General features: G+C 36.2%; 1 protein-coding gene and 1 long non-coding RNA gene across 4 annotated transcripts; one reads left to right on the top strand and one right to left on the bottom strand.

Annotated features, from left to right (window-relative positions):
• Positions 1-47,950: 47,950 nt before the first annotated feature.
• Positions 47,951-51,168, top strand: LOC141692303 (uncharacterized). Of its 2 annotated transcripts, none has more exons than XM_074497077.1 (9): positions 47,951-48,200; positions 48,826-49,183; positions 49,352-49,385; positions 49,489-49,716; positions 49,841-49,930; positions 50,130-50,195; positions 50,288-50,379; positions 50,473-50,520; positions 50,746-51,168. In XM_074497077.1, the coding sequence occupies exons 1-9, from the start codon at positions 48,089-48,091 to the stop codon at positions 50,861-50,863; spliced, it is 1,146 nt and encodes a 381-aa protein (XP_074353178.1). In that variant the 5' UTR covers positions 47,951-48,088; the 3' UTR covers positions 50,864-51,168. The 2 variants fall into 2 exon arrangements, with proteins under 2 accessions (XP_074353178.1, XP_074353179.1); XM_074497078.1 differs by having other exon boundaries at positions 48,058-48,243.
• Positions 51,169-51,206: 38 nt separating this feature from the next.
• LOC141692304 (uncharacterized) lies at positions 51,207-54,833 on the bottom strand. Of its 2 annotated transcripts, XR_012562797.1 has the most exons (3): positions 54,561-54,833; positions 53,347-53,474; positions 51,207-51,513 (listed from the first exon to the last, which is right to left on the bottom strand). It is a non-coding gene; the product is annotated as an uncharacterized LOC141692304 (long non-coding RNA). The 2 variants fall into 2 exon arrangements; XR_012562796.1 differs by lacking the exon at positions 51,207-51,513 and having other exon boundaries at positions 53,214-53,474.
• Positions 54,834-72,089: the final 17,256 nt, after the last annotated feature.

The following is a 72,089-nucleotide window of genomic DNA, read 5'->3' as shown; positions in this document are numbered from 1 at the left end:
CTGTCTCCAGAACTTGAAGAAGACTCATTATCCTCTGATAACAAAAGAGTGTGTGAGGCTATAGGAGATTCTGGAACAACTTCATCTAAATTCTGATCTCCAGGTTCCTGATCCAGAATAGGTATAGATGGTATCTCAGCCTGTAAGATTGGAGAATTAACTGTAGATGGCTGAGTTGCTGATGGAGCTTCCAGATAAAGAATAGTTGGAATGTGCAGCCTATGGATGTCAATTTCAGGACTTAATCCTGAATCATCAACTGTAATATTGTCATGAAGAGGAGAGACATGAGGTGTCATCACTGTATCCTGAACAGTGTCTTCAGCCTGAGTTGGGGGTGGCAAAGATTTAATTACTATTGGCTTTGAGATCAGAGATTCCTGATCCATTTCCTCAGCTTCTTCAGTATCCTCAGATGGAGGCTTAGCCATATGCCTTCCTGCCATCATTTTCTTTAATCTCCTTAATAGTGAAGGAGTTGCTTGAGCAGCATCAGAACTTATAGTTCTTTTTTTCTTCAAATTATCAGAACCCTCAGCTTCAGTATTTTTCTGATGGGTTGACCCTGCAGCTTCTACTATCTTCTGAAAAATCACATTTTGAGCTTCAACTATCACAGGTTCTGATGCATAAACCTGGAGTTGCTCCTCTTCTTCATCAGATTCATCCCTCAGAATCATCCTTCAGAATCATCCTTTTTCTCCTTGGTGGAGACTTAGGATCAGACTTTGCTCTTTTAGGCATAGAGGATGAAGTTCTGATGATAGGTACTGATGGTTGTTGTGAGGATTGAGCTGATTGGAAGTATGTTCTGATGGTTGGTTGTAGTTGAGGTTGAGTTTGAGCTATTTATGTAGTAGTGGTAGGTGCTGATGGAGGTCGAGTTGGTTGTACATCAGGATATATAGCTCTGTATTTGTGAGGATCAGAGTTTACTAAGACTTGTTTGACAGATATGGGAATTTAGAGGGGTCTTAGTACAGTCTTCTTATTATCAGTAGATAATAAGTCAGTGAAAGCCCTTTTAGCTAGTTTAAAGGGTTCAATCAACTCACTAGCTAGTTGGGGTGCATCAGAGCAATATAAACTGTATATAAGCTGACAAAATCTAGCAAAATAAATCGTGTTTCTATCTTCAGTCATCCTATCACCTATGAATCCTAAAACAGCACTTGCATAATCAAAATGTGTTTGATTTAAGAGAGCATACCCGATTTGCTGACTTAGAATTGGGATTGCATCAAAATTTGAGCACTTATTTGTAAAGGCCTTGGTGATGCAGTCAAAGAAGAAACTCCACTCCCTCCTTATGTGGGGTCTCTTCAATTGTCCAAGCTTTGCCAAATTCTTTTCATAGCCCAGATTGGCCATCATTTGCTGAAGGGATGGGTCCTCAACTGCTGAACTGTAAACACAGTTTTCTGCAAGATGTAGAGCTTTGCGAACAGTAGACACAGTCACCACATGTTCATCCTCCCCTGTTGTAAAGATAATACTTGGGGACCCATTTGCACCACCATCATCATACACACCACTCCTCCATAACTCCAGCACTTGAGTTCCTGAGATTGTTTCTGGTTGGGTTAAAGCATACCCAATCTCACTTTGAGATAGAAAATCTTGAATGAAGTGAAGTTCTGATGGAGCTTCATCCTTAGAGAGAATAGCCATGTAATTGTTGGGAACGAACTTGGCTCCATTGAAATTAATGTCCTTTGGTGCCATTTCTGTGTAAAATAAGTGAGAAAATATGTATTTGTAAAGAGTTTGATAAAATGCCTGTGAAAGATAGAGCTTCAGAGAATATTAGAAAGAGAGAGAGAATAATAAAGATAAGAAAAGAATTAGAAAGTAGGTAAAAGATTATAAAATCCTTTAACTCCCATATATATACTCTCTCCACTCAACAGTTCTTTTTGGAAGTAACACAGACACTTTACACCTGTCAACTAGTAAATAGTTAAAGCAATAGTTAGTGGGCACGAGAAATAAGCAGTAATTATTTTGCACATGCAGTTTTTCAAGGCAAACACGTTTCCCACTAACCAAATGATTATGACTATTTTTATCTCACTTAAATATATTCTGATAAATATGACCGTTACAGTAAAACCACAAATAAGTCAAGTAATTAGATAATACCACGTAAACATCACGATTTACATCAGAACTTGACTATTATCAGAACTTAACAGTCATCAGAATATGGCTTCTGTACTCAAAAAGTGAATATCTGTTTATGTGATTCATCATACAAATACTAACTAGTTTCTTCAGAGTTTAATCATCAGAACTTGTCCTCAGAATTTATGCAAATAATACTTCACTGTTTGTCAAAAACAACTTAATCACCACAATAGTTTTCATCATTTACATGGAGTGAGAGTGTGTGCATTTGCAAATGATCAGATAATGATTAAAGTCTGATAAATTTCAGTATATCTTAGAAATAAGGCATAACTAAGAAAAATGCTTAAAATCTGTCTTTAATTTTGAAGTCTACTATAGAGTAAATTTATGCAAGAGTCCACCTCAACTCTTTGTGCTCATTTTTTGCATCTTTTGACATTCTTTTTACAGTGGCTTTTCAGTGTAAGTGAGTCACAACTGCTATCAGAATTTATGCTATTGTCAGATTATTTCTCCAGTAATTAGAGAATGTGAAAAGTCACCAAGAAAAAATTATTTGCTTTTCTAATGCATATAACTTAATACCAGCAATGCACTTGGGTCTTCCCTTTCACATATATTACTCTAGATCTCAAAGGAGTACCTGAATTCAATTTCTTTTCTTTTCTTTTCTTCAGATAAGTGAGGCTTATCAAGCATGTGGTTCATCCTTAAGATTTACTGACATCAGAATTTGACAGATAAGAAGCAATAATCTAGTTTGTGACTTAGTAATAAGATACACAATTTAAATTTGACTAAGCTCAAAATCAGAATTTGCTTGTGTTAATGAATTTCCACATAAACAACTAATTCAAACATGGGATTTCTAGTATATTAAAGATTACTAGGTCAGCATCTAGCACATAATCCTCATTGGATTGAATAGTCACAGATAATTCAAAATACTATCAGAGTATATAGAATCACATCAGATAACAATCAACATTTAATATATTATAGTTTTAGCACAGATTACATAGAGATAAGACAATCTGTAAACACTGATCATAAAGTCTGATGCATGAGAACAAAAACTAAGTAGATTTTGAGAGAGAACCTTGTTAGGTCACACAACACTGTAGAAGGGGGTTGAATACAGTGTTTAATACAATCTAATCAATTTCGAACACAAGTAAGAGTAAACAGATATATTCAATATAATAAACTCCGTTACAATGGAACTGTTCTCTCTGTGATGAACAAATATCACTAAGAGCTGCTAGGTTACAATGTATGATCTTCTCGATAATGATAACACATATAATGTAAACCTATGTTTGTGTTTATATAGTACACAGTTACAAGATAACTTCTAATTGATATGGAATATAATTCTGTCTCCTAAAATATATCAATCAGATATCTTATACAAGTCTTCTTATCTTCTAACTCTTTCTATGCATATCTTCTTTTGTTTTAGTCCCGATCTTCTATCCTGTAAATCAGCTTCCTTCCTTAACTGTAAGTCCTCCCGCACTTAAGTTCTGACATAACCTTAAGTTCTGATATGACCTTAAGTTCTGACTTCCAGTAACAACTGATTCTAGTAAGTAATGATATTTCATGTTTGTTAAGATCTGAAAACTAAACATGAAACATATTAGACATGACATCTCAAATATATCTAACAATCTCCCCCAACTTGTAAATTATGCAAAAATATACAAGTTAATAGATTTGATGATGTCAAAAACAATTAAGTTCAAATGCAATGAGAGTTTAATAAGACTGTTAACTACAACTTACAGAACATGCATCTTTACCATCATTACTGGATCAATCTGAATCCATAATGATTCTTAACAAAATCTTTTACCAGCTTATCTTCAGCTTTTCTCAGAACTTCAACTAACTATGCTTTGACCTGCATCAGTTCTTCATCTTTACTGTCACCAATTTGATAAATGGCTGTTCTGAAAGATTGAATTGATGTTCTTTCAAGTCCATCACCAAGTTTGATAACTCTAGGATGTGAAGAGTCTTCATTATAACATAAGCATCTTCCTTTCAGAATAACTTACACCTTAGCAGAATTCTTCAGCATATGAATTTCTCTTCCATCATCTTCAGTAATCATTGGAATGTAATGAGAAGCCTTTGTACCAGAGATTCTGAGAAGATCACTTATAGCCTTCAAAATGTATTCTGACCATCTTATTGTAATATCAGATTTTACTTCCAGAAGATAGTGAATATATTGAAGCTCTCTGAAAGACTTCTTTAGCACATCAGTATCAGCTAGTCTGTAAGTTCTTTCATCATTGAGAAATAGAATCAATTTCTCCTTTAGATCATCTTAATCATGAGCATCTTTCACAATTTGAGCAGACAGCACTTTGTCAAGGTGCTTTTGTTTGATTTGTTCATATGGTTTGTCTGTCAACATGAAAGGATCTCTTAGAGTAACTTCTACTCCTGTTTGTATCTTTTCTTCATCAGAACCTAATCCAGCTCTATTTCTAGGTTGCTTGGCTCTCAACCCAAATGTTGCGAGTTAATTAATCATAAGATTGGATTTTGGTTCAACTGGAGTAGCTTTCTTCCATAACAGCTTCTTCTTATCAACAATTTTCATCTTTTTCAAATCAAATTGATCATTGTCAGTGGTTGATGTCTTGATAGCTTGATCAGAATTTGCTGTTTCTACTGTAGCTTGCTGTTCTTCATTCTGAACAACTTGAGCAATGCCAGAGGTTGTTTTAGATTCTTCAATTAACTTTCTTCTTTTCAGAATTTGAACAGTTTCATCTTCTATCAAATCATCATCATGCATTGTAGCTTGATAGACAGTAACAGAAGAACTTATATTTTTATGAATCTTTAAAGGTTCACCAACCTTTTCTTTTACTTTTGACTTAGGATCAATCTCAGTTTTTGATCTAGTCTTGGACTTTGAAGCCTCAGAATTTGACTTTTCCTTGATCACAATGCCTTTTTCCTTAGGCCTTGGAGGTTTCTTTGCATCAGAAGCTTTAGACTTTAGATTTGTCTTCTCAGCTGCAAATCTAGCTTCTTCCTCCTTTAGAGTTTTTAAATCCATTCCTGGATTTTGTTTCAGAAATAATCATCTAGCTATCTCCTCATCAAGTGTCTGGATTTTAGGATTTTTGTAATAAACAATAGTCTGCTTCCCCTTTAGCTTCAGAGTTTGTAAAAACTTCTGAGAGTCTTTAGATCCTGACTGAATCAGGATATTAGAACTTGACATCAGACTTTGCTTATCAGAACTTGACTTTAGACTCTTAACATTCCTAACATCAGAACTTGACTTGTTCTGTGTAGAAGATTTTCTAACATCAGAAATTACTTTATGTGAAGATTTTCCTTGAACTTTTCCTTGACCTCTATTCTTATCAGAGTTTCCCTGGTCATCACCTTTGTCATCCTTCTTCTTCAGTATTTGAGTAGGTGAGCATTTGGACTTAACTACCTTCTCCCCCTTTTTGGCATCATCATGAAGTAAGAGAGAGAGAAGAAGTTCAACTGAAGATTGGATCTCATCCAATTGAGCTTTCTGAGAAGCTTGATTTTGTAGGACCTCAGTAATTTGGGCATGTTGCTTCTCTTGAATCTTCTCAATGGCTTCAACTTTCTCAAGAGTAGGTCTAATATATCTATTCTTGTCAATCTTGATCTGTAGATCTAGCTTATCAGCATTTTCCTTTAGTGTATCAACCTTAGCATGAGTAATAGAATGTAGACCATGAAGACTTATTGTACTCATAGCTGTAACCTTGAGTTGAGTCTTGAAATCAGAATTTGACAATAATTCATCAGCTTTTGACACATGCTCTGTCAGAATTTTGGTCCTTGGAATAAAATCTGATTCATTCCACTTCTTGGTCCACTCCACACCTCTATGAGTATCCTCCCAAGGAATATGTGCATCCTGTTTAACAAATTTCTTTACCAATGCTTCCTTGCCCAGAATTGGAGCTGGAGTCTCAACAGAAATACTGTCTTCAAGACTTGAGGAAGACTCATTATGTTCTGAAATCACTACAATGTGTGAAGCAACTGGAGATTCAGGAATAACATCATCTAAATTCTGAGCATCAGAATTTATCTCCAGAACTGGTGTAGATGGTATCTCAGCATCTAAGATTGGAGAGTTAACTGTAGATGGCTGAGCTGCTGTAGGAGCTTCCAAATAAAGAACAGTTGGAATGTGCAGCCTAGTGATATCAATTTCAGTTTTTAATCCTGAACCTTCAACTGTTGTCTCTCTTACCGGAGAAACAGTAGGAGTGATCACTGTATTAGGAACAGTGTCTTGAGCTTTAGCTGGAAGGGCTTCAATGATAATTGGCTCTTTTGAGATCAGAGATTCCTGATCCCCTTCCTCAGCTTCTGCAGAATCTTCAGATGGAGATTTAACATTATACCTATTTGCCCTCATTTTCTTTAGTCTCCTTGCCAATGAAGGAGTGGACTTTTCAGCAGAGTTTATAGTTCTTTTTCTCTTCAAAGTATCAGAACTTTGAGCTTCAGCATTTACTTGAGGGATTGACCCTTCAGCTTCTGTTTTTTCTGAAAATTGACATTCTCAGCTTCAATTATCACATGTTCTGAAGCATGAACCTGTGCTTCAATTGTGTCTCAAATCATCACAATTTATTATTGACCATGATTTTAATCAAAACATTCATCAAGAGATATAGTTCAAATAGATGAAGTAAAGATTAACAGACTACAATAAGAACATTCACATTCACATAATATGAGAGAAACATAGACGAAATCTTGCAATCATAGGAAATTTCATTAAAATATCCAAAGAGTACATCTTATAAAATTTATAGATTTCATGCAAAAGATTATAAGATAAGCCTAGTCTAAGATCGTGAACATCAACAGCCTTAGTCCTAGAAGAAAACCTATCGACTAGTTCCTCTTGCTGCTGACAAAGAGCACTGCAAGGCGGATGATCCGTTCTTGCTGAAGAAGAGCCTCTCTCCGTTCTTCTTCCAAACGATCAAGATGGAGCTGATAGTCCATCAAAAAGAACAAGAGGTTTGTGTGAACCTATTATGGAACCAAGTTCCAGATTTCTTCAGGAATGGCGGTGACATGCCATTCCTGTTGCCAGTCATCACAACTAAACTCTATATTGAAATATTTATAGTTCATAAACATGTTGAAAAGAACCATTTTTGTTTATGAAGGAAAAAATGATGAGAATTAAATGAGAGAGAATGAGTTTGTGTGAGAATGGAAGATGATTTGGCTGAGATGAAATGTCGGTTTAAATAGCCAATGGAATACCAAGGGACTCGAGGACTGTTTAACGATTAAGAGTAGAAATAATGATGCCTCGTCTCCCTAGACCGATGTGTAATAATAACAGTCAGTAAAAAATGAAAGCAGGAGTTAATGGGCACGGGAAATAAGTAACAATTACTGTGCACATGCAGTTTTTCAAGACAAATACGTTTACCACTAACCCTTAATGATTATGACTGTTTTTATCTCACCTAATTATATTCTGATTAAATATGACCGTTCAGTATTTACCACAAATAAGTCAAGTAAATAATGCTACGTAAGCATCAGAGTTTCCATCAGGATTTACATCAGAACTTGACTATTATCAGAACTTAATGGTCATCAGAATATGGCTTCTGTACTCAAAAAGTGAATGTTTGTTTCTGTAATTCTTTATACAAATACTGACTTGTTTTCTTCAGAGATTAATCATCAGATCTTCCATCAGAACTTGTCCTCAGAATTTATGCATATGACACTTAACTATTTTTCAGAAACAACTTAATCACCACAGTAATTTTCATCATTCATATGGAGTGAAAGTGTGTGCATTTAGCAGAATATCAGATAAAGATTAAAGTCTGATAAACTTCAGTACATCTTAGAAATATGACATAACTAAGAAAAGTGCTTAAAAACTGTCATCAATCATGAAGTCTACTATAGAACAAATTTATGCAGGAGTCCACCTCAACTGTTTGTGCTCATTTTATACATCTTTTGAAATTCCTTTTTACAGTGGCTTCTCAGTGTATGTGAGTCACAACTGCTTATCAGAATTTATGCTATTATTAGAGTATTTCTCCAGTAATTAGAGAATGTGAAAAGTCACCAAAAAAAATTTATTTGCTTTTCTAATGTATATTACTTAATACCAACAATGCACTTGGGTCTTCCCTTTCACATATATTACTCTAGATCTCAAAGGAGTACCTGAATTCAATTTCTTTTCTTTTCTTTTCTTCAGATAAGTGAGGCTTATCAAGCATGTGGTTCATCCTTAAGATTTACTGACATCATAATTTGACAGATAAGAAGCAAGAATCTAGTTTGTGACTTAGTAATAAGATACACAAAGTAAACTTGACTAAGCTCAATATCAGAATTTGTTTGTGTTAATGAGTTTCTACATAAACAACTAATTCAAACATGGGATTTCTAGTATGTTAAAGACTACTAGGTCAGCATCTGGCACAGTTATCCTCATTGGATTGAATTGTCACAGAACATTCAAAACACTTATCAAAGTATATAGATCCACATCAGATAACAATCAACATTTAATGAATTTCAATTTAAGCACAGATTACATGAAGATAAGACAATCTGTAAATACTGATCATAAAGTCTGATGCATGAGAACAGAAACTAAGCAGATTTAGAGAAAGAACCTGAAACCATTCTAAGTTCATTTACCAGTCCTGTAAAAGTAGCTTCACATAGTGGTTTTGTGAAGATATCTGCTAGTTGTTGATCTGTTGGAACAAAATACAATTTCACTGTTCCTTCCATCACATGTTCCCATATGAAATGGTACCTAATGCTGATGTGCTTTGTCATTGAGTGTTGAACTGGATTACCTGTCATAGCAATAGCACTTTGATTATCACTAGTAATTAAGTAGTTTATAAAATTCTAACCCATAATCCAGTAACTGATTCTTCATCCAAAGAATCTGTGCACAACAGCTTCCTGCAGCAATATATTCTGCTTCTGTAGTTGATGTGGAAATTGACTTCTGTTTCTTGCTAAACCAACAAACCAATCCGTCTCCAAGAAATTGGAAGCTTCCATTAGTGCTTTTCCTGTCTATTTTGCATCCTGCAAAATCTGCATCTGAGTAACCTATTAGCTTAAAATCTGATTCTCTAGGATACCACAATCCTAGATCAGCTGTACCCTTGAGGTACTTGAGAATTCTTTTCATAGCTATTAAGTGAGGTTCTCTTGGATCAACCTGAAATCTCCGTAGTTAGTAATATCTACTGATGAACCAGTATCTTTATCTAACTTGGTTGCAGTGGCCATGGGAGTGGATGCAGTTGAACAATCTTGCATTCCAAATTTCTTCAGTAAATTTCTGGTGTACTTGGATTGACAGATAAAAGTATCTTCTTCATTTTGCTTGACTTGAAGTCCCATAAAATAGTTGAGTTCTCCCATCATACTCATTTGATATCTTGACTGCATTAGTTTTGCAAACCTTTCACAGAGTTTGGCATTTGTAGAACCAAATATGATATCATCAACATATATCTGTACCAAAAGTAAGTCCTTTCCATGGTTGAGATAGAACAGTATTTTATCAATTGTACCTCTGTGAAATCCACTTTCCAGAAGGAATTGAGCTAAAGTCTCATACCAGGAGCTTGCTTAAGGCCATAAAGTACCATGATTTGGAAATTTTGAATCTACAAAGCCTGGTGGTTGTTCAACATAGACCTCTTCTTCCAATTCTCCATTAAGAAAAGCACTTTTCACATCCATTTGAAAGACTTTAAACTTTTTGTGAGCAACATAAGCCAAAAAGATTCTTATGGCTTCCAATCTAGCAACCGGTGCAAATGTTTCATCATAATCAATACCCTCCTGTTGAGAGTAGCCTTTAGCAACCATCCTTGTTTTATTCCTTGTAATTATGCCATCACTGTCAGTTTTATTTCTGAACACCCATTTTGTGCCAACAATGGATCTGTTCTTTGGTCTTGGCATTAGGGTCCATACTTTATTTCTTTCAAATTCATTTAACTCTTCCTGCATTGCTTGCACCCAATCAGCATCTTGAAGAGCTTCTTCCACTTTCTTTAGTTCAGTCAGAGATAGAAAAGAATGATAGAGACATTCATTTGATGTTGCAGTTCTAGCTCTGACACCTGCTTCAGGATCTCCAATTATTAAGTCAGGTGTATGTGATTTGGCCCACTTCCTAGCAGATTGAATTTGACTTCTAGAACTGGATCCTCCCCCATGATCCATGATGTCTCCATCAGCATTTTCTGATGCTCCCCCAGTAGTTATGCTCTCTGAGACTTCAGAATTTGACTTGGATCCTTCAGGATTTGAAGAATCAGAGTTTCCAGAATTATCAGAATTTGGCTCATTAGAACTAGATGAATCAGAACTTGAAGAGCCAGTTACAGGTTCTGATGCTTCTTGAGAGTCTTGAGATGTGGTAGGATTTCCAGCTTGCCCCCCCTAGACAGGTGCATTTTCCTTTGGAGTTGTTACCACAGTTTCAATGACATCAGAACTTAACCCGTCAGTACTTACATGATCAGATTTTAAGTCATCAGAATTTGCAGAATCAGAATTTAAGTCTTTATTTTCAAATCTCAGCTGATCATGATTATAGAAATTTCAAGTCCAGTAATCTTCTCATCATCAAAAGATACATTGATAGATTCCATGACAACCCTTGTTCGAAAACTGTAGACTCTGAAGGCTTTTATGGAAAGTGGATATCCAACAAAAATTCCTTCATCTGCTTTTAGATCAAATTTTGACAGCTGTTCAGGATGAGTCTTAAGAACAAAACACTTGCAGCCAAATACATGAAAGTATTTCAGATTTGGCTTATTTTTCTTCACCATCTCATATGGTGTTTTTCCATGCTTGTTTATTAGTGTAGCATTCTGTGTAAAACAAGCAGTCTGCACAGCTTCAGCCCAAAAGTAGGTTGGCAGCTTTGCTTCATCAAGCATAGTTCGTGCAGCTTCAATGAGAGTCATGTTCTTTCTTTCTACAACTCCATTTTGCTGTGGAGTTCCAGGTACATAAAATTCCTGTTTGATTCCATGCTCTTTGCAGAACTCTTCCATGATTGAATTCTTGAACTCAATGCCATTATCACTTCTTATAATTTTAACAGAATCTTTGACCAACTTATCCAGCTGTCTGACATGATCAGTTAGAGTAGATGCAGTTTCATTCTTCTTTTGCAAGAAGTACACCCAAGTGTACCTTATGAACTCATCCACTATAACCATATCATATTTCTTCTTTGCAATAGACATGACATTGACTGGACCAAATAGATCAACATGCAGTAGGTGATAAAACTCAAAAATTAATGACTCAGTTTTGCTCTTGAAAGAAAATTTTCTTTGTTTTGCCTTTTGACATGAATCACAAAGGCCATCAGGAGCAAATACTGATTTTGGAAGTCCTCTCACTAGATCTTTCTTTACAAGCTCATTTATGTTGTTGAAATTTAAATGAGAGAGTCTTTTGTGCCAATTCCAACTTTCTTCAATTGATGCTCTACTCAACAGACAGATTGCAGAACCATCAGTACTTGTTAAAAGTCTGGCTTCATAAATGTTACCTTGCCTGTAACCTTTCATAACCACTTTGCCTATAAAATTGCTAACAACTTCACAGTGTTCTTCAAAGAAATCCACATGATAACCTCTGTCACAGATTTGACTCACACTTAGCAGATTGTGTTTAAGTCCTGAGACAAGAGCTACTGTTTCAATGATGACATTCCCACGATTAATATTTCCATATCCCAAAGTTTTGCTCATGTTGCCATCTCCATAAGAAACTCCTGGGCTAGCTTTCTCCATAAAGTCTGAGAGCGGGGCTTTATTTCTAGTCATATGTCCTGAACATCCATTATCCACTACTAGGATGTTTTTCCTGCTGCCCTGCAATCACAAAGACAACTAATGGTTAGTTTTAAGGACCCAGACTTGCTTGGATCCTTTGGCCTTTTTAAGTTTGTTAGCATTTGCAGCGGATTTAATATCAGAGTTTATGCTAACTTGCTGTTTATCAGAACCTATATCAGACTTTGCATCAGACTTTACACTAGAAGGAATTAAAGTAACCTTCTTCAAAGAAGGTTTTATTTGATAATAATCATAGTACAAACTATGATATTCCTTACAAGTATAAATGGAATGCCATAAACTACCACAATGAAAACAAGGATTTTGTGGCTTAAACCTAACAGACTGACTCTTAACTCCTGACTTAGGAGGTAAAGAGTTTATATTCTTATTCTTCCTGCAAAAAGAAGCAAGATGGTTAGAGTTTCCACAGTTATAACATTTCTTTTTAGGAGCATTGAACAGGTATATAATTATTGCTTTTATTCACACCTTCCTTTCCATTCCTATTTTTCTTAGCTGCCTTTACCTTGTTGACATTCCTTATTTCTTTCAGTTTATGCTTAAGCTGCTTCTTAGTCATTAAGCCTATGTTAACTTCAGCTGGTTTATCCTGTTCTAATTTATCAGAAGTTGACTTTTCCTTAACTTCTATCACAGACTCTTTCATCTTTTCAGAATCAGACTTTACAGTTTTAGCTACAAACTTAATAGGATTTACCTTTGGCTTAGCAGTCTGTTTAACAACAATTGACTTAATTTGTTCAGTTCCTTTTTCACTTTTATCATCTCCATAACCTAAGCCCTCTTTCCAGTTTCCTCTACTTAATAAGTTCTGAGTTGTTCTGCCAGAGTTAGTCCAAGTCCTGATAATCTCTCTTTCTTTTTCTAACTCAGTTTTTAGAGATTGATTCAATTTTAGCAATTCATCTCTAACATAAAAAGCATTGTCTATTTCTTTCTGAGTTTGATGGAACATAACTAACTCTTTTTCCAAATAGTCATTCCTTTTCTTATAAGCAAGATTTTCAGAAGTTAATCTTTCACATGTTAAAGTTTGATTACTGTAACTAATAAAAATGATTTTAAGATATAATCTCAACTCAGTAATATCATCATTATGAAAATCATAAGTTGTTTGAGGTACCTTCAATTCAGCAGTTTCAGGGCTGCCATCAGCATTTGCCATTAAAGAATAATTCACCTCATCTTCAGAATCTGAAGAGTCTGTCCAGCTTTTCTTCTTTGTGACAAGTGCCTTGCCTTTGTCACTCTTTTCTTTCTTACAGTCAGGAGATATGTGGCCTTTTTCACCACAATTGTAGCATTTGACATTTGAGTTATCTCCTCTGTCGGACTTTGCACTTTTGCCTTTATACTTTCTGAACCCTTCCTTATCAGAACTTCCACCTTTCTTGGAAAACTTCTTTCCCCTTCTGAATTTCCTATAGGCTATCTTTGTGATACCCTTCACCATAAGAGCACACAATTTCATCATCTCTTCATCAGCATTTATTTCAGTTAAACTTTCAGTTTCTGAATCATCATCCTCCTCAGCTTTAAGAGCAATTGTCCTTGACTTTCTGCCATGTCTCTTGCTCCTTTGATCCATCTCAAGTTCATAAGTCTTGAGCATACCATAAATTTCATCAAGAGTAGTTTCATCAAGAGCATAGTTGTCTCTTATAGTAGTAGACTTCAAATCCCAACTTTCAGGAAGAGCTAAGAGGAATTTTAGATTTGAATCTTCAAGATCATATTCCTTGTCCACCAGTGACAGATCATTCAAGAGTTTGACAAACCTGTCATATAAGTCAGTTAATGACTCATCATCTTTTGAGTCAAAGTGCTCATACTCTTGAGTGATTATAGTCCTCCTGTTCTTCTTGATTGCATCAATTCCCTGGCATCCTGTCTCCAAATCATCCCATATCTCCTTTGCAATCTTGCAATGAATTACCCTGTTTGACATGACATTATTAATGGCACCATGCAGCAAATGCCTTACCTTTGCATCCTTGGCAATGGATGAGATATCTTCAGCTGTATACTCACTTTTCTCCTTTGGTATGGTCTTTGCTGGCTGATCTGCAACTACAACAGAGAGCTTGGTTGGCTTATGTGGTCCTTCATTAATTCTGTCAAGGTATTCTGGATATGTAGCTTCCAGAAACATAACCATCTTCACTTTCCATATGGGATACTCAGAAGGTCTCAGTATGGGAACCCTAATACTCTCATATCGACTGTGGGTTTGAGTCTTTTGAGTTTTTTCAGTTTTAGTGGGCTTGGTTGGAGTTTGTTCTTCTGCAGACATGATTGTTTGGATCTTTACTGTATGTGTGTTTACAGATAAGCTTCGATACCAATTGTTAGGTCACACAACACTGTAGAAGGGGGTTGAATATAGTGTTTAATACAATCAAATCAATTTCAAACACAAGTAACAGTAAACAGATATATTCAATATAATAAACTCTGTTACAATGGAACTATTATCTCTCAGTGATGAACAAATATCACTAAGAGCTGCTAGGTTACAATGTATAATCTTCTCGATAATGATAACACATATATTGTAAACCTATGTCTGTGTTTATATAGTACACAGTTACAAGATAACTTCTAATTGATATAGAATATAATTTTGTCTCCTAAAATATATCAATCAGATATCTTATACAAGTCTTCTTATCTTCTAACTCTTTCTATGCATATCTTCTTTTGTTTTAGTCCCGATCTTCTATATTATAAATCAGCTTCCTTCCTTAACTGTAAGTCCTCCTGCACTTAAGTTCTGACATAACCTTAAATCTGATATGACCTTAAGTTCTGACTTCCAGTAAGTACTGATTCCAGTAAGTACTGATATTTCCTGTTTGTTAAGATCTGAAAACTAAACATGAAACATATTAGACATGACATCTCAAATATATCTAACAAACCTGAAACCATTCCAAGTTCATTTACCAGTCTAGTAAAAGTAGCTTCACATAGTGGTTTTATAAAGATATCTTCTAGTTGTTGATCTGTTGGAACAAAATGTAATTCCACAGTACCTTCCATCATATGTTCCCTTATAAAATGGTACCTAATGCTGATGTGCTTTGTCATTGAGTGTTGAACTGGATTACCTGTCATAGCAATAACACTTTGATTATCATAGTAAATGGGTATTTTAGAAACTTCTAACCCATAGTCCAGTAACTGATTCTTCATCCAAAGAATCTGTGCACTACAGCTTCCTGTAGCAATATATTCTGCTTCTGCAGTTGATGTGGAAATTGATTTTTGTTTCTTGCTAAACCAAGAAACCAATCTGCCTCTAAGAAATTGGCATCCTCCACTAGTGCTTTTCCTGTCTATTTTGCATCCTGCAAAATCTGCATCTGAGTAACCAATTAGCTTAAAATCTGATGCTCTAAGATACCACAATCCTAGATCAGCTGTACCCTTGAGGTACTTGATAAGTGGCATTTTATATCACTTAGAACGTCTTAAAATAGCTTAAATTGGTGTCTTGAAATCAAGTATTTTGTGTATTTGATGCGTTTTTCTAGTGTTTGTGCATTTCAGGGTAATAGTTGCATTTCGGGGGAGTAATCATCAAGAATAAGCCTTGGCACGTGTTTAGCATTGGGAGAGGGAAGAGTGGAGCAGATTACAGCAAAGAAATGGAGCAACTCAGAAAAAATCCAGTAGGGGTCTGAGCGCCTGCTCAGCATACTATGCTGAGCGGCCGCGCAGGAAGCTGAGCGCCCGCTCAGCTATGCTGAGCGGTCGCGCAGGGTCGGGAAAAAAGATAAATTATTTTAGACTTCTATTTCTGTTTGGCTTCCAACTTTTGTGTAATCTGAGTTTTATGGGACTTCTATATAAGTAGATTTAGAGACGTTTTCACGAGGTTGAATCGTTGTATTAAGCAAGGAGCGCAGAAGATAAGGAAGAAGATCGTTTTAGCACACCGCAACGAAGAGGAAGCATATTTTCTTGTGATTCTTTATTTCTTTGTAACGTTGGATGCTAGTTTTCTTGCTTTGAACCTATTTACTCTTGTGACGTACTCTGGTTTAATATAATTTGTTTAGTTATTATTCTCTTGTGTTTATTTATCATGTTTTCATATGAACCCATGATTACGTTAAGTGATAACATGGGCTAATCGTGATCATGGGGTCGTAACGGATTTACTATGGAATTCTCTAGTTAGTTGTTTAATACCTTAGTGTGTGATGATTGTATGATATCTAGTATTGGTTGTGCGTATTCGTCTTGCACAAAAGTTTCTGGTGAAGTTTTATCCAATGACAAAGACTCCTGCGATGAGGAGTGCTCTTACTCAGTTTGCGCAGCAACCTACAGAATCTATGTACGAAGCTTGGAAACACTACAAGGAAATGTTGAGAAAGTGTCCACATCATGTAATGCTCGATTGGATGGTGATCACTGGTTTCTATAATAGTTTGGGGGCCCAATCTCGACCCATGCTCGATGCAGCAGCTGGAGGCGCCTTGTGGGCCAAAAGCTATACTGAGGCTTATAATCTTATTGAGACTATGGCTATAAATGAGCATCAAAACCCAACTCAGAGGATGATGCCTGGGAAGGTAGCAGGTATTCTAGAAGTCGACGCAGCCACCGCTATTGCAGCGCAGCTCCAAGCGCTGTCTATGAAGGTCGATTCTCTGGCTACCTATGGAGTCAATCAAATAGCTATGGTCTGTGAGCTTTGTGCAGGTTCTCATGCTACAGATCAGTGTTCTCTCGTCAATGAAACTGTTCAGTATGTGAACAATTATCAGCGACAACAGCAACCTGTGCCAGCTACTTATCATCCTAACAACAGAAATCATCCAAATTTCAGCTGGGGTAATAATCAGAATGCTATTCAGCCGCCATATCAGCAAGGAGTGAGTAAACAGTTCAATCCACCTGGATTCCATCAACCACAGCAGTATGCTTAAAGGCAATCATATCCTCAACAGGGAAGTGCAGCTGCACCCACTAGTGCTGATTTTGAGGAACTTAAGCTGTTGTGCAAGAGTCAGGCGGTTTCGATCAAGACCTTGGAAAATCAAATTGGTCAAATAGCTAATGCAGTGCTCAATCGTCAACCTGGAACACTTCCCAATGACACGGAAGTACCTGGCAGGAAGGAAGCTAAAGAGCAAGACACGGCTATTACCTTAAGGTCTGGGAAAGTTGCTGATGCTGAAAAGGAAAAAGAAGGAGAAGCTGAAGTTAGAGATGAAGAAGCTAAGCAAAAGGAGAAAGCGGCGGAACCAAGGAAGAATGCAGCGCTGTGCTGCAGCAAAAGTTACCTCCAAAGCTTAAAGATCCAGGTAGCTTCACCATTCCTTGCACCATTGGCAAGTTGTCGTTTGACAAGTGCCTTTGTGATTTGGGAGCAACCATCAATCTGATGCCGTTATCGATCTTTAAAAAGTTGGATTTGCCTGATCCAAAACCCACCTACATGTCTCTACAATTGGCTGATCGTTCTATTACTTACCCAAGGGGCATAGTGGAGGATGTGCTAGTCAAGGTGGATAAGCTCTTCTTTCCTGCTGACTTTGTTATTCTGGATTTCGAGGAAGATAAGAAGATTCCCATAATTTTGGGAAGACCTTTCTTGGCTACTGGCCGTACCTTGATAGATGTGCAGAAAGGTGAACTTACTATACGGGTGCAGGATCAGGATGTGACCTTCAATATATTCAAAGTAATGAAATTCCCTACAGAAGATGAGGAGTGCTTAAAAGTGGATGTGATTGATTCTGCGGTTACTTTCGAACTCGATCATATGCTACTGTCTGATGCATTAGAGAAGGCTTTAGTGGGGTATTTTGACAGTGATGAAGAAGATGGCAACGAGCAGTTACAATATCTTAATGCTTCTCCCTGGAGGCGAAAGCTGGACATGCGTTTGAATCTCTTGGTACTTCAGACCTCAAGAATGCTGAAGGAAAGCTCAAACCATCAATTGAGGAAGCACCTACCTTGGAGCTTAAGCCATTGCCTGAACACTTGAGGTATGCTTTTTTAGGTGATGCATCTACTTTACCAGTTATTATTGCATCTGACCTTTCAGGTAGTGAGGAGGACAAGCTCTTAAGGATTTTGAGAGAATTCAAATCGGCTATTGGATGGACCATAGCAGACATCAAAGGAATCAGCCCTTCATATTGCATGCATAAGATTCTGCTAGAGGAGGGTAGTAAGCCAACTGTTGAGCAGCAGCGCTGACTTAATCCTATCATGAAGGAGGTGGTGAAGAAAGAAATTCTGAAATGGCTGGATGTAGGCATCATTTATCCTATTTCTGACAGTTCTTGGGTGAGCCCTGTGCAATGTGTGCCTAAGAAAGGAGGTATCACTGTGGTAGCAAATGAGAAGACTGAGCTCATCCCCACTCAAACAGTTACAGGATGGAGAGTATGCATGGATTATTGGAAGTTGAACAAGGCCACGAGGAAGGATCACTTCCCTCTTCCATTTATTGATCAGATGCTTGACAGGTTGGATGATCATGAGTATTATTGTCTTCTGGATGGTTACTCAGGGTATAATCAGATTTGTATTGCACCAGAGGATCAAGAAAAGACTACCTTCACTTGTCCATTTGGCACGTTTGCTTTTCGCAGAGTTTCGTTTGGGTTATGTGGCGCCCCGACCACTTTTCAGAGATGTATGATGGCTATATTCTCTGACATGATTGGGAATAATGTTGAGGTGTTCATGGACGACTTCTCCGTCTTTGGACATTCGTATGATGAATGTTTGAATAATCTTCGTGCCGTGCTCAAAAGGTGTGTGGAAACTAATTTGGTGCTCAATTGGGAAAAATATTATTTTATGGTGCGTGAAGGCATAATTCTTGGGCATAAGGTCTCTAACAAGGGTCTGGAGGTGGATAAAGCCAAGATGGGAGTCATTGAAAATCTTCCACCACCTATTTCGGTGAAAGGAATCCGTAGTTTTCTTGGTCATGCGGGTTTTTATCGGCAGTTCATCAAGGACTTTTCGAAGATATCTAAGCCGTTATGCAACTTGCTTGAGAAAGATGTGCCTTTTAAATTTGATGATGAATGTTTGACGGCATTTGAGACTCTTAAGAAGAGTTTAATCACTGCACCAGTTATTACAGCATCGGATTGGACAAAGCCGTTTGAGATGATGTGTGATGCGAGTGATTATGCGGTAGGCGTAGTTCTTGGGCAGCGCAAGAATAATCTCTTTCATGTGGTCTACTATGCTAGCAAGACCTTAAATGGGGCCCAAATGAACTACACCACTACTGAGAAGGAGCTCTTGACTATAGTCTTTGGTTTTGAGAAATTTCGATCTTATCTGCTTGGGACAAAAGTGACAGTATTCATTGATCATGCGGCCATTCGCTATTTAGTTTCCAAGAAGGATTCGAAGCCGAGACTCATTCGTTGGGTGCTCTTACTACAGGTTTTTGAGTTAGAGATCAAGGATCGAAAGGGTACTGAGAATCAAGTAGCTGACCATCTCTCTAGATTGGAGAATCCCGAGTCTACTTCACAAGATAAGACATTAATCAACGAGTCTTTTCCGGATGAGCAGTTGTTCGCAGTTCAGGAGGAAGAGCCATGGTTTGCAGATATTGTAAACTATCTTGTCAGCAATATAATGCCTCCTAATTTGACCTCAGCTCAAAAGAAGAAGTTTCTGCATGAGGTGAAGTGGTATATGTGGGATGAACCATATTTGTTTAGACAGGGAGCTGACCAGATCATTAGGAGATGTATCCCGTTCTGTGAGACGGAGGGGATATGACGAGACTGCCACTCCGCAGTTTATGGTGGACACTATGGTGGTGAGAAGACGGCAGCTCGTATTCTGCAAGCAGGTTTTTTCTGGCCTACTTTTTTTAAGGATGCTCATCAGTTTGTTTTAAGGTGTGATCATTGCCAACGAGTGGGAAATTTGACGAAAAAGGATGAGATGCCGTTAAATGTGATGCTTGAAGTCGAGGTCTTTGATGTTTGGGGAATCGATTTCATGGGGCCTTTTGTCTCATCCTGCAATAATCAGTACATCTTGCTGGCAGTCGATTATGTCTCAAAATGGGTAGAAGTCAAAGCTCTACCAATAAATGATGCAAAGGCAGTGTTGAATTTTCTTCATAAGCAGATCTTCACAAGGTTTGGAACGCCTCGGGTAATCATAAGTGATGAAGGGTCGCATTTCTGCAACCGTAAGTTCACTTCTATGATGCAACGTTATAATGTGAATCATCGAGTTGCTACTGCCTATCATCCGCAAACAAATGGTCAAGCGGAAGTGTCTAACAGAGAGATCAAGCGCATTCTAGAGAAGGTTGTTTGTCCGTCAAGGAAGGATTGGTCTTTAAAGCTCGATGAAGCTGTTTGGGCTTACAGAACAGCATACAAAACTCCACTTGGTATGTCCCCGTTTCAACTGGTGTATGGTAAGGGATGTCATTTACTGCGGAGCTTGAGCATAAGGCCTATTGGGCGTTGAAAAAGTTGAACCTGGATCTAGATGCAGCTGGAAAGAAGCGAATGCTTCAGCTTAATGAACTTGATGAATTTCGACTCCAAGCGTACGAGAACAACAAAATGTACGAGGAAAAGGTGAAGAGGTGGCACGATAGGAAGCTACATCCTAAGTTATTCGTGCCGGGGCAACAAATTCTCTTATTCAACTCTCGTCTCCGACTTTTTCCTGGGAAGTTGAAATCAAGGTGGTCTGGGCCTTTTATTGTTAAAACTGTGTTTCCACATGGAGCGGTGGAGATTTTTGAGAATGATCCGGACCAAGCATTCAAGGTTAATGGTCAGCGTTTGAAGCACTACTATGGAGACACGGCAAACCGAGAAGTGGTAAGTGCCGTTTTGTTGTCAACTTGAGGAAGGTACGCAACGTCAAGCTATTGACGAAAAAGAAGCGCTGCGTGGAAGGCAACCCATGATTTGTTATAGGAACCCTTAGAAGTTAATAACCTATCCAAAACCACAAAAAAATCAGAAAAACCGGGCTTTAAAAAAAAATTTCCAGTGACCCCCTGAGCGCCCGCTCAGCTCTGCTGAGCGACTGCTCAGCAAGCTGAGCGCCCGCTCAGCTTTGCTGAGCGACCGCTCAGGGGTCGGCTGCCAGAATTTTTTTAAGTCAATAAAAATACAAAAAAATTCAGAAAAATAAAACACAAAATTCAGCCAAAAAACCCACGACCTATTCCCCATTTCCCCATAATTTTTACGCATAAACCCACTCCTATTCAAATTCTAACCTAATCCAATCCCTATATATACATACACCTATCCCACATATCTCCCACACAACTTCTACACTCAAACTCTCTCCCAAACACAAAAACACAGTTCTCAAGCACTTTTATTCAGATTCATTGGCACCCAAGAGAGCAAGAACTATCGATAGCAGCAGCACAGTCCCTACTGCTGATTCTTCGAGGGGTACTGCTGCGAGGCCTCGTTTGAATGATAGGGCGGCGGAGGAGGAGTACACTAGGCTTTTGGGGAAGCCTATTCTGAAGGAGAGAGGATTTTTGCCATCGGGGAGGGATGGTGAGTTGTTACCTATGATTGCAGAGAAGGGGTGGATAGCTTTCCGTGAGTCACCTGAAGCAGTGCCTATGAGCGTGGTTCGCGAGTTCTATGTGAACGCGAAGGCCGAGAAGAATGGGTTTTCTGTGGTCCGGGGGATGACGGTTGATTATCACCCAGCGGTGATTCGCCGTGTGATTGGGCAGCGAGAGAGGAAACCCACGGAGGAGAACTGGAACGAGAAAACTGCTGAGGATTTTGACTTGGATTTGATTTGTGCTACTCTCTGTAGGCCGGGCACAGTATGGACCTTCAAGACTGGAACTAATGAGTATCGTCACTTTCCGGCGATCGCGATGAACATGTATGCCCGTGCATGGAATGCGTTTATTTGTGCTAATATTCTGCCATCTTCGCATATACATGAGGTCACGGTTGAGAGAGCATAGTTGTTGTGGGGAATTTCGAATGAGGAGTACTATGTGGACCTTGGCGAGTTCATCTACCAAGAGATTCTGAAGTTTTTTAGGGGAGCTAAGCACATGAACATCCCTTATGCATCCACGATTACGAAGCTTTGCCGAGCAGTGGGAGTGAACTGGCCGTCTCATGAGCAGTTGCAGTTGTCGGCAGCTCCTATTGATTCTGGGACTCTGAGTGGGATGCAGGAGTGGACCGGTGGTGAGCCCGAGGAGCATGGGCTGGGTTATCGTCTTCTAGGAGGGCGTCCAGCACGAGGTGCTACTATGGCGAGGCCAAGGCATGATGAGGCTGGTTCTTCGAGAGCTCAGGAGGGTGCTGGGATGGCTGATGCCCAGTATAGGAGGCTGTCACGGCGGATGGATGCTATGTACGAGACGCAGAGCAGGTTTGCTCAGGAGCTCACCCTTGCGCTAGGGACTGCTTTTCGAGGCCTTGGAGCTGACATCCAGTGGCCAGTTTTTGGTGAGGACTCTGCGTATCCGCCGCCTGATACTCCACCCACTGAGGGTGATGATGATGATGATGACTCCGAGTAGGTATACCATGTGTTCCTTTCTACTACCTTTACTGGGGACAGTGAAGATTTTAAGTTTGGGGGTGGTAGTTAAGGAATATTTTGTGTGTGTGTCATATAGCTGCATATTCATGATAGTTAGTTCATATAGTGCATAATTTTTGCCATCTAGTTTTTTTTATAGCTTTATTTGTTTATCATGTCATGTAGCTCATGCATATGCCATGATCCCTTTTACGATGATTTACCGACTAATTTGTGATATTGATGCGAGTGTAGTGATGACGTTAAAGTGATGTTGAGTTGTGTAGGTTGATATGCATGCTAGAAGCACTTGTATTTTCACTAAGTCTTAGAGAATGCTTAAGGACTAGATTGTTGTTATGATCTGATTGTTTTCGAGGTTAATCTATTTATTATGCTTAGAATTTTATAATAGGTTCTTAGTGATAAAGGCATGAAAAATAAAAAATGGTGTAAAAAAATTGGAATTTGTTACTAATTATGGCTAGGCGTCAAATGGCTAGTAGCCGGTTTGTATGTTATGCGAGTAGTCTAGGGTTGAGCAAGATGGAGCGAAACGCACTTGCTCAGAAATATTGAAAAAAGAAAAAAAAAGAAAAAAAATGGAAAAAGAAAAAAAAAGAGTATGTGTTTTTGCATAATTGATCACGAGTGGGCTCTTTGGTATTCGAGTTATTAAGTTCTTAGGGGACTTTGTGCCTAGTGACCTAAGGCTTTTAGAGTCTGGGATCCACTAACCTAACGCTCGCTACATGGATACCATTGTATAAGTCTTTTGTGGACCTCACTCATCGCATGGTAAATAAGCATTATTGTTATGAATAAAAAGCATGATTCCGTGATAAGCTCCAGAATTCTTGTAGTGTTATAAGTCACTTTATGCCTAGAATTTTTATTCTTTGTATAATCATGTAATTGCCTTGATGATAGTTGAGTCATAATAATTGATATAGTTCCGAAGCATATTTGTTAAGCATCTGCACACACCACGTTTCTGGCTGTATGTTCGTTTGCATGATTTGATATCTCTTTAGTCGCCTAATTGCATTTGTTGAGATGTTGTAAGTTGGTTGGTTTGGTCGGAGTAAGGGGGATCGATGCATTTCATATAGATTGCATCCATGCATGTTTTTTATTTGTTTTTGAGTCTGTGACGCTTGAGGACAAGCATCGATTTAAGTTTGGGGGTGTGATAAGTGGCATTTTATACCACTTATAACGTCTTAAAATAGCTTAAATTGGTGTCTTAAAATAGTTGCATTCCGGGGGAGTAATCATCAAGAATAAGCCTTGGCACGTGTTTAGCATTGCGAGAGGGAAGAGTGGAGCATATTATAGCGAAGAAACGGAGCAAACTCAGAAAAAATCCAGTAGGGGTCTGAGCGCCCGCTCAGCTATGCTGAGCGGTCGCGCAGGGTCGGGAAAAAAGATAAATTATTTTAGACTTCTATTTCCGTTTGGCTTCCAACTTTTGTGTAATCTGAGTTTTATGGGACTTCTATATAAGTAGATTCAGAGACGTTTTCACGAGTTTGAATCGTTGTATTAAGCAAGGAGCGAAGGAGATAAGGAAGAAGATCGTTTTAGCACACCGGAACGAAGAGGAAGCATATTTTCTTGTGATTCTTTATTTCGTTGTAACGTTGGATGCTAGTTTTCTTGCTTTGAACCTATTTACTCTTGTGACGTACTCTGGTTTAATATAATTAGTTTAGTTATTATTCTCTTTTGTTTATTTATCATGTTTTCATATGAACCCATGATGACGTTAAGTGCTAACATGGGCTAATCGTGATCATGGGGTCGTAACGGATTTACTATGGAATTCTCTAGTTAGTTGTTCAATACCTTAGTGTGTGATGATTGTATGATATCTAGTATTGGTTGTGCGTATTCGTCTTATGTGCGTCGCGAACATATAAGATAGAGTGTTAATCTCTTACGGTGGATCTCGAGATTTAGAACATGCCATGCTAGCATAGGTTCATGTATGATGTTGCATGATTAGTGGGTAACTCTAACCATTTTATTCGCCCTGTGTAATCAAAAGGAATAACTTGTGCTTAAATCATTATGTTGTCAATTTCTATAGACATATAGGGACTCAACATAATTGATGCCTATTCAACTTCTATTTTAATTGTGGATGTTTGGTAGAATGGTATTAGTACAATGGAAGTTGGCTTTTATTAGTTTCGTTTATTCGATTAATATCATCACTGTTGCATGCTAAGGGTAATAACAATGACTATTGAAGGAAGTAGTAATGAAGTTGTGATCTCATGAGTGTTTTAATATTGTTAATTCAAAGTGTTAGTTAAGTGGTTAATTTTAGTAGTTAATTGTAGTTAATAAATAGTGAACAATTCTAAGTGTTATTGTCTTAACATTGAGAAGTAAATATACATTGGTGAGTGAGTTTAATTGAACATAATTAGGCTGAGTTTCTGTGGGAACAAACTAGAAAGTATTCTATATTACTTGCGAACGCGTATACTTGCGTGTGTTATTAGCGCGTGTTTTCGCCCTAACAGTACTTGAAAATTCTTTTCACGACTATTAGATGAGGTTCTCTTGGATCAGCCTGAAATCTTGCACAAAGACAGGTCTCATATATGATATAAGGTCTACTAGCAGTTAAATAGAGTAAAGAGCCAATCATACCTCTGTAGTTAGTAATATCTATCAGTGCTCCAATATCTTTATCTAACTTGGTTGCAGTGGTCATAGGAGTGGATGCAGTTGAACAGTCTTACATTCCAAATTTCTTCAGTAAATTTCTGGTGTACTTGGATTGATTTATGAAAGTACCTTCTTCATTTTGTTTGACTTGAAGTCCCAGAAAATAACTAAGTTCTCCCATCATACTCATTTGATATCTTGACTGCATTAGCTTTGCAAACCTTTCAGAGAGTTTGGCATTGGTAGAACCAAATATGATATCATCAACATATATCTGTACCAAAAGTAAGTCCTTTCCATGGTTGAGGTAGAACAGTGTTTTATCAATTGTGCCTCTATTAAATCCACTTTCCAGAAGGAATTGAGCTAAAGTCTCATACCATACTCTTGGAGCTTGCTTAAGGCCATAAAGTGCTTTATCAAGTCTGTAGACATGATTAGGAAATTTTGGATCTACAAATCCTGGAGGTTGTTTAATATATACCTCTTCTTCCAATTCTCCATTAAGAAAAGCACTTTTCACATCCATTTGAAAGACTTTAAACTTCTTGTGAGCAGCATAAGCCAAAAAGATTCTTATGGCTCCCAATCTAGCAACTGGTGCAAATGTTTCATCATAATCAATACCCTCCTGTTGAGAGTAGCCTTTAGCAACCAGCCTTGCTTTATTTCTTGTAATGATTCAATCACTGTTAGTTTTGTTTATGAACACCCATTTTGTGCCAACAATTAGATGTGTTCTTTGGTCTTGGCACTAGAGTCCAGACTTTATTTCTTTCAAATTCATTTAACTCTTCCTGCATTGCTTGCACCCAATCAGCATCTTGAAGAGCTTCTTCCACTTTATTTGGTTCAGTATGAGATAAAAAGAAATGATAGAGACATTCATTTGATGTTGCAGTTCTAGTTTCGACACATGCTTTAGGATCTCCAATTATTAAGTCAGGTGTATGTGCTTTAGTCTACTTCCTTGCAGATAGAAGTTGTTCTGTAGAACTGGATCCTCCCCCATGATCCATGCTGTCTCCATCAGCATTTTCTGATACTCCCCCTGTAGTTATGCTCTCTGAGACTTCAAAATTTGAGTTGGATCCATCAGGATTTGAAGATTCTGAGTTTCCAGAATTATCAGAATTTGGCTCATCGGAACTTGATGAATCAGAACTTAAAGAGCCAGTGACAAGTTCTGATGCTTCTTGAGAGTCTTGAGTTGTGGTAGGATCTTCAGCTTGCTCCCCCTGAACAGGTGCATTTTCCCTTGGAGTAGTTACCATAGTTTCAATGACATCAAAATTTAACTCATCAGAACTTATAGGATCAGGATTTAAGCCATCAGAATTTACAGAATTAGAATTTAAATCTTCATTTTCAAATCTCAGCTGATCATGATCATTGAAATCTTCAAGTCCAGTAATCTTCTTATCATCAAAAGATACATTGATAGATTCCATGACAACCCTTGTTCTTAAATTATAGACTCTGAAGGCTTTTGTGGAAAGTGGATATCCAAGAAAAATTCCTTCATCAGCTTTTAAATCAAATTTTGACAGCTGTTCGGGATGAGTCTTAAGAACAAAACACTTACATCCAAACACATGAAATTATTTCAAATTTGGCTTCTTTTTATTCACCATCTCATATGGTATTTCTTCATGCTTGTTTATTAGTGTTGCATTCTGTGTAAAACAAGCAGTCTACACAGCTTCAGCCCAAAAGTAGGTTGGCAGCTTTGCTTCATCAAGCATAGTTCATGCAGCTTCAATTCTTTCTTTCTACAACTCCATTTTGTTGTGGAGTTCCAGGTGCAAAAAATTCCTGCTTAATTCCTTGCTCTTTGCAGAATCCATAATTGAATTCTTGAACTCAGTGCCATTATCACTTCTTATGATTTTAACAGAGTCTTTGACCAATTTATCCAGCTGTCAAACATGATTAGTTAGAGTAGATGCAGTTTCATTCTTCTTGTATAAGAAATACACCCAAGTGTATCTTGTGAACTCATCCACTATAACCATAGCATATTTCTTCTTTTCAATAGACATGACATTGACCGGACCAAATAGATCAACATGCAGTAGGTGATAAGGCTCAAGAATTAAGGATTCAGTTTTGCTCTTGAATGGAGATTTTCTTTGTTTTGCCTTTTGACATGAATCACAAAGGCCATCAGGAGCAAATACTGATTTTGGAAGTCCTCTCACAAGATCTTTCTTTACTAGCTCATTTTTGTTGTTGAAATTTAAATTATAGGGTCTTTTGTGCCAATTCCATCATTCTTCAATTGATGCTCTACTCAACAGACAGATTGTAGAACCATCAGAGTTTGTTGAAAGTCTGGCTTCATATATGTTACATTGCCTGTAACCTTTCAGAACTACTTTTCCTGTAGAATTACTTACAACTTCACAGTATTCTTCAAAGAAATCCACATGATAACCTCTGTCACATATTTGACTCACACTTAGCAGATTGTGTTTAAGTCTTGAGACAAGAGCTACTGAATCAATGATGACATTCCCAATATTGATATTGCCATATCCCAGAGTTTTTCCCATGTTTCCATCTCCATAAGAAACTCCTGGGCCAGCTTTGTCCACAAAGTCTGATAGCAGGGCTTTATTTCCAGTTATATATCCTGAACATCCACTGTCAAGAACTAGGATGTTTTTCCTGTTGCCCTGTAATCACAAAGACCACTATTGGTTAGTTTTAAGGACCCATACTGGCTTGGATCCTTTGGCCTTATTAAGTTTGTTAGCATTTGCAGTGGAATTAATTTCAGAGTTTATGCTAACATGTTGTTTATCAGACTTTATATCAGACTTTGCATCAGAACTTACACTAGAAGGAATTACACTAACTTTCTTCAAAGAAGGTTTTATTTGATAATAATCATAGTACAAACTATGATATTCCTTACAAGTATAAATGGAATGCCATAAACTACCACAATGAAAACAAGGATTTTGTGGTTTAAACCTAACAGATTGACTCTTAACTCCTGATCTAGGAGGTAAAGAGTTTATATCCTTATTCTTCCTGCAAAAAAAAGCAAGATGGTTAGAGTTTCCATATTTTTAACATTTCTTTCTAGGAGCATTAGGAACAGGCATATAATTATTACTTTTATTCACACCTTCCTTTCCATTCCTATTTTTCCTAGCTTCCTTTACCTTATTCATATTTCTAATCTCTTTCAGCTTATGCTAAAGCTGTTTCTTAGTCATTAAGCCTATATTTAATTCAGCTGGTTTATCCTATTTTAATTTGTCACAAGTTGACTTTTCTTTGACTTCTGTCCTAGACTCTTTCATCTTTTCAGAATCAGACTTTACAATTTTTGCTACAAACTTAACAGGATTTACCTTTGGCTTAACAGTCTATTTAACAACAGTTGGCTCAATTTTCACAGTTCCTTTTTCACTTTTATCATCTCCATAACCTAAGCCCTCTTTCCAGTTTCCACTACTTAGTAAATTCTAAGTTGTTCTTCCAGAGTTAGTCCAAGTTCTGATGATCTCTCTTTCCTTTTCTAAATCAGTTTTTAGAGATTCATTCAATTTTAGCACTTCATCTCTAACATACAAAGCCTCTTCTCTTTCTTTCTTAGTTTGATGAAGAAAAACTAACTCCTTTTCTAAATCGTCATTTCTGTTTTTAAGATCAAGATTTTCAGATGTTAATCTTTCACATGTTAAACTCTGATCTCTAAAACTAATGAACATGGTTTTAAGGTATAATCTCAACTCAGTAATATCATCAGTATGAAAAGCAAAGGTTGTTTGAGGTACCTTCAATTCAGCAGTTTCAGGGCTGCTATCAGCATTTGCCATCAAGGTATAGTTCACTTCATCTTCAGAATCTGAAGTGTCTGTCCAACTTTTCTTCTTTGTGACAAGTGCCTTGACTTTATCACTTTTTCCTTTCTTGCAGTCAGGAGATATATGGCCTCTTTCACCACAATTGTAGCATTTAACATTTGAGTTATCTCCTCAATCAGACTTTCCTCCTTTGCCTTCAGACTTTCTAAACCCTTTCTTATCAGAACTTCCACCTTTCCTGGAAAACTTCTTGCCCATTCTGAATTTCTTATAGGCTATCTTTGTGATACCCTTCACCATAAGAGCACACAGTTGCATCATCTCAGCATCAACATCAACTTCAGATAAACTTTCAGTTTCTGAATCATCATCATCAGAATATGATGACTCTGAATCAGACTTTATGATGAGAGCCTTTCCTTTTCCCTTCTTTGAGACAGCAACTTTAGAAGATTCCTCCTCAACTTTAAGAGCAACTGTCCTTGACTTTCTTCCATGCCTCTTGCTCCTTTGATCCATCTCAAGTTAATAAGTCTTGAGCATACCATAAATTTCATCAAGAGTAGTTTCAGTAAGGTCATAGTTGTCTCTTATGGTAGTAGACTTCAAATCCCAATTTTCAGGAAGAGCTAAAAGGACTTTTAGATTTGAATCTTCAAGATCATATTCCTTGTCCACCAGTGATAGATCATTCAAGATTTTGACAAACCTGTCATATAAATCAGTTAATGACTCATAAGCTTTTGAGTCAAAGTGCTCATACTCTTGAGTGAGTATAGTCCTCTTATTCTTTTTAATTGCATCAGTTCCCTGGCATCTTGTATCCAAAGCATCCCATATCTCCTTTGCAGTCTTGCATCCAATTACCCTGTTTGATATGACATTATCAATTGCAATATGCAGCAAATCCCTTACCCTTGCATCCTTAGCAATAGATGAGATGTCTTCATCTGTGTACTTACTTTTCTCCTTTGGAATCATCTTTGCTGGTTGATCAGCAACTGCAACAGAGAGCTTGGTAGGCTTATATGGTCCTTCATTAATTCTGTCAAGGTATTCTGGATCTGTAGCTTCCAGAAACATAGCCATCTTCACTTTCCATATGGGATACTTAGATGGTCTCACTATGGGAACCCTAATTGTCTCATATCAACTGTGGATTTGAGTGTTATGAGTTTCTTGAGTTTTGGTGGGCTTAGTTAAGGTTTGTTTTTCTTCAGACATGATTGTTATTCGGATCTTTACTGTATGTGTGTTAACAGAAAAGCTCTGATACCACTTGTTAGGTCACACAACACTGTAGAAGGGGGTTGAATACAGTGTTTATACAATCAGATCGATTTGAACACAAGTATGTAACAAAGATCAAGTATATTCAATAAACTCTGTTACAATATCAACTGTTGTTCTCTCTCAGTGATGAACAAATATCACTAAGAGCTGCTAGGTTACAATGAATAATGTTTCTCGATTATGATAACACATATAGTGTAAACCCTAAGTCTGTGTTTATATAGTACACAGTTACAAGATATATTCTAATTGATATGGAATATAATTCTGTCTCCTAAAATATATCAATCAGATTTCTTCTACAAGTCTTCTAGTCCTCTAACACTTCATGCATATCTTCTTTTGATTTAGTCCAGATATTCTCCTCTAATCAGCCGCATTCCTTATCTGAAATCTTCCTGCACTTAAGTACTGATATGTATTGTTAGGTCACACACACACTGTAGAGGGGGGTGAATACAGTGTATAGCACAATCAAATCGAACTTTAATAACTCAAGTAATAGAAAAAAAACTTTATTCAAAACAATAAACTCTGTTACAGTATGGAACTGTCCTCTCTCAGTGATGAACAAATATCACGAGAGCTGTTAGGGTTACAATGAATAAGCTTCTCGATTGTGATAACACTTCTAGTGTAAACCCTATGTCTGTGTTTATATACTACACAGTTACAAGATAATCACTAATTGATATAGAATATAATTCTGCTTCCTAAAATATATCAATCAGATATCTTTTCTTCCAAGTATTCTATTATTCATAGAATTCCTTCTTCATGCATATCTCTTCTTATGTTTGTCTCGATCTTCTCTTCCTGTGAATCAGCTGTCTTCCTTATCTGAACATTTCCTTTAAGTCCTGATATTATCTTCTGATAAATATCTTCTGAACCTTAAGTACTGATGACTTAAGTTCTAACTTCAGTATAAGTGCTGATTTCAGTTAAGTACTGATTTGTCCTGTTTAAGTAAGATCTGTAAACTAAACATAAATCACATTAGTCATGACATTATCAAATATATCTAACAATCTCCCCCAACTTGTAAATTAGCATAATATACAAGTTTAACAGATATTTGATGATGTCAAAAACATTAAGTACAAATGCATGAGAATTTGACTAGATAACTATAACTTACAGTCCTTGAAGCTTTACCAATCTTTAACTTCTGATAACAACTTCAGTCTGTATTCATATCAGAATTTAAGTAGTTGTAGATCTTGACTTGGCTTTATCTTCTGATCTCTCTGATGTCAGGAGTTGTTCTGAGATAGTTTTTCAACAAACATCTCTCAGCATATCTGAGTTCATCAATCATCCTCCTGTTAGCATCTTTAAGTTCTGCAGAATCTTCACTAGTTTGAAAGATTGTAGCCCTGAGATCATTAATTTTAGCTTTCTTTATGTCCTGATCCAGTCTGATCAAATATGCCTTGTCAGACTAAAGATTGAATTCCACAGTCTTGTAACCCAGAAATGTAGTTATAATCTTAGCAGAGTTGGGCTTCATCTCAACAATATCACCCTTGTGATCTCTGTACTTTGGAAGATATGTGTTGTCAGACTTAACAGAATAAAGCCTTTTCTGTCTCTAAATCTGATTCTTCAAATAGTTTGCAGCACTTTCTGTTATTTTGTCATTCACTTGAAGTAAGAATAATACATGTTCCAGTTCTTCAAAATACTTCAGTGGAATGGCATTTTCCCTTATATGATAAACCCTACCATCTGTCATGAAGTACAACAAGATTTGTTCTTTCAAGTAGGTATGGTAAACCATTTGTACAGATTCTAGTTGATTCAATCTCTCAAGAGTTGCTCCAATACCTGCTTCACTTAAGGAAGTTGGATCATTGGTTGTGTTCTGTATTCTTCTTTCATCAGCAGTTCCCAATCCAGTTTTATCTCTTGCTTCCTTTCCAGTAACTACTCTTGCTTCAAAACCACTTACAGCAGTCTTCAAAGGTTGAGTCTGTTTGGCTTTGGTGAATCCTGGTAGGAGTATCTTCGAAGGTTTAACATGAGCAATGTCAGAGGTTTCCTTTGATTTATCTTCTGATATCAAGTTAACTTGTGCTATGTCAGAGGTTACTTGCTTCTTTGAGATATCAGAACTAACTATCTCTTGAGTCTGAACAACTTGTGCCATGTCAGAGGTTGTCTTAGAATTTTTTCTTGAAGTCAGAGCAAGATCAGCATCTTCATCAGTAATTTCTTCATTCACAGGAGGCACATAAACCTTGATAGGTTCACCAACTTTCTCTTTGCCCTTGGACCTTGGATCTATCTGCAGTTGTGATTTAGCTTTGGTTGCTTCAGGATTTGTCCTTTCTTTTATCACAATGCCTTTGAGCTTTGGAAGTTTCTTTTTACCAGAAGCTTCAGATTTAGATTTAACTTTTTCTGATTTAAGTCTAGCTTCTTCTTCCATTAGACTCTCCAAGTCCATTCCTGGATTTTCCTTAAGAAATAACTGTCTTGACATTTCTTCATCAAGATCCAAAAGTTCATCAGAACTTATCCTTTTACCAGTAGCAGAAGTAATTCTTTTTCCAGCATCAGAACTTGTCCTGTGACTTGTAATTCAAGCTCTTCTTGATGAGAAACTTCTACCTTGACCATGACCTCCACCCATTCCAGAGTTTCCCTGGTCATCTTTTTCATCATCCTTCCCCTTCAGTGTCTTATCAGTTTTGCATTTGGACTTAATTACTTTCTCCCCCTTTTTGGCATCAGCAGGTAACATAAGAGAGATAAGCAGTTCCACCGAGGCTTGGATTTCATCGAGTTGAGATTGCTGAGAAGCTTGATTTTTCAAAATATCATCAATCTAAGACTGTTGCTTCTCTTGGGTCTTCTCAATATAAGCGACTATGTCAAAGGTAGGTTGAAAGAATTTTTTCTTGTCAATTTTCTGAACTGTTTCTTACTTGAGTAATTCTTCCTGAATTTTATGTAACTTTTCATGAGTTGTTGAATGGAGACCTTGCAAATGTCTAGTACTCAATGCAGTGACTCGAAGCTATGTCTTGAAATCATCATTAATTAACATTTCATCAGCTTTTGTCCAGTGCTCAGCAAGAATCTTTTCAGATGGAACAAAGGTAACTGAGTTCCATTCCTTAGTCCACTCCTTTCCTCAAGGAGTTTCACTCCAAGGCACTGGTGCTTCTCTTCGAGTAAACTTCTTGACTAACTCACTTTTGTGAACAGTTTGCTGAGGTGCATGTCCTGAAGGACCAGCTGCATCAGCATCTGTATTCATAGCAGTATCACCAGTAGGATCAGCATTTGAAGCATCAGCACCAGTAGTATCAGCATTTGAAGCATCAAAACTAACAGAATCAACATCTTCTGATTGAACAACAGTATGAGAAGTAATTGAGGCTTCAGCATCATCCTCTAAGTGCTCATCTGGTTCCAAGTTCTGATCAACAACCATATCCTGATACTCACCTATATTCTGATCATTAACATCTAGATGCAGAGAAGGTGTTGGAGACAATTCTGGAGTTTTTAGTAGCATCAGGAAAAGGTGTTATAGATGGATTAATGGATGTTGGAGCTTCTAAGTAAAGTACCTCAGGCACAACCAGGTTCTGAATATCAATTTCAGCACTTGTGCCTGGGTTAACAGGAGATACAGTCTTATGTACAGGAGACACAGATGGTGTGTTGGCCTTTTCTGTAGCAGCTTCATGAGTTGGAGTCAATGGAGAAGCAGTGGCTTCAGCAAATTCTGGTTCTTGTGAGATCAGAGATTCCTGATCTCCTTCCTTAGCTGCTGCTTCCTCATCATCTGAAACTGGCCTTTTAGCTCTCTGTTTCTTGTATCTCTTTGAAGGTGGAGATTCCTTGGGAGGTTCAGCAGAAGTCATTCGTCTAAGCCTTTTGAGAAGCTTAGATCCCCCAATTCCAGAATCCTTCTGAGAAGAAACTTTCTCAGCTTCTTTAACAACAGGTTCTGATGCAGAAACCTGTTCACTATCAGACTCATCTCTCAGAACAATCCTCCTTCTCTTCTGTGGTGTTTGAGGAACAGTCTTTGTCCTCTTGGGCTTGGAAGATGAAGGCTTCACAGTAGGTGCTGAGGATGAATGTTGAGCTATCTGTAAAGTTGTGAGATATGATTTGAGATATGTTCTGAGGGAGGGTTGAGGTATAGATATATGAGTGGTATGTTCTGATGGTTGCTGTGGTGTTTGGGATGTGGTGGTGGGTTGTACATTAGGATAAACAGATCTATAGGTTTCAGGATCAGCATTTACCAATATCTGTTTTACAGACTGAGGAATCTATAAAGGTCTAACCACCTTTTTCTTAAGGTCAGCATTTACCAAGTCATTAAAGGCTCGTTTTGCAATTTTAAAGGGTGGATATAAAGAACTGGCTAGTTGAGGGGCATCAGCACAACAAAAGGTATATATAAGCTGACAGAATCTAGCAAAGTAAACTATATTTCTATCCTCTGTCATCCTATCCCCTATAAAACCTATCACAGTACTTGCAAAATCAAAATGAGTTTGGTTAATAATAGCATACCCGATGTGCTAACTCATTATTGGAATGGCATCAAAGTTTGAACACTTATTCCCGAAGGCTTTAGTGATGCAGTCGAAAAAGAAGCTCCATTCCTTCGTGATATGTGCCCGTTTCAACTGTCCAAGCTTAGCCAAACTCTTTTCATACCCCAAACTGTCCATTAACTCTTGTAGAGCTGATTCTTCCGGTATTGAAAAAGTACAGCCTTCTGGTAAATGTAAGGCCTTGCGAATTGTACCAGGAGTTTCCACATGTTCAGAATCATCCACTTCAAAAATAATACTGGGAGTACCAGTTGCACCACCATTATCAAAATGCCCAGTCCGCCAAAACTTCAGAACTTGTTGGCTTGAAAAGACTGAAGGCTGGGTCAATGCATACCCAATTTCACTGTGTGCAAGAAGATCTTGCACAAAATGCAACTCAGATGAAGCTTCATCATGATCGAGAATTGCAGCATAGTTATTTGGAACGAACTTAGCTCCATCAATGATCAAATCCTTAGGTGCCATGAGAAGAATCGAAAATTAAGAGTGCCTGTTAGGTGTTTGATAAAATGTATGTATGAAAAACCAACGTCAGGAGATGAGAGAGAGTAAAAGCAAAGAAAGAGAGATAAAGTGTAAAAGTAAATAAAAGATTGTATAATCTTCTCTCTCTCTTACTTATACTTGGTAAAAAAATATAACTGTTGGACACCTGTCAGACATGCAGCAATAATGAATAGTTAATGGGCACGGGAAAACAGGAATCATGACTTATTATATGCAGGTTTTCAAGGAAAAACCGTTCCACTTATCCAGTAAACCCATTAATTGAGTTAAGGCAGTTTTAATTCAAAATTTAATCTGTTCCCACTTATTCAATTATTTTCACTACAAAACTAATATTCTGAAAATAAATTTCAAGTGTGAGAATGACCAAAATAAATCAAGTAAACAAGTACTGATATTTTAAAGTCAGAACTTAATTTAAATCAATGATTAAAATGATCATCAGAACATGGATATATCAGGATTTAACAGTGCATTTAAATGTGCAAACATCTCAGAGACAAAATCTTGCAAAAATAAGAAATTTCATTAATATATTAAGAGAATACATTCAAGAAATTGAAATTACATCAGAGAATTACAAGAATGTCCTAAGCTTCTAATCCTAACATCAACAGCCTTAGTCCTAGCTCAAGAAGCAGGGCAAAGCTGACGATGAAGAAAAACAGGAAGAAGAAAATAAGTTATTTCTTCTTCCTACTCTCTACAAAAAGAATAGCGAGTCTGATGATTCGCTCTTGCTGGCGGAGAGCTTCCAGCCTTTCCTCCTCTAATCGCTTCAGATGGCGATGGTAGTCCATGTAAAAGAACAAGAGGTGTGTGAGAACCTCCTGGGGAACCGAGTCCCAAATCTCATCAGGAATGATAGTCACGTGCCATTCCTGCTGCCATCCCTCACGGCTTAACTCCATGTTGAAGGTCTCATAGTTTAAAAACATATTGTAGTTAACCATGATGTTGTGTATATGAGGGAAAAGAGAGTAAGTGTTTGAGGAAGGGAATAATGTTTAGCTGGAAGGAGGTGTTTGTTTATATAGGCAATAGAATGCCAGGAGATGCATGGATAATTTAATACGGACAGGTAGAAATAATTTTACCCCGTCTTCCTAGACTGGGAAGACGAAAAACAGTCATTGGAAGTGTAAGACAAGGTTTAATGCGCACAAGAAACAAGTAAAAATTACTGTGCATGTACGTGTTCTACTAACCCTAATTAGATTGACTGTTAATATTCTACCCAAACATATTCTGATTGAAAATGAGACTGTTTCAAATTATAACCACAAATAAGTCAAGTAAAGGATCAGAATTTAATATCAGAACTTAGACTTATATCAGAACTTAACAGTCATCAGAACATGATTTCTTAACTTGAAAAATGAATGCATATTTCCATAATTCTTCACCCAAATTCTGATATCGATTCTTCAGAACTTAATCATCAGAACGTTCAACAGAACCTGTCCTCGAAATTTATGCAATCCGACACATAAACTGTTCATCTACAACAACATGGATCACCACAGAAATTTTCATCATTCATATGGAGTGTTAGTGTGTGCATTAAGCTAAATATCAGACAAAGAGTAAAGTCTGATTCACTTTAGTACATCTTAGAAATAAGGCATAACTAAAACTTTACTTAAAATCTGTCGTTATTCTGAAGCCTACTATTGAATGGGTTCATGCATGAGTCCACCTCAACTGTCTTGTGCGAATTTTGTGCATCTTTTTAAATTCCATTTTGCAGTGGCTTCCAGTGTAAGTGAGTCATGACTGCTTATCAGAATTTATGCTATTATCAGAGTTTAGAAATTCACATCAGACAACAATCAGTACTTAAGCAATTTTTAAGTAAGCACATAATACACAAGGAAAGTAATATCTGTAAATACTGATCATAAAGTTTGATGCATCAAAACAAAAACTAAGCAGATTTAGAGAAGGAACCTGAAACCATTCCAAGTTCATTTACCAATCTTGTAAAAGTAGCTTCACACAGTGATTTTGTGAAGATATCTGCTAGTTGTTGATCTGTTGGAACAAAGTGCAATTCCACTGTACCATCATCCACATGTTCCCTTATGAAGTGGTACCTAATGCTGATGTGTTTTGTCATTGAGTGTTGAAATGGATTACCTGTCATAGCAATAGCACTTTGATTATTTCAGTAAATAGGTATTTTATAAAATTCTAACCCATAATCCAGTAACTGATTCTTCATCCAAAGAATCTGTGCACAACAGCTTCCTGCAGCAATGTACTCTGCTTCTGCAGTTGATGTGGAAATTGACTTTTATTTCTTGCTAAACCAAGAAACCAATCTGCCTCCAAGAAATTGGCAGCTTCCACTTGTGCTTTTCCTGTCAATTTTGCAACCTGCAAAATCTGCATCTGAGTAACCTATTAGTTTAAAATCTGATTCTCTGGGATACCACAATCCCAGATCAGCTGTTCCCTTAAGATATTTGAAAATCCTTTTCACAGCTGTTAAGTGAGGTTCTATTGGATCTGCTTGAAATCTTGCACAAAACAGGTAGCATACATGATATCAGGTCTACTTGCAGTTAGATAGAGTAGAGAGCCAATCATACCTCTGTAATCAGTAATATCTACTGATTTACCAGTATCCTTATCCAGTTTTGTTGAAGTAGCCATGGGAGTGGATGCACTTGAACAATCTTGCATTCTAAATTTCTTCAACAAATTTCTGGTGTACGTAGTTTGACAGATAAAAGTGCCTTCTTCATTCTGCTTGACTTGAAGGCCCAGAAAATAGCTAAGTTCCCCCATCATACTCATTTGATATCTTGACTGCATCAATTTGGCAAACTTCTTGCAAAGTCTGTCATTTGTAGAACCAAAAATGATATCGTCAACATAAATCTGGACCAGAAGTAAGTCCTTTCCATGGTTAAGGTAGAACAGTGTTTTGTCTATTGTTCCTCTGTTAAATCCACTTTCCAGAAAAAACTGAGCTAAAGTCTCATACCATGCTCTTGGAGCTTGCTTAAGTCCATAAAGTGCTTTATCAAGCCTGTAGACATAATCTGGATATTTGGAATCTACAAAGCCTGGAGGTTGTTCAACATATACTTCTTCCTCCAATTCTCCATTGAGAAAAGCACTTTTCACATCCATTTGAAAAACAGTAAACTTTTTGTGAGCAGCATAAGCCAAAAATATCCTTATGGCTTCAAATCTAGCAACTGGTGCAAATGTTTCATCATAATCAATTCCCTCCTATTGAGAATATCCTTTTGCAACCAACCTTGCCTTATTCCTTGTAATTATGCCATCACTATCAGTTTTGTTTCTGAATACCCACTTTGTATCAACAACAGATCTGTTCTTTGGTCTTGGCACTAGGGTCTAGACTTTGTTTCTTTCAAATTCATTTAACTCTTCATGCATTGCTTGCACCCAATTACCATCTTGAAGAGCTTCTTCCACTTTCTTTGGCTCAGTCTGAGAAAGAAAAGAATTGTAAAGACATTCACTTGAAGTAGCTGTTCTAGTTCTGACACCTGCATCAGGATTTCCAATTATCAAATCAGATGTACGTGATTTAGTCCACTTCCTTGCAGATGGAAGGTTTTCTCTAGAACTGGATGCTCCCCCATGATCCATGCTGTCTTCATTAACATTTTCTGATGCTCCTCCTGAAACTATGCTCTCTGTGTTGGATACTTCATAATTTGGATTTTCAGAACTATCAGAACTTGGCTTATCAGAACTTGACGAGTCAGAACTTGAAGAGCCAGTTATCTATTCTGATGCTTCTTGAGATGTGGTTGTATCTTCAGTATTCCCCCCTTGTACAGGTGCATTTTCCTTTGGCGTAGTTACCACAGTTTCAATAACATCAGAGCTTATTCCATCAGAGTTTACAGTATCAGAATTTAGACTGTCAGGATTTTCAGTATCAGAATTTAAGTCTTCATTTTCAAATCTCAGCTGCTCATGATCATTGAAGTCTTCAAGCCCAGTAACCTTCTTATCATCAAAGGAGACATTGATAGATTCCATTACCACTCTTGTTCTCAAGTTATAGACTCTGAAGGCTTTTGTGGAAAGTTGATACCCAATAATAATTCCTTCATCAGCTTTTAGATCAAATTTGGACAGCTGTTCCGGGTGAGTCTTAAGAACAAAACACTTGCATCCAAACACGTGAAAATACTTCAGATTTGGCTTCTTTTTCTTCACCATCTCATATGGTGTTTTTCCATGCTTGTTAATTAGTGTTACATTCTGAGTAAAACAAGCAGTCTGCACAGCTTCAGCCCAGAAATAGGTCGGAAGCTTTGCTTCATCAAGCATTGTTCGTGCAGCTTCAATGAGAGTTCTATTCTTTCTTTCAACAACTCCATTTTGCTGTGGAGTTCCAGGTGCAGAAAATTCATGCTTGATTCCATGGTTTTTGCAGAACTCTTCCATTATCAAATTCTTGAACTCAGTACCATTATCACTCCTTATTATTTTTACAGAATCTTTGACCAATTTATCCAGTTGCCTGACATGATCAATCAAGATAGATGCAGTTTCACTTTTTGTGTGCAAGAAATACACCCATGTGTATCTAGTGAACTCATCCATTATGACCATAGCATATTTCTTCTTTCCAATAGACATGACATTTACTGGACCAAATAGATCAACATGCATTAAGTGATAAGGCTCAAGAATTGATGATTCAGTCTTGCTCTTGAATGAGGATTTCCTTTGTTTAGCCTTCTGACAAGAATCACAAAGGCCATCAGGAGAAAATACTGACTTTGGCAGTCCTCTCACAAGATCTTTCCTTACCAACTCATTTATATTATTGAAATTTAAATGAGAGAGTTTCTTGTGCCAATTTCAGCTTTCTTCAATTGATGCTCTACTCATCAGACAGATTGCAGAACCATCAGTACTTGTTGAAAGCTTGGCTTCATAAATGTTACCACGCCTGTATCCTTGCAGAACAACTTTGCCTGTAGATTTACTTACTACTTCATATTGTTCTTCAAAGAAATCCACATGATAACCTCTGTCACAGATTTGACTGACACTCAGCAGATTGTGTTTAAGTCCTGAGACCAGAGCTACTTCCTTAATGATGACATTCCCAAGATAGATATTTCCATATCCCAATGTTTTTCCAATGTTGCCATCTCCATAAGAAACATTTGGGCCAGCCTTCTCCACAAAGTCGGATAGCAGGGCTTTATTTCCAATCATATGTCCTGAACATCCACTATCCAGAACTAGGATGTTTTTCCTGTTGCCCTGCAATCACAAAGACCACTAATGATTAGTTTTAAGGACCCAGACATGCTTGGATCCTTTGGCCTTATTAAGTCTGTTAACATTTGCAGCGGATTTAGCATCAGAGTTTATGTTAACATTTTTCTTATTAGAATTTACACTATCAAACTTTGTATCAGAACTTACACTAGAAAGAACAATGGTAACTTTCTTTAAAGAAGGTTTTATTTGATAGTAATCATAGTACAAACTATGATATTCCTTACAAGTATAAATGGAATGCCATAAACTACCACAATGAAAACAAGGATTTTGTGGCTTATATCTAACAGACTGACTCTTAACTCCTGACTTTGAAGGTAAGGAGTTTATGTTCTTATTCTTCCTGCAAAAAGAAGCCAGATGGTTAGAACTTCCACAGTTATGACATGTTTTTCTAGGAGCATCAGGAACAGGCTTATAATCATTACTTTTATTCACACCTTCCTTTCCATTCCTATTTTTCCTAGGTGATTTTACCTTGTTTGCATTCTTAACATCTTTCAGCTTATGCTTAAGCTGCTTCTTAGTCATTAAGCCTACGTTTACTTCAGTTGTCTTTTCCTATTTTAGTTTGTCAGAAGTTAATTCCTTTTTAACTTCTGATTTCTCATTATCAGACTTTACAGCTACAAACTTAACAGGCTTTAACTTAGATTTTCGATTAACAACTATAGGCTTAATATCTACAGTTCTTTTATTCTTATCCTCTCCATAACCTAAGCACTCTTTCCAGTTTTCACTACTTAACAGATTCTGAGTTGTTCTGCCAGAGTTAGTCCAAGTCCTGATAATTTCTCTTTCCTTTTCTAACTCAGCTTTTAGAGATTCATTCATTTTAAGTACTTCATCCCTAACATAGAAAGCATCATCTCTATCTTTCTGAGTTTGATGGAACATGACTAACTCCTTTTCTAAATAATCATTCCTCTTTTTACAAGCAAGATTTTCAGAAGTTAATCTTTCACATGTTAAAGTTTGATCTCTATAGCTAATGAACATGGTTTTAAGATATCTTCTCAACTCATTAATATCATCAGTATGAAAGGAATAAGTAGTTTGAGGTACCTTTAATTCAGCAGCTTCAGAACTGCTTTAAGCACTTGCCTTATCAGCATTTGCCATCAAGGCATAATTCTCCTCACTTTCAGAATCTGAGGTGTCTGTCCAGCTTTTCTTCTTTGTGACAAGAGCCTTGCCTTTGTCACTCTTCACTTTCTTGCAATCAGGAGATATGTGGCCTTTCTCACCACAGTTGTAGCATTTGACATGTGTATAATCTCCTCTGTCAGACTTTCCTCCTCTGCCCTCAGATTTTTTGAAATTCTTCTTATCAGAACATGCGCCTTTCCTGGAAAACTTCTTTCCCTTCTTGAACTTCCTTTATGCAATCTTTGTGATTCCTTTCACCATAAGAGCACACAGCTTCATCATCTCTTCATCAGCATCCGTCTCAGGCAAGCTTTCAGATTCTGAGTCATCATCACTTTCAGAACTTGATGACTCGGTATCAGATTTTGTGAAGAGAGCTTTACCCTTATCTTTCCTTGAGGTAGCTGCCTTGGGGGATTCTTCTTCAGCCTTAAGAGCAACTGTCCTTGACTTTCCTCCTTTCCTTTTGCTTCTTTGTTCCATCTCAAGTTTATGAGTCTTGAGCATTCCATAAATTTCATCAAGAGTTGTTTCATCAAGATTATAGTTGTCTCTTATTGTTGTTGCCTTCAAATCCCAACTTTCAGGAAGAGCCAACAGGAATTTTAGGTTTGAATCTTCAAGATCATACTCCTTATCAACCAGTGACAAATCATTGAAGAGTTTGACAAATCTATCATATATATCAGTCAATGACTCATTAGCCTTTGAGTCAAAGTGTTCATACTCTTGATTGAGTATTGTCTTCCTGTTCTTCTTGATCGAATCAGTTCCCTGGCACCTTGTTTCCAAGGCATCCCATATCTCCTTTGCAGTCTTGCAGTTTATTACCCTGTTTGACATTACATTATCAATGGCACTATGCAGTAAGTGTCGTACCTTAGCATCCTTTGCAATTGAAGCGATATCTTCAGTAGTAGAATCACTCTTCTCCTTTAGTACAGACTTTGCTGCTTAACCTACAACTGCAACAGCGAGCTTTTTTGGATTGTGAGGTCCTTCCTTGATTCTGTCAAGATATTCTGGATCTGTAGCTTCCAGAAACATAGTCATCCTCACCTTCCATATAGGATATTCAGACGGTTTCAATATGGAAACTCTAATAGTCTCATATCGACTATGGATTTGTGTCTTGGGTTGTTCTTCAGTTTTGGTGGGCTTGGTTGGATTTTCTGCTTCAGACATGATTGTGTTTGGATCTTGAACTGTTTGTGTGTTAACAGATAGGCTCTGATACCACTTGTTAGGTCACACACACACTGTAGAGGGGGGGTGAATACAGTGTATAGCACAATCAAATCGAACTTTAATAACTCAAGTTACAGAAAACAAACTTTATTCAAAACAATAAACTCTGTTACAGTATGGAACTGTCCTCTCTCAGTGATGAACAAATATCACGAGAGCTGCTAGGGTTATAATGAATAATCTTCTCGATTGTGATAACACTTCTAGTGTAAACCCTATGTCTGTGTTTATATACTACACAGTTACAAGATAATCACTAATTGATATGGAATATAATCCTGCTTCCTAAAATATATCAATCAGATATCTTTTCTTCCAAGTATTCTATTCTTCATAGAATTCCTTCTTCATGCATATCTCTTCTTATATTTGTCTCGATCTTCTCTTCCTGTGAATCAGCTGCCTTCCTTATCTGAACGTTTCCTTTAAGTCCTGATATTATCTTCTGATAAATATCTTCTGAACCTTAAGTACTGATGACTTAAGTTCTGACTTCAGTATAAGTGCTGATTTTAGTTAAGTACTTATTTGTCCTGTTTAAGTAAGATCTGTAAACTAAACATAAATCACATTAGTCATGACATTATCAAATATATCTAACATGTATCTTCTGACGGCTTAAGTTCTGATATTAAATTCTGACTTCAGTAAGTTCTGATTTCAGTATATCCTGATATGTCATGTTGTTAAGTTGTGAAAACTAAACACAAATCAGATTAGACATGACATCTCAAATATATCTAACACAAAACACCGTAGCCAATAGTGGATTTTTGTGTGGTTGGGCAACTGGCCCAATCACTATCACAATATGTCGTTAGTTGAGCTGCAGAAGTAGAAGCTAGAAGTATGCCTTGTCCAAGATTCATGAGTAAATAGCGAAGCACACGCTTTGCATCTTGCATGTGGACATTAGTGGGACGTTGCATGAATTGAGCAAGGTTGTGCACTGGAAAGCTCAAGACAGGGCGAGTGAGAGTAAGATAAATTAATTTACCCAGAAGCTTTTGAAATGGATGAGGATATAGAAGGATGGTTCCTTTTTCTGGAGTAAGTTTGAAATGAGAATCCATAGGTAACTTCAGAGGAGTAGCATTGAGCATCCCAAATTCTTCCAAGAGATCAAGCACATATTTCTATTGTGAGATAAAAAATCCATATGTTGTCCTATCGATTTCGAGACCCAAGAAATATGTGATAGAACCTAAGTCCTTCATATGAAATGTACTACACAACACAGACTTTAAGCTGATAATAGAAGTATCACAGTTCCCACTTATCAAAAGATCATCAACATATATTAAAACAAGAGTTATAGAGGTAGGTGTGACCTTGGTGTATAGGCTGTAATCAGCCTTGGAGTGAGTAAAACTAGCAGCCAAGAGAGTCTCAGACAACTTGTCAAACCAATCATGTGGTGCCTGTCGCAAGCCATATAAAGCTTTAATCTGTCGACATACCAATGTAGTTGATGATTGTGCATGTATCTCACCCAGATTATGTGAAATTCGACTCCCAAGTCCAGAGTAACCTTGTAGAAACTTCATATACACTATTTCATTCAATGTTCCATGTAAGAACGCATTGGAAATGTCCATGTGGATAACAGCCCAATCCATTATAGCTGCAACAGCCAACATAGCTCGCACTGTTGACATTTTTACAACAGGAGCGAAAGTTTCCAAGTAATCAATTCCATAGGTTTGCTTGTTTCCCAACACAACTAACCGTGCTTTATATTTGTCCACAGACCCATCAGGTTTGTACTTTGTTTTGAAGATCCATTTGCATCTAATAGCTTTCCTATTTGGTGGGAGCTCAGTGATCTCCCATGTGTGATTACGCTCAAGTGCCTCGAGCTCTTCATTCATAACATCAACCCACTGTGGTTGTGTTATGGCCTGTTGGAAATGTACAGGGTCCTTGTGCTCTGCAATTCTTGCCAAGAAGCACCCAAAAGTCCTGTTTACAGGTTGACATATCACTGCAAATGCACTAACCGCAGTATTGGACAGTGGTTGGACAAAATCTTCTAACCATTGTGGTGGCTTGACATTTCTAGTAGAGCGTCGCAGCACTGGACTTGTTGTAGCTGTTGGAGATCTCACCTCCTCGCTTGATTCTTCTGTTGTATCAGCAATGTGTGAATCAGGTGGGTTAGTATTTGTCTCATCTTCTTCACTATCAGAAAGTGGAGTTGAGAGAGTACTATCAACGTCATCTATATAGGATGGTGGCTCTGGTTGTTTCAGTGTAATAGGCAATGGCTGGATGAAGGAAGGAGCAGAGCTTTTGTTGAGTGGAAATACTTGTTCATTGAACACAACATGTCTTGTGATATAAATTTGCATTGAGACTAAATTGAGCAAACGAAATCCCTTTTGTAAGCTAGGATAACCCACAAAAACCGATGGATATCCTCTAGCAGCAAACTTATCATTATGACAACTTGGATCTTTTCCAAAAGCGAGACATCCGAATACCTTCAGGTGTTCATAAGTAGGCACTTCTTCATGCAACTTCTCATAGGGTGTGCAGAAATTCAATGCTGTATTTGGTAACAGATTGATCAAGTGTGCTACAGTTAAAACGCACTCTCCCCAAAAAGACAAGGGAAGGCCTGATTGAAAACGCAATGCACGAGCTACCTCCAGTAGATGTCGGTGCTTCCTTTCCACCCTTGCATTTTGCTGGGGTGTGTAAGGACACGATTTTTGATGAAGAATGCCTTTCTGATTCATAAACTCAACACATGCTTTGTCAGAAAACTCAAGCGCATTATCAGTTCTTATAGTACGAATCTCACCCTTCAAGTGTGTAACCACATATTTTTGAAATGCCATCATAACACCAAGATAATCTGATTTCTTAGTTAACAAGTAGATCCAAGTCATTCTGCTATAGTCATCTACAATGATGAGAAAGAATCAAAATTTACCTCGTGTGAGAACTTTATACGGTCCCCAAATGTCGATATGAACAAGAGAAAATGTTGTAGCTGCCCGAGAAGTGCTAACCGGAAATAGTTGATTTGTCAGCTTTGCCATTGGACAAGTAAGGCACACTTGGGTTTGATTGTTCAGAAAAGGCTTTATCTGGTCAATATGCTTCATCTTGGACAGAGAAGCATGCCCTAGTCTTTGATGCCAAATACTGAATTTGTTTACAGAGCTAGTGTCTGCAGCTACACTCGTGCATACCTCTGAAGGGTCTATTTTGCACTGCAGATAATATAGACCTTCTTTAAGAACTCCTTTTGCTATCACCTTCTTTGTTTTCGAGTTAATAACCACACATTGACTTGGCTGAAACAACACATCACATCACATTATGCATCATTGGCCAATTTGTGAATTGACTAAAGATTGTGAGTAAACAAGGGAACATACAGGACATCTAGCAGCTTTAGACCATTTGGAAGAATGACATCCCCTATGTAACTTATAGAGGTTGTAGCTCCGGTGGGTAATTTTATAGTGAAAGTAGAGGGTGCTACCTTCACATTGACTAAAATATCCAGTGAACATATCATATGGTCGGATGCACCTGAGTCAACAATCCATTCCCCTTGTTTTGTCACTGTCACCTCCTTTACTTTGCCTTTCTGTGCATTCACCATTCCTGAAAAAACATACTCGACCTCCTCATCTGGGTCATTACGTTTGTAGCTATTCTTGCTGATTTTTCAGCAAACTTGGTGAAATATCTTGGCTTTAAGGTGGTACATGGGACTGCATGCCTTCTTCTCCTTCAATAAAGCCCGAAAACATTAGTTCCCAATGTAAAAGAATGAACTGGTCTCTAACTTGTTACCTCCAAGCTTTAAGGCTTAAACTCGTTTAAGGCTGCGATTCAAATCCCCTAAAATAACCCTCTCGCAAGCATTGTAGAGTGATTGTGCTTCAACATCTTTGTGTTCAGTCATTTTCATCTTTAAGGAAATGCTTTCTTGTAATGTTTAGTGCTCTTTATGAAAATGTTCCTATTTAAGGAAATTGATTGGAAGCTCCATTAGAAGTTTCCAACATGAAGCCATGGTCCACCATATATTACTTGGGGTCCACCATATATTACTTAGGGACTACACAAGAGCAACCACTCAACTTACAAGAAACTCTGTTTGATGGATCCCTGTCTAATTTATATGGCCCAATTATTTTAAATACTTGTATACTTTTACAAACAATTATATATTGCACACCGACGGTGTGATACATATCAAAAAACCATTTAAAAGATTCCCAAGTTTTGTATATTTCGTACCGGAGAAGTATAATAACTATAAGCTAAAGCAGAGGTTCCGATATTCTTTAGATGTTACTTATTCCATACTACTCCTCATTTTACTGTATGTTATTGAATTATACCTAGTCTTAATATGTCGTTTAGTACAATGCTCTGCGTATTCCAACTATGTATACAGGAAGAAATGGAGGAGGAGGACCATAGCTTCTGATGTTCCGGTTTTGTAAAATAATTTCGGGAGTCCTAAAATCTTAAGCTTGCAAATTGCAAGCAAAATACTGTTAAGCTATTAACTTAGAAACAATGATAACTGATAACTTAAATCATGACAAATACATTCAGAATATCTGGGTCAAATCTCGCTTCCGAATCTGAAATCAACTTATGTATTGCACAAGATTATCATATACATTAAGTAGTAGTACTTGAACTTATAAACTGGAGGAATTATTCCACTGTACTTGATACGAGATTGTTGATATTAATTTTGATGAAATGAAACTCCAGTACAAAAAGTGAATATGTAAAAGCTTTATCCTTCCTTGCTGCTGAAAGACAAGTGTTAATTAATAGGAATATCGGATTCTGACTTGACTCTTGAGAATGCTACATACAGTTATTCTTCTAACATCTCATGTGGATAGGAGGAAAAAATAAAGAAGCTTATGCTCAAAGCCTCAAATTAACACACACAACCCCCACACACTATCCCTCTCATTGTATTTGTTTTCTACATGTACAAAGAGGTAAAGCATCTTCTTACAAAACATCACCATCTTTTCCCTGTAAGTAAGTATCATGCTTTGCTTTACCCACAATTAACAACTAGCCCTCCTTTGTTCTCTAATTTTATATGTTCATATTTCATTTATGTAAATTTGTATCTTTCTATGCAAATACTCTTCTAAAGTTTGGAATCTAGTTCAGGTTTTCAGCCATCAATGAGGGTCAAATGCATATGAATGTTTGTTGTTTCCATATTGCAAATGGTTATGTAAAGTTTGGGATTGTTTGGTCTTCTGTATAATGAATTTTTAATTTACCCTCAGTTCTTCATGGGTTTTCGATTTTCGATCATGAGGCCTATATGCATGGGTGAACATATATTTTGAGCTTCACCTTTCATATTATTATTTCCCAAGCCTATTATCAAATTTTGATTTATTTGTTCTCATTGTATATCTTCTTATGTTCACTTCTATATAGGAGAGTACAAATACCTTCACATCATTAGGCTATAGTTTCAAGTATAGGGATTAGTGTCGAAAAGTTGTGTAATATTATCTCTGCAAGTTTGCGATTTTGAGGTGGTGTTGAAATTAAACCAACTTAGTACAACAGAGGCAATTAAAAGCATGGAATTCATAACAGGATCATCAAAAAGTTCCTGGCAGCCTGTTGTAACAGCGAATACAACTACTCCGGGCTACTGGCTGAATTGGAGAGTCCTGATTTGTGCAATTTGGGTTCTATCGTCCTTGGTTTTAACATTTTACATCATTTTGAAGTATGAAGGGCCTAAGAATTTGAGAAATAGAAGAAGAGAAACAGGAGAAGAGGAAGAACCTGCTGGAGTGGTATATGAGGATGAGCTTTGGAAGCCTAGTCTTCGAGAAATTCATCCAGCTTGGCTTCTCGGATATCGATTAGTTGTTTTTATTGTGCTTTTGATAATGCTGGCTCTAAATGTTGCAGTTGATGGAGGCAGCATATTTGACTACTATACCCAGTAAGTTGTCCCTTTAACTTGTAAAGTATAAAAAAGCATATTAAGCTTGTTGCTCTATGTGCTTCCATTTCATGTAATGTTAAAGATTTCTGGACTCATTTTAGTTCAGCACCTTGTGGAAATGCAATTATCTCTTGAGTTCTACTAAATATATCATGAACTCGACAGGTGGACGTTTACACTGATTACCTTATACTTTGGGGTATGTTCAACACTTCATTTGTTTAGCAATTACATAAAAATTATTTAACATGATGCATCATTTCTGCTCGTGTTCATGGGCATAAACTGCATTTAAACTGTAGCTTGGAGCTCTGATCTCCATGCATGGATGTTACAAATATGACAACAAGGTTGGTGGTGATGGAACGTATAACTTTGACGGAGATGCTGAGCAAGGCATCCACGGTGCTTCTTTATCTGCAGCATATCCTAACATGTCCAGCTCTTCAAGAAACTTCCAAAAAACTGTAGGTGGTAATGATAGGCAAATTGCAGGTTTTTGGGGGTATGTTTTTCAAGTCATTTTCCAGGTAAAAAATACACTGATTATCAAATCTGAAACTAAGAAAATTTCAATTTTAATATGATTCTGCAAATATTATGTAATTGAGGTCTTATTTAATTTCTCTAAGAAATTTCTTAATCCAAAAACAGATGAGTGCAGGTGCAGTGATGCTTACAGACACCATTTTTTGGTTCATAATTGTACCACTTCTTGCCATTAAAGATTACAAACTGAATTTTGTAAGTGTTCTAGCTGATTTAATCAAAGTACCGATAATACCGAATTGATGTCACTAGGGTAGCAGTCTTCTCACTTATTTAGGGGAGGGGAGATAGGTTATTACACATAGTATCTCCCTTGGCCAAAAAACTTAGACCTGGTATCAGAGTAGATTATAGCATGTAATTAGTACTAAGAATATATGTTTTGAAATTGCAGCTGGTAATAAATATGCATTCCATTAATGCTGTATTTCTGGTTGGCGAGGTTGCGCTAAATTGTATGGTAAGCTTCAGGTGTTAATGGTACCTCTAGCTAAATCAGCTTGGAGCTGCTTGTTTCATATTCCACTTAAAGCTGTGTACATTCAATTGCAGCGTTTTCCATGGTTTCGGATTTCATATTTGTTCTTGTGGACAACTGCATATGTTATTTTCCAGTGGATTTTACATTCACTCAAATCAACCTGGTAACATGCTCTTTCTATGTCTGCGTATTGATTAGATGTTTCTTTCTAGTCACTCTTATTAACAATTCATCATTTTCTTTCTGCTTAAAACAGGTGGCCGTATCCATTTCTTGACCTGTCAGATTCATTTTCTCCGCTCTGGTATGCAATATTTTAGTCCAGAGCTTGCTATATATTTTAGTTTCGTGTTCTGTTATAGAAAAAGGAAGTTGTTCATTTTATTTTACACCATTGATCAATTCTTTCGTTTTTCCCTCTGAAACTTAATGAGATATAATTTTCAGGAGGATTTTTTTTTTTTTTTTTTTTTTAATTTTAACTAGTACAAATATGCTGATCTAATTTTGTGAAAATGAGAAATTTCAGGTACTCATCGGTGGCGCTGTTACAGATACTGTGTTATGGCATATTTGCTCTGATAATGAAGCTGAAACACGTAACATATTTGAGACTATTTCCTCAATCATACCGAAGTAGCATTTGATTTGGATCAAATACAGTCAGGTGGTGATTTTTTCTTAAGAAAGGCAGATACATCGTAGCTCTAGACGCATAACTTTTGTCAAGTAAAATCAGAGGAACCTCCCGATACATGAACATAAGAATACACAGGTGTGCTATATATGTTACACTATTACACGACAAAAAGTAAATCAATTTGTTTTGTTGGTGGAATTATATATATATATATATATACATATATATCCAATTCCTATCGAGCTGGAAACATTTATTGGTATGTAGTGTGTATTTAAGCTATTGTGATATTGAAATGACAATTAAGAAATATTCTTCACATTAAACAGTTTAATTTGTGTAACAAGAAAGCTTAGCCAAAAGATAGGGACGTAAAATGAAAGACTACTCACTCACTCCGTATTCACCTTTCTAATAAAATCCCAGTAAGGTAAAAAAACATCACCAAGAATAATACTTATATTGCATAGCTTTTTCAACATTCATCACCGACTGGTTCAATGTATGTAACAGCCCGCACTTCCGGACTAATAATTCTAAATCCAAAATTTTATTACAAAAGTACTATTTTGAAAGCGCAGCTAAAAGCGGAAGTCCAAAATTCATTCTAAGTCCTCGAAACTCCATTGTTATCCAACTCGAAATCTTAGACGAAACCTGAAATATTCAAAGGGATGAGCTACAAAATTCAGCAAGTACAAATTGACTAACTCTTTAACGAAAAAACAATGGGGTTTTAATAAAACGTTTTTTTTTTCTCAAAACAGTAATAATTTTGCAAAACAATTTGTAAAGTAGATTCAACCCAAAATTTTATATTTTAAAATTCAGAATTTAAAACAGAACAGAGTAGATTTTATAACAGATCAGAACAAAGTAAAACAGAACAAAACGATAATTCTAATAAATACCACAGTCTTGATTTACGACCACACTTTACCAGTAGCCGGCATCTTATTCTTATTCTTTATACCACACTTTGCCAGTGGTCGGTATCTAAAGTTCAATAATTGCACGCCCTTAATAGATATCTAAAGTTGCACACTCGTGCGCCTACTAAGGGTATCTAAGGCTAGTTCCGGAACTATAGCGTAAATTACGAACGGGTTCGAAAACGTAGAGACTGGGTTTCAAAAGATTCTCGTATCTTATTTCTTATACAGTTCGAAACATAATTCTTATATCTTATACGAAATTCGAAAATCAGAGTATCAAAACTTTTCCGAAAATAAAAGTAAGTCAAAAAGTACTTATGGATCTGAAATTACTCTTTTTGACCCTCTAAACGATGTTATCTTGAGAAACACGAAACATGAAAGTTGAAGATAACGAAAAGACCTCTCCGAAAAGTCCAGGATCACTAAATTCCGACTTACGATGAATTTTCTACGAATTTTACAAGACTACTGAATTTTATGAATAAAGGCCTATAAATTTTAATGATTAAAACGAGGAAGACGAATAGAATATATTTTTAAGGATACAAAACCCTCTTTCTTAACCTACAAGTTATCCATATTAGAATTGATCCAAATTTTAGGCCCGTTATTCTAATTCAATTTTAAATCCTAATCTTTATCCCATTTTAATCCTTTTTATTCTATTATTCAATTATTAATCTAATTTTAAAAATTACAGGATATTACAATGTAATTGAATTTAATTATTGATCAACAATAACTTATAATATAGCAGTGGATATTGTAAGTAGCAGCACTTGCTGGGGTCTGTAACCAAGCAGAGAACCCTACTTGAAGAAGAATCAATTGGACATGAAGGTTATATTTGTACTGGTTTCTCGTGCTGAATCATAGAAGGAATTCGCAGACGCCGGAGGCGTATCGGCTTCAAAATCAATGAGATCACTAATTTCTTAAAAAAATAACAATTAATAGTTATACGGACCTGAAACCTCATTTTTATACACCACATTTCACCTTCACTAACATTATATGGAATACAACTAATTTTAACATTTTTTCCGAATATCAAATTAAAAAAATTATTATTGTCAAAAAAGGGGATCAATTATTGTTTTTGTTTCTGATTTGAAATTTATTATTATGAAAATAAATATCAAAGAGTTCATTTTAAAGATATAAATTTTATATATATGGATAAAAATCAAAGAAAAAATTATAAGGGCCGGCCGACCCTCTTACCCATATTAGGCAGACATTATGAATTAGGGAAAAAGAAAAAAATAGTTCTACATTATAATCTCTTTTTACGAGAACAATGTGTCCGAAATATATTAAGAGCATATCTTACAATCACAAAACTTATCATCTAACCGAAGGTCTTGCACAGATTTCCGCGGAAGGGTTTATATAATAAAATCTTAATATTTGAAAAAATTACCTATCAAAAAAAGTCTCGTTAAAACCTATCAAAAGTTAATATGGATACAAAACTCATGAAGGAAAAAGAGTGCACTCTATAAAGTATATTTAATACAAATGTACAAAATTAATAAAACTAGTGTCTTACGTTAGTTGCAAGAAATCCCCCATTTTATCATATTTTGTAGCTAATTTGTGTCGCACTTCGAACTCCTTCACTAAATGATTGTCCTTTAGTTTGAGCAATGGATACACATTAAAAATGCTATGATCATCCTGAAATAAGAACAAATAAAAAAAATATATCAACAATAATAAAAGAAAATTATATCCGATAATAATTTATTAGAAAAAGATGAATGTACATATAATAAGTCATTAAAATAATAATAAAATAAGGTCTGAACTAAGAAAATCTTTAGTTAGACCCTAAGGACAAACTAAAATATAATATAATCTAAATAAAGTATACAAACAAGCAACAAAATGGCACAAATTAGTCAACAAAATGACACAAACAAGCCCTTTAAAAGGGTACAACAAGCCCTCTGAAAGAACAAAATATATGCCCTAACAAAAGGACGCCCATAATTGGTACAATAAAAGGCTTTAATTAAGGTAATAATTAAAATATTCGGTCGGACATTCCATAATTTTCTTCACTACCTCACCCTAATTTTCTTCACCACCTCACCTACCCCTGACACCATCTACCACCACCTGCAGTGGTCAGGGCAAAAATTCGACAAGTCCATTTCATCCATGAGTCCTAAAATACACATCTTCTCTAATCTTCTACCTCTCATCATCTTCGTTCCTTCGACCTTACGCCCCTAACTGACCCTATTAGCACCACCAAGGCGTCCGCCATCCAGTGATGGTCCCGCCAAAATTCCACAATCACCAAACCTTACTTTCTTCACCGATTTACAATAAACACTCCCCGATCTATCACTTCGCCTCCTCCGTTTTTCAAAAATGAATCGCAATAATTTTTCGATCAAACTCTCTGCACCTCCCTCTCACCCTCCGAATTAAAAATCAAAGAACAAACAAATCAGAGGGATAACTCAACGATCCATAACTTAAATCTACAACCAACTAATATTGGCCAAATTTATTATGTCATGTTAACTGTGAAATGGTGTGTATTTGACTATTATTAAGTGCATTAGAAATTAAATGTACTTTTACGAGCAATTGAATCGATGACCTGCAAATTGTAATTTCAGAAAAATCATATTCACTTAAATTGAATAACTAACATGAGTAAAAATTGTCAAAAGATCGGATTATAATTTTTTGTTCAAACTGAGATAAATATAACACAAACAAATACTACAAAGTAACAGAGCAAAAGACCTTCGATCCCTTCCCTCTTGTTATTGTACGTGTGTTGTTTTAAGGGTCTGTCTATCTTGGCGGGGAAGCCCTCTTATAAAGTAATTTGTGTGTGTATGTTGCGAATTTTGGGTTATAAGTGGAGATGTGTGTTTGGAGTTAGGAGTATGACTTTGAGAATATTTTCTTGCAAGAAGGAAGGGGAGCCAGTAGTAAAAAAGAAACAGATGAAGATATATGGGAGATGGGAGTGAGATAACATTATAGAGGAGGATAGGGGTGTACATGGTTTGGCCAACCCGACCAATCCAAACCGAACCGACCCTATTTCGGCCGAACCAAACCGATTTTTTTCAACCCGATATATAGTTGGGTTGAAAAAATGTCAACCCGATTTAATTGGTTTGGATATGGTTTTCGATAATTTTAAACCAATCCAACCCAACCCGATTAAAATATATATGTACATGCTAATAAGTTAATCCAAAATTATGTTTAGGCCATTTACATAGATCCATATATCTCTAACTCTAAATGTAACTTATAACCTCCGTGTTCATAGTTCATTTCGTAACAACAATAGATGTTTGATTAGTGTTATATTTTTTGCATTTATGATTCATTCCAATATTTAAAGCGTAAGCAATATTATTAGTACTTTTGATGTCGAAAATTAGATGCTTAAGACTATTTAATATGGAGGATTGTAATATTGTTTTGAACTATTTTCAAGTGTTTTAAACTTTGAAACCTTATGTTTTATTATAATTTTTTATATTAATTTTGTATATTTAATAAACCGATCAAACCGATCCAAACCGAACCAAACCGAACAATACAAATTGGTTTGGGTTACAAATTTAAACGGTTTGGGTTGGTTTGAAATTTTGAAAACCCGAACTAATTGGGTTGGGTTTCTAAATTCTCCCAACCCGCCCAACCCGATCCGTGTACACCCCTAGAGGAGGATATGGGTGGTCCGATTATTTCATTCAAAATGAAATATTGATACGACTAGGTATGTACTCCCTCCGTCCCTCCACGCTCTTTGCAGAGGACGGGGGCTCGGCATGCATTAGAATACTCTTATAAATTATAGTTCTTAAATTATTTTAATTTTTTTTATTCTAAATAAAAATATATTGTTTATATCTTTATACAAAAAAAATTATGGAACTATACTTTATAATAGCCTTAAAATATGTGTCAAGTACAGAAAATAAAATGTAAAGAAATAGGTGGAACAAAGGGAGTACTCACCTAACTTTGATGAGATATGGAGATGTTCAAAAAGTCGAAGCCCGAAATCCGATTCGATACGGGAAAAAAAATCCGAAAAGTCCGATCTGGAAAAAAGCCAGGCCCGATCAGCGGGTATTAAATGGGAATCCTTTTTTCTTCAAAATCCGGTTCGTCCTAGATAAAAGTCCGGATTTTAAAAAGTCTGGTTCGTCCTATATAATATTAGATTTACATGATCTTTCTCCTCCCCTTCAACCTTTTCGTCCCTTCCCTTCATTTTCCATTCGTCTTCATATTTTCAATCGAAAGTTTAGGGTTCACTGTCTAAAAGTTTTATCTTTTTATCTTTTCCTCTTTCTAATTTCTCTCTAAATCACACCATAAACTATCAAGCTGGAAGAACTGGTTGTGTTTGTGAAATATTTTGTATGTATAATAGTTGACCCGACTTTTTTTTTATTCTTAGCCCAAATTTTGATCGATTTCAATGATACGTATAGTGCAGCGATTTAGGAGAATTATTTCGGATACTTGATTCTAGCCAATATTTTAGTTGATTTATCGGCTAATATGCCGATTTCTGGAACACTGGATCTATGTAAGTTAAAATGTCTATATTTTTCAAGTTGTTTAAGTACTTTGTATCACAGTGCAACAAAGTTAAGTGTTGTAGATTGTCTATATTTCACGAGTAGTTTTGTATGGAAAAATATTAGGGAACTCAAAGCATTGTTCCAGTTACATAGGTTAATTAAATAATTGTAATTGTACAATTAAAATACACTATTCACTCATATTACTTAATAGCATTTCTTATTAGTAAATTAATATTCATGTTAGGTATGAAATGCACACAGAGGTGGGGATGAATGTGTATTTCTTGATTTTTATTCCTTAAAAACTTTTTGAGTGTCTTCAATAAATCAAGTTACGTGTTTGGCTTACTTGAACTTCACATGCTAAATACTTTGTAGTGATAATTAATTGACTGTAAAAAAAGATAGAAAAATAATTTTCAAAACTCACTTGATCTTTATATTTAAAATCAAATAGGTTGTGCTATAAATCTAATATCTTGATATTTTAGAACTTTGCTTCAACTTTGTGTGAGAATACAAGAAAATCTAGACTGTTTGGTTACTTCTGGAACTAAGGACCCGTGACATGTTTTATAGATCAACATGCACAGTTTACAGAAACTGCAGTAAAATAGACTAACATATTTTCTAAAGTCCTTTTGTCTATTTCTATTTTAAGTGCTGCAAATCTGCATACAATCTTCCAGTTCTGCTACACTCTTTTATCCAATTCATTTTGGCCCTTGATTTTACACTCTTCAAGCTGCATTTATATATAGACTTTCCATTTTAATGATAAAACGGTCTGTTGACAGATAATTTTGAATCTTCAGGATAAACACATTCTGTAATTGAAGCTGTTATCGAGATCATCAAGGTGTCTAGAGATGTTTATATCGCGATGTAGAATGGCTTGTCGATATCTCCTCTTCTCTACATGTGTTTTGACTTGTCGATATCTCCACTTCTCTACATGTGTAAATGACTTATCAATATCTCCACTTCTTTAAATGTGTTTTGACTTGTCGATATCTCCACTTATATACATGTGTTTTTACTTGTTGATATCTCCACTTCACTACATGTGTGAATGACTTGTCGATATTTTCACTTCTCCACATGCCAAAATGACTTGTCGACATCTCCACTTCTCTATAGGCCAAATTGACTTATGTACAAGTAAAGTGACTTCTCTACAAGTAAAGTGACTTTTTTACAAGCCAAATTGACTTCTCGATATACTTCTCGATATTTCTTGATCTGTGACTTCTTGACATTTGACTTTGTTAGGTCCCAATGTTTTTGTAGAAGGGGGGTTGAATACAAACGATAACGAATAATCGAATTTAGTGCGGAATAAAAAATTGAAACAAAATTCAAGTTAAATAAAAATATTATTAAACTTGAAATGTGTTACAACAACAGTATCGATTACAAGGGATTAATCTCAAATTAATTATCACAAATCTAGAATAAATTCGACATGAACTTTTTCTATTTATGCAATAAAAAGATTCAAATGCTAAACACAATTTGAGATTAAGTTCTAGGGATTTTGATCCGCTAGATAGTTACACAAGAACAAGAGAATGATTTCTAGTTGTTTGGATTTAACTTTAATAACTAGAAATTGTTGATCTTGAATTTGCAGATGATGGATGAAATATTTGCAGCTCTGCTTTTGTTTTTGTTCTTGGTTGGTTGACTTCTGTTGTGTTGATAATTGTCTGCTGCTTTTGTCTTTAAGTTTTAATCAACAAAACTGAAATGAACTGGCATGACAATCGGCATGACAATCACTTGTACTAGGAAGACAATTGGTATGACTATCTGTTATACTAGCATGACAATCTGATTGAACTAACAAGACTATCTCCTTCCAGTAGAACTTTCGGTGAGACAATTGAAATGAATTGGCATGACAATCGGTATGACAATCCAGATTGTCATTCTAGTTCAATTTCAATTGTCTTGCTGAATTAAAATTGATTTTAATCCAATTAAAATTCTGAAAATTCTTAATATTATTTCAGAATTAATTAATCAATTAATTCAATTAATCAATAAATTAATCTTTGCAGATATAATTTATTTTCTTAATTAAATTATATGACTTAATTAATTAATAGAGAATTAATACTAATCTTGAGCAGCAACCACTCTTCTGAAAATCTTCTGAAAATCACTGAGAATTATGAATCAATTCCACCACTTCAATGTTGACACTCGATGTACTGTCTGGTTCATGAGTGACTAACTTCCGTGACGTTTCTTCATGTCTTGACTTTGACACTTTGATTTTCTTCAGATTAAATCCTTTTAATTCTCTGATACCCTGACGAGATCTCTGTCACTTGATTAAATCCACAATCTTGATTTGTATCACTGAGGCTTGATCAATTTCTTGAACATCTTCCAGTGAAGTAATTTCTCAAGTCTGTAGATGAACCTTGTTTCTGAATCCTTTGACAGATGTTACTTTGTGAGATCTCTTTGACGGTAGATCCACTATTTACTTATTACATTCTTATTTGAGTTGAGTTAAATCCTCGAATATACAAATAGGCTATGACATATGCCTTACAATCTCCCCCTATTTGTTTGTTAGACAATAACAACAAATACCTAGAGGATAACTCAACTAACAAATAATAAAAAGATATAAAGAGAAATGCAAAGTAAATAGCAGAAAAGTTCTGGATAACATTTAACATTTTCCAGATTCCAAATAGATGTTCCTCTAGACTGAACATATCTTCAAGTAGTTTCATCTTCTTTTGTACAACCACATTTCCTGTTGAGAAGCAAATATCTCTCTTGCTTCTCCCCCTATGAGGATCAACTGATTAAAGAAGATCACCTTCGTTTACCACATCTCCCGTACAATAGGATCCGCAGATAAAAACCAATGGTACTCCCCTTTTGGAAAACAACTTCTTCCCTTACTAGAAAATCACCTTGTGTTTACCACCTCTCCCGTACAATAGGATTCGTAGTTACAAACAACAATGGTGTGGTGTAGTGTACATATGTAGGATCTTTTTCTTCCTCCCTGCTATTTCTCCCCCTTAGTTGAGGAATCCTCCAAACTATTACTTAAGCTTTTATCTCCCCCTTAGAGAAGGAATGTGTGCCGTTGTCTGAAGGAGTTCTCATATTTCACTTGGTTTAAAAAGAAATAACAAGTAGTTTCTCTTTCTTCCTCACTGTGAGTGTGTGATTCTGTTTAGTGTACCTCACATGTATTTCACTCTTCTCTCCACTCGTGTTTACACTCATTCTCAAGAGTGTATCACTCCTCTCATAGCTCCAACATTCAGCTATACCTGCAAGGAAAATCACCTTAGCCATCCTTAAGGAGGTCACAGGTGGTGCAATGGGAGTTCGTAAATCCCCATCCTTGTTAAGCTCGTCAGATGAATCTAAGTCATAATCTACAAGCTGCTAGTTTCCCTTTTAGGGTTCCAGATTTGAATTATGGGAAGGTAAACAATGATCCAAAGAATTTAGCATAAGGATTAAAGTTCCCTTCTAATGTCTGTGAAGACATTTCCTTGTGACTCATCAGGTAATATCTGAATCATTGTCAACAAGTTGCCGATCTGCACCTATGTCAGATCCACTATCCGCAGATGCATCCAGGGGATTTAAGCCTGGGGAGGTAGACACTGACCACTGACATATGGCTTTTGGATCAGTATCCTCTCCTAACACCTGTAAAGGCAATTGGTCCATTAAAGAACCTTGAACAATCGAATCTGACCTTAAAATGGTCGAAACTCTTGTTTCCGTCAACTCATCCTTTGTGTGTGTAACCTTTCCTTGTGCATCAAGAATTGTTTATGTTTGAGGTGGTGACACTACATCGGATACCCTGGCCGACAGGCAAATTACAATAGACACACCCTTTTGAGAGAATGAATCTAGTAACTGTTTTTGAGCCTTTTCAGCCATTACATCTTTTTGAGAAGATGTATGGGGGCTAGCAGTTGTCTCAGTTTAAATACTACTCATCTTTGTAAGAGAAAGAGCTGCTGGGTTGACTACAGAACCTTCCTTATGTGGTGCACTAAGGCACTATCTCCCTCACGCTCATTCATACTTTATTTTAGTGGTAAGAGAGTGTTGGTTGGTTCTGTTTTTGTGTTTGTCTTTACAGTCTGGGATAGATGTTGTGGGTTTTCAACCTCATGACTGTCAATGAAAGAAAGCCATTGGAGACTGAACATGTATCACAGAACATATGGCAATAGAGAGATAAAATGTACTTAAGATATATAATGAATGAAAATTATACATTTAATCTTTTTGAGAGAAATGATGTACAATAGTGATTTCAAAAGATTTTAATGAAATAGGAAATTACTAATGTTGAAAGAAGTTTGAGTTCAATGATAACATTATCAATATATCACTGCACATATAAAATAATATGATTGTGCCTAGTGATAAGAGGGTTATTAATATGACGACTCTACTAGTTCATATTAAATTAAAACTTCAGTTAGAATGTCATACCATGTCCTTGATGATTGCTTGAGTAGTACACTAGTTCATACCAACCTGAAGTGAGATTGTGAAGAAAAGATTGCATAGTCCAATAGATATGCAGCTGCAAAGTCCATGAACTGTGGTGCACTGACTTTCTCTTTTGACTCACCAACCAGGAGTACACTTGTACACATCTTACTAGAGTTCAATTCCAAGTGTAATGTGCATCAGGTGCCTGATATGTCGTAATATTCTCAAGTCTCGTCACTGGTGCTATATGTTAGATACTGCTTCCTGATAATAACCTAGCACAATATACACATTTACAATGATAACATTCCCAGCTTGCAAAGAACCATATCCCTCAGTTAAACCTTTGTTGTTATCTCCAAAGGTAACCAGTGGGCCAGCTTTATCAACCACATTTGATAGCAGGGCTCTATCTCCGGTCATATGTCTTTGATGATCCACTGTCAAGAATCCACACTACCGGTTCCACCTGTTTAATGCCCTGCACTACAAATGGATTAGACCTTCTTCAGAACCCAAACTTGGTTGGGCCCGGCATACTTGTAGAATTGTCCTTTGTCAGGCAAAACAACATTTTTAATTTTAATGGTCTCAACTTTCTCAATGGCTGAACATTTGACCTTGTAAACAGCCTTAACAAATTTATGTTTAGGCTTAGGCACAAATGTCTCCTTTCTAGCATTTAAAGGACTAGCAGTCTTAGACCTATCATGCTTCCTATTATTCACATGTTGACGAGGAGTAGTCTTATCACTAGAAACATGCTTACCATTAAAATAAACATACATCAAATTAAAAGCACAAGACATACAATTAGCAACACCACATGCTTTATGAGAGGGATTAATAATAGGCAAATTATGCATGGTAGACATGGTAGTTTTATTATCCAACTCATGTGTGTCTGAGTTAGTCTCAGTTGCTTTCACAACTTTGACTGGAACTTTCGACACACTTGACTTGGAAACAACCTTCTCATTAGCAAGATCTTCAGCACGCATTTCTTCTTGAATAATAGAGGAGGTCGTATCAAATGGTCCAACAATTGATCTTTTATAGAGGGGTTCATCAACACCCTTAAGCACATGTGGTACTTCCCTACCTTTAGCACAGACATGAGGAGGGAAGTTTATGCCTAATTCTCCAATAGCAGCATTGTAATCATAACCTATTCCAGATGTTTGGTTAACAGCTTCCTTACTGTAGAACTCTTTAGCCTTCGAACAAGAATTGAGGTAGACTCTAACCTTAGTCTCAAGACCGGTGATCTTGTCTTTGAGAATAGTTTTGAGTTGTCTATAACAGTTAACTCTATTCTCTAGAAAAGATACTTGTTCTTTTAACTTGTCTTGATTAATGCGCACAAGTCTTAATTCATTGACCTCTTTCTCAAGGTCTTTGATCTGCTGACTTAACAGTTCATTATCACGACGAGCACAATCTAAGGAAATTCCTAGATGATAAACTAATTCAGCATCAGTAAATTTTACCTCTTTTCTTGACGATGAAGCTTTTCCATCAATAGCCATAAGAGCAAGATTCTCATCTTCTTCATCTTCACTATCAGTATCATCCCAAATTCTTCCCTTTGCCAGGTAATCCCTTTCAGAGTTACTCTTCTGATTTGAATCATAAGAGTTCTTCCTTACTTGCTTTGGCTTCCTGCATTCTATGGCAAAGTGTCCCAACTCATTGCAGTTATAGCATCTAATGGTGCTCCGATCAACCATCCCTATTTTGTATCCACCACTACTGGTGTTAGAGGATGAAGATCCACCTGTCTGGAATCTGTTGTAGTTGGACTTGTACTTGAACTTGGGATTTCTCATGAATTTGACATTGGAGAATCTCTTGACAATCTGGGCCATTGACTCATTTTCCAATTGCTCCAGATCTTCCAAGGAATAAAAATCATCACTGGATTGATTTGTAGTAGGAGGATCATATTCTGCTACTAACACATTTTCCTCAGCCTTGGAAAACTGTACCATTCTCTCCGACTGTTGAGATTGTTGTTGTTGTTGACCTTCAGCTACAAGAGCAGTAGATGTGCTGACCATTCTATCTTTCCCGTAGACTTCCTTCTGCTGAATCTACTCCAACTCATAGGTTTTTAACACACCATAAAGTCTATCCAAAGAAATCTCACTCAGATCTCTAGCTTCTCTTATGGCAGTGATTCTATGTTCAAGATGAGTTGGCAGTGTTAAAAGGAACTATTTGTTGACCTCCCTGATTGAATAATATTTTCCATTTATGTTCAGGTTGTTGATCAATGCATTGTACCTCTCAAACACTTCACTAATTCCTTCTCCTGGATTGGATTTAAAATGTTCATACTCAGAGGTTAGGATCTCCAACTTGTTCTCCCTAACTTCCTCTGTACCTTCATTAATCACCTCAATAGTTTCCCAGATGTGTTTGGAATTTTTACAGTTCATCACATGTCTGTTCATCAAGGGATCGAGGGAATCAACTAAAATTAACTAAAGGCTGGCATCCAAGGAGGCTTCTTCTTTTTCAGCAGGAGAAAAATCCTCAGGCTCTTTTGGATAGGTTCTAGCTTTGGTAATCACAACATCATTTACTATCACCTCTGGTTCAATAACCATCAGAGTTTTTGGACCCTTCTTTAACAAGTTCAGATATTTGGGATTTGCAACTTGTAAAAATAAGAGCATCTTCTTCTTCCACATGATATAATTTTCTTTATCAAATAGTGGAATTTTAATGGTTCCAACTTTTTGTGAAGTCATTATGAATTTTTGAATAAATAAAAATTCAAGGAGTTGAAAAATCACAAAAGTCTAGGATCTTGATTTGTTCGTTAATCAGAAGGCTCTGATACCAATTGTTAGGTCCCAATGTGTTTGTAGAAGGGGGGGTTGAATACAAACAATACCGAATAATCGAATTTAGTGCGGAATAAAAAATTGAAACAAAATTCAAGTTAAATAAAAATATTATTAAACTTGAAAGGTGTTACAACAACGGTATCGATTACAAGGGTTTAATCTCAAATTAATTATCACAAATCTAGAATAAATTCGACATGAACTTTTTCTATTTTTGCAATAAAAAGATTCAAATGCTAAACGCAATTTGAGATTAAGTTCTAGGGATTTTGATCCCCTAGATAGTTACACAAGAACAAGAGAATGATTTTTAGTTGTTTGGATTTAACTTTAATAACTAGAAATTGTTGATCTTGAATTTGCAGATGATAGATGAAATATTTGCAGCTCTGCTTTTGTTTTTGTTCTTGGTTGGTTGACTTCTGTTGTGTTGAAAATTGTCTGCTGCTTCTGTCTTTAAGTTTTAATCAACAGAACTGAAATGAACTGGCATGACAATCAGCATGACAATCACTTGTACTAGGAAGACAATCAGTATGACTATCTGTTGCACTAGCATGACAATCTGATTGAACTAGCAAGACAATCTCCTTCCAGTAGAACTTTCGGTGAGACAATTGAAATGAATTGGCATGACAATCGGTATGACAATCCAGATTGTCATGCTAGTTCAATTTCAATTGTCTTGCTGAATTAAAACTGATTTTAATCCAATTAAAATTCTGAAAATTCTTAATATTATTTCAGAATTAATTAATCAATTAATTCAATTAATCAATAAATTAATCTGTGCAGATATAATTTATTTTCTTAATTAAATTATATGACTTAATTAATTAATAGAGAATTAATACTAATCTTGAGCAGCAACCACTCTTCTGAAAATCTTCTGAAAATCATTGAGAATTATGAATTAATTCCACCACTTCAATGTTGACACTCGATGTACTGTCTGGTTCATGAGTGACTAACTTTCGTGACGTTTCTTCATGTCTTGACTTTGACACTTTGATTTTCTTCAGATTAAACCCTTGTAATTCTCTGATACCCTGACGAGATCTCTGTCACTTGATTAAATCCACAATCTTGATTTGTATCACTGAGGCTTGATCAATTTCTTGAACTTCTTCCAGTGAAGTAATTCCTTAAGTCTGTAGATGAAATTTGTTTCTGAATCCTTTGACAGATGTTACTTTGTGAGATCTCTTTGACGGTAGATCCATTATTTACTTATTACATTCTTATTTGAGTTGAGTTAAATCCTCGAATATACAAATAGGCTATGATATATGCCTTACTGACTTAGAACATTTTTAATCTACAGTATTATTCTTCGCCAAGCTATTTATCTTCATTATGAGGTACGATCAGGTTTGATCTTCTTCCAAAGATTTATTCCTAGCTTGTTGGTTGTTTACTGAAAAAACTCCAGTCTAGTCTTCTTAACACTTATATAAACTCAAGAAATATCATTACAGATTACATAAAAATTACAAGTCAATTAATTCTTAAGATTGTCAATATGACTTAGTCTTTTTATGTTAAGGCATGTGTTGCACAACAATCTACCCCGATTTGTGAGAAGATCACTTGTCACAAATTCATGCTTGGTAACAAAACTAATCCCAAGCTAAATAAAAATATAAACAAAAATACAAAGTACATTCTTTTATACATAAATGTCATATAACAGTTATAAATGAAAAATTATTTTATAGAGTCAACTAAAATTTTCATATCTTGACTGAGATCGAATCAAGTCCTTCATCCTTACAAGCCATTCTAGTTCTTCAATGATCTCAGTTCCTCTTAAAGCTTCCACAAGCTTTAGCCATTCATTTAATGAGTAACTGTCAAGATACTAAATTCTGAACCTTGAAAATCTGTGAGTATTGATATTTAAAAATGTCATTTTCAGAAACTCTGCTCAATCCTCTAGACTTCAGTTCATTTGATCGTTTCTCAATCCTTTCTAACTCTATAGCTTTTTTTATTGCATTTGCTTCTCTCTCAGCCTTCTCCATTTCTCTTCTTTCATCTCTATCTTTCAACCTCTTAGCCAAATCCATATTCCTTAGTTTTATGAACACATCATTCTCATTTATTAAATTGATCACTCTTTCAAGCTCCAGTATTGAGTAATTTTATATTACTTCCTTGTTGAGTAGGTTGAATGAGCCATCTCTGAAGTAAATCATCACCTCTCCCAGAGTATCAACAGTGACTTTGACTATGAATTCAGCTTGTTGATCATGGAAGTCATCTTATGAGATTTCTTCTGAAATTGGTAAAAAATCTTCTTGATTAAATCAAGCTCATAGTGCTCCCATTTCAACTTTTGTTTCTTTGACTTTCTACCAGTAGACTTGAAATATGTTTTGAATTGTGGCTTGAATGATGGAGGTTTGGTTAGTTTCTTTAAGGATGTTTGATTGGCTAGGATAAATATTTTTTAGTAGAGAGTTGGCTGTGAGTTTGTAGAAGTTTTTAGGCTTGGAGTTTTGAATAGTTGAAGCTTTTGATTGGCTAGGAAGTTACTTTGAGGTTTGTAGAGTTGTAGATTATTGGCTTATTGATATTTTCTTGGTTCCCTTCCTATCTTTGTCATCTTGACTCTTCTTCTTTCCTCCTTCGCTATCACTTTTCTTCTTTTCATTATCCTTGCTACATTTTCCATTCTTATGACTCCAACTGCTTTTGCTAGAGTGACTGGGATTTGAGCCAAAATATTTGTGTTCATCTTTCTTTTGCTCATCATCATCCTTGTCATAATCTTTTTCATTGATAGCAATCTTTGGTAGCATGCTCTCAGCATTGTTTAAATATCTTCCCAAGACAGTGATCATTTCAAGATCTTCAATAGTTTTAATTTTCTTCACCTTCAACTCAGTTTCTATTGTCATCATTAGTATTTTTTTCCATGAAACAATGCTTAGGGATCTGAAAGTGTTTGCATCTTCAGGTAGAGGGGCATATGTAGGCCACCCCCTTAGAGGATTTAGGTAGGCTTCAAGAAAGGCTCCTTCTTATCCTGATTTGAGTTTCTTTAGCAAGAGAGTGTCCTCTAGAATCATCATATTGACTTTATTGATGAAGATGTCTAGTTTTGAGGCTCTCCTAGATTTAAGAAATGAGAGATAAACCTGCATGCAACTATCAACTCCGGCATCCTTGACATTGACCACTACTCTCTTCTCCCTTAGCATGTCCTCGGTGACTAAAAGCACCCTTGAGAATTTGATATTTCTGTCAACAGCTCTTTTGGAAGTTCGATGGTTATGGTTCACCGGGATTTTGAGGCATTCCAGAAGTTCACCAAACTTCTTGTCTAAACAAGAGCCTTCACCTGCCTTCTTGAGTCTTTCTTCCATATCCACCTCTTTTCGATTTAAAGATTTTAGCTTAAGCTTCATCTCATCCCCCCCTTAGTCTTGGTAGTAGGATGAATAGGGTTCTGAGGGATTTGCCGACCTGGAAACATTTTGTATCGTGTACAAACGTCCTGTGTACTTTCGTGTACCAAACCTTAAAGCCGAACCCGACCCAGATTTGTATTCGTGTACCAATTTGGTGACATTAACCCGAAACTAATATATTCGTGTTTACCTATTTTAGTACACTAAAGTAAACGGATTATATTTGAATTTTTTTTAAAAAAATGCAATAGATAATTAAATAGTGAAGTGCTCATTCACATAGTTAAGGAACAATAAAATATATTTTAGTATTTATAATTATATATATGTTATTTACATATTTGGTATTTAGTATATATATTTATATTATATATTTTTAAAAATTTAACTATTTATTTATTCAGTGTACTTTCGTTCTGTGTCGTGTACCTATATCGGAAACCAAAACCCGACACTAATTATATTCGTGTTTTTTCATGTTCGTGTACTTTCGTGTTCGTGTACCAAATTTTAGAATAAAAAAACTAATTATCCTGTGTCGTTTTGTACCGTGTTCACGTGTCGTATACCAAAATTGCCAGGTCTAGGATTTGGGCCCTGGCAATTTTTGGATTTTCTTGAAGAGGAATTTTCGGTGCACCCATGATAGCTCCCAGTGACACACTTGTCTGCATTTAAAAATAATTCTAGGAGTCTATCAATGACTTGATGTCATTTTGCTGACTTTGAACTTGGGTTGTTAGCTGATTGACTTGAGTAACAAGAGTTGAGTTAGTAGCTTGAAGTTTAGCCACTTGGGATTGAGGAAATTGAATCTGTAAATTTGAAGAAGAAGTTTCAGTAGTAGACACCCTATGTTAGGAATCAAGCCTAAATTCTGACGATAAACAAAACTACATTTGCATAATTATGTTAAGACAAAATGTAAGCTGCACCTGCTAACCGTTCTAAGGGATAATAATTGAAGGAGTAGCCCATCAAATGATGTGGTCATTGTAACATCTTCTCTGAGAACTCAATAAACATATGCCAATTCAAATATTCATTTAGAAGTCATGTTGACTCAATGGATAATCTATAATAGGGTGTCTAAGTGTATATATTCGATGTCTTGTAATTTAGATCAAGTGAAGTGAATCTTCGACTGCTAAATGAAGGGAAGCATCATGTAATAACCCCGAATTCTGTAATCCTGATGAATAGTAACTTGTATTAATTTTGCTGATTAATAAAAATTATCAGACCACCCTATATAGGGGTTCTTTTATGGAAATTCTAAGATCATATTAGTACTCCATAATGTAAATGAGTGTATGTAAAGGTCGTCAGAATTCGAATTCGAGCACTTTGATTTTTCCCGAAAATCCATCAGATACTGAAAGAATTAAGTATAAGGTAACATGATTAAAAGGAATTCAATTCAAGGATGTTAGTAGAGGATCATTAAAGGAATATAAAATATTAAGAAAGGTTTAGGGAAACCCAAGTAATAAGATACCAGATATGATCCCTCAAATGAACAACGAGAACGAGAGTTAAGTGAATCGTAAAATAAATAAGCGACCAAGGATCAAGCATATGCAAATAACAAGGAGATTAACCAAACAATTAAGTACTAATCAAGAGCATTAGAGCAAGATGATGTCATCAAGCCACAAGAGTTTGACAAGTGGCAAGAAAGTGATGCAGGATTTATGAAGTAATCAAGGAAGAGATATTTATGCAAGGATCATTTGTGGACATGTAATTTAACCTTGATTAAACCAAGGTTAAAGTTAAAAAGACCTAATTCACCATACAAATGATAAAGCAAAAATAAGAAGCATTTTCTCCCCCCATTTTCATTACATGCTCTCGGCTTCAAGGAAAAGGCAAGGAGAAAAATTCCAAAGTTCAAGTTCCACTTCATGTTATTTTGCAAAGTAATTTCTATAGCTTATCCATGGTTATATATAGACTTCCTAAAATTTTAAGCCTTTAATTCCATTTCAATATTTTCCAAGAAATCATCAAAAGTGATGATGAATAGTGTTTTCCAAGAACTAATTTTCTTGATCTTGTTTTCTTGGATGATTCAAGCTAAAGTAAGGATATACAAGGATCATACAAGGCTTAGTAGCTATCAAACACTCCAAGGAAGGTATAATCTCTAGACCCTAGCTTTGACTTTTAGTTTTGATGAGTTTTATGGATGAATTAGTGATGAAAAGCATGATCTATTTATGTTTAGTTAGTTATGATTGATTAGTAATGGTTGTTGTTGATGGATCTATAATAATGCTTGAAATAAGTTGATCTTGAAAGGTTTTGACTTGGTCTGGTATTTATTAAGTGAGATCTTGTGTTGTTGGTTATTGTTGATGATTTGGTGTGAAATTGGTATAGTAAAGTTTGGAAATCACGTAAATATAGTCGTCTTAAAGCCCATTTCCCTATAGACTGTTTGAGCTTAAAATTTGGAATGGAACACCCACAGTGATGAGGTTACCATTACCATGTTTAGCTAGATCATGTCGTAAGCTTCGTTTTGATATATGGTTCGGTTAGATCCGATTTACGCTTTAGGAAAAACGACCATTTTAAGTAACGTCATTTCGCGAACGAACCCTTACCCCTCGTGTGAATTTGAGACCATGTTTAAGGCCCCTAAAAGACTAATCAGAACACGAAACAATTATGTAAATTGTATTTGACAGTTGGTAAAGCCCTCGCGAAAGAGTCTCCTTAAAGTGTTTAACGGTTGATTTTATAAAAATGGTGGAGCCGAGGGTACGCGAGCGACTAATGTAAATCTTTAATCGCAGAAGCGAACGTTAGGGTATGAGTGTATAAAGTCTAGTTTCTTACGAGACTGAGGATTAATTCCTGCTTATACAATTTTTATAGGTTATCGGACTCATCCCGGTCCCATTTCTACCCCAGATCGCTCAGGCTAGTTTTCTACCTGTATTATTGTTGTTGTGATGTTATATAGATATATGCATTATCTTGAGATAAGTGCATGAATATTATTAGCAAATTTTGTGATATATTGTTGCATGTACATTTTGGGAAGCATGTTGATATGATATATATATATATGCATGCATATTTTGAAATGTTGATACTTCATTGTCAATACAATTGCTTATAAACTGCATGATACATATGTTAGAGATACGCAGTAATTGCGTATACCCTTAGTATATGAGGACCCAAAGTTGAACGTTTTTTCTAAATCGGGAGACGATATTGCCGAGTATATTATATATATATATAGTTTTCTATTACTATTAATCGAATAAGGTATATTCGATAGTTTTGAATAATAATCAAACACTATTTCCGATTATTTAAATAAAGATTTTACTTTCGTATAAGTATATATTTTGCTAATTATTCTTCGTTACAAGTATTAGTTTTAAAACTTTTACTTCATTTACTTTTATAAAAGTTATTCTTTATTGGAATATTAATTAAAAAATAATATTCAGACATTCTTCTAATATTTTGGAACTAATTTATTCTATTAAATCATCCATATCCCAAACGTTTTTAAAAATGTTTCCAAGCCTTCAAAATAATTTTAAAATTTAGAGTGGATCCTTAAACTTGTTTTCAAATTTAAGATCTTCCTTTTGAATGGGATTTAAAGACTTGCTCAAAATCTAAGGGATCCGGCTCTGTGGTGTATTTTTGTCGTAACAAAGTTGCTAATTTAATAAAAGGGTTTTTGATTAATTGCCTAATATTTGGGAAGTAAGTCCATCTAAAATGTGTCAGCGGCGACATAGACTAGGGTAGGGTTTATCAAAGTGTAAGAGGCTGGGTGACAGTCCATCAACGCGTAAGAGGCCAGGTAACGGTCCAGCATAAGTACCTAATGCGGCCAAGGTGATGACTGGCGAGGAATTCATCCATCTACTAGTAAAGAAGTGACTTGATTGATATCTTTTCCTGATCAGCAAGGTATCGGGTTTACACCAAAGCTGTCCTCCTTCCAAAATTATTGAGTATTACAACTCTGTTTAATCATTTCATAACAGAGGTTTTCAAGGAGTGTATTAAAGAGATATATATATACACACTTATATATATATGGTCATTATGAAGTATCTCGTAACTTCATTTCTTTCAAGTGATATTTCAAAGATTAATTTTATACAAGTTTTATCTTATAGCTTCACCTATGTGATGAGCTTTTGATCTAATCATACTTTGAACAGTATTAGTTCAAGTAGTTTTTCTAAAATGATTTATAAGTATTATGAAGTATCTTGTAACTTCATCATTTAACTTATATTCAAAAAATTATTATCCTATGCACAACAAAGATTTTCAGAAAATCTATCTGTAAAGATACCTAGGATTATTACTCATAGTATACTTGTTATTTTGGTGAGCTATTTTTCTCACCCTTCCTTCATTTCTTCATCACACAATAACAGTTAGGAAGGATAGCCAAGCTCAAGTAGACCCAACGCAAGAGCGTGGGAAGCGTCCCACGTCGAACCGTTGATATCTCAGCCGCCATTGCTGCAGAGGTAGATTTATCTGTAGTTTAGGCATTCAGCTTTTGGGAATCAAATTATGTATAATTATAACTTATGATGGATAATGGCAAAGAACTTGATACATATTAAGTAATCATTTTGGGTTTGTAATAACTTTTAATTGTGGATTCAATGACTGTTACTTATTTCAGTTTCATCTCTGAGACTATAACGTGTTGTGGAGTGTGTATTATTGTGGGGTCACAGCATGCAGTTATTTATTTTTAAATCAAGTTAAGTGATATTAATGGAAAGAAGGACCGTGACAGCCCGGATTCCCCACCCCGGATCCGGGGGTGTTACAGAAATGGTATCATAGCTAAGCGTTATAAACCTCAGAGATGATGCGACGTTATAATAATAAATTCACAAAGATAATAAGAACTCTTGCCAAGTTCATAGTCGG

This window comes from Apium graveolens, chromosome 10 (assembly GCF_009905375.1).
Source record: "Apium graveolens cultivar Ventura chromosome 10, ASM990537v1, whole genome shotgun sequence".
NCBI classification, from domain to species: domain Eukaryota; kingdom Viridiplantae; phylum Streptophyta; class Magnoliopsida; order Apiales; family Apiaceae; genus Apium; species Apium graveolens.
This window is presented reverse-complemented; position numbering and strand designations above follow the sequence as displayed.

Coding starts and splice junctions, on each gene's coding strand:
- LOC141692303 (XM_074497077.1), top strand. CDS start 48,089: ATGTGGATAGGAGGAAAAAATAAAGAAGCTTATGCTCAAAGCCTCAAA. Junction 48,201..48,825: donor TTTTCTACATGTACAAAGAG/GTAAAGCATCTT, acceptor AATTCATAACAG/GATCATCAAAAAGTTCCTGG. Junction 50,380..50,472: donor CATTCACTCAAATCAACCTG/GTAACATGCTCT, acceptor TGCTTAAAACAG/GTGGCCGTATCCATTTCTTG.